Source organism: Aulostomus chinensis, chromosome 13, assembly GCF_037954235.1.
Source record: "Aulostomus chinensis isolate RoL2024-O1b breed Wild chromosome 13, RoL_Achi_v1.0, whole genome shotgun sequence".
NCBI lineage: Eukaryota > Metazoa > Chordata > Actinopteri > Syngnathiformes > Aulostomidae > Aulostomus > Aulostomus chinensis.
The window spans coordinates 1,596,158-1,668,246 of NC_141332.1; the positions used below are offsets into that span (position 1 = coordinate 1,596,158).

At 42.3% G+C, this 72,089-nt stretch overlaps 1 protein-coding gene and 2 long non-coding RNA genes across 3 annotated transcripts; 2 read left to right on the forward strand and 1 right to left on the reverse strand.

Annotated features, from left to right (window-relative positions):
• Positions 1 to 17,149: 17,149 nt before the first annotated feature.
• Positions 17,150 to 48,588, forward strand: slc7a11 (solute carrier family 7 member 11). The gene is made up of 12 exons (XM_086222760.1): positions 17,150 to 17,614; positions 19,606 to 19,732; positions 32,856 to 32,971; positions 33,731 to 33,856; positions 38,644 to 38,743; positions 38,849 to 38,893; positions 40,982 to 41,105; positions 43,273 to 43,379; positions 44,326 to 44,422; positions 46,285 to 46,434; positions 46,693 to 46,870; positions 47,021 to 48,588. Exons 1-12 carry the CDS (start codon positions 17,326 to 17,328, stop codon positions 47,074 to 47,076), a joined length of 1,515 nt encoding a protein of 504 aa, XP_086078886.1. The 5' UTR covers positions 17,150 to 17,325; the 3' UTR covers positions 47,077 to 48,588.
• LOC147250473 (uncharacterized) lies at positions 25,288 to 26,446 on the forward strand. Its single transcript, XR_015119079.1, has 3 exons — positions 25,288 to 25,325; positions 25,951 to 26,119; positions 26,242 to 26,446. It is a non-coding gene; the product is annotated as an uncharacterized LOC147250473 (long non-coding RNA).
• LOC147250474 (uncharacterized) lies at positions 43,010 to 55,684 on the reverse strand. Its single transcript, XR_015119078.1, has 3 exons — positions 55,531 to 55,684; positions 44,323 to 44,431; positions 43,010 to 43,371 (listed from the first exon to the last, which is right to left on the reverse strand). It is a non-coding gene; the product is annotated as an uncharacterized LOC147250474 (long non-coding RNA).
• Positions 55,685 to 72,089: the final 16,405 nt, after the last annotated feature.

Sequence of the window (72,089 nt, forward strand, 5' to 3'; positions counted from 1 at the left end):
GAGACAAAAACGGGAGAAATGGAAATGAACAGAAGGAGAAACTTCACAAACACAAAGAAAACAGTCTAAACAGAGAGCTTTGTTTGAATGGGATTGTGACAGAATGTTAATTTCCTTGAATTCATTATGAGTTAAGTTCTATGGGTTACAGTATAGCAACAATGAGAATTTTGGTGCTGGTGTCACTTAGGTAAGTCTTGGTTTGCTATAAAAGTTGCAACTGTACAGCTGTACAGGTCACATGCAGATGTTCCTTTTACTTTGTTATTTGTGAAAAAAGACTAAATGACCCTGGCTGCTCAGATTGTCTCAGAAAGAGCACCATCCATGTGTATTTTAGGATCAGTTTTTGAATGAAAGTTGGTAATAGAATTGATATGACATGTTCCATATAATGTTGGACAGTTCTTCTTATTTTGAACAATAAGTAAAAATTGGGCCACACAGTGGTGCAATGGTTAGTACAGAGCACGGTGGAATGAGGTTAGGGTTATATTTGTGTGTGTGTGTGTGTGTGTGTGTGTGTGTGTGTGTGTGTGTGTGTGTGTGTGTTTATGTATGTTCTGTCTGGTCCATTCACGTCAAGAAACACAAGAGATGATAATGAGCTTGATTTGTTTATTATAGTACAAATTGGCGGTATGGCTCTGTTCAGAGGAGTCCCCTGATAATTTTTCATGAGCACCATGAAACAGGGGACCAGCAGCGTGAGGGAAGGTTCTCCCAGTTTAAGACTGGAAGAGCAAACATACCCCCGTGAACAGAGCAGCAGCATGACATGGAACGAACTATGCCATGTATACACGACAAGGTGGAGCTGGGGAGGTGGAGGGTAGCAAGTTGCGAGCAGGAGCAACTGTACAGCAAATAGCAGCAGCAGCAGATAGCAGATAGCAGCAGCAGCAGCAGATAGCAGCAGCAGCAGCAGCAGCAGCAGATAGCAGATAGCAGCAGCAACAGGATGCAGTAGATAGCAGATAGCAGCAGCAGATAGCAGCAGCAGCAGCAGATAGCAGATAGCAGCAGCAGCAGGCTGCAGTAGATAGCAGATAGCAGCAGCAGCAGCAGATAGCAGCAGCAGCAGCAGGCTGCAGTAGATAGCAGATAGCAGCAGCAGCAGGCTGCAGTAGATAGCAGCAGATAGCAGCAGCAGCAGCAGATAGCAGCAGCAGCAGCAGATAGCAGCAGCAGCAGCAGCAGCAGGCTGCAGTAGATAGCAGCAGCAGCAGATAGCAGATAGCAGCAGCAGATAGCAGCAGCAGCAGATAGCAGCAGCAGCAGATAGCAGCAGCAGCAGTAGATAGCAGATAGCAGCAGCAGCAGCAGCAGGCTGCAGTAGATAGCAGATAGCAGCAGCAGCAGCAGATAGCAGCAGCAGATAGCAGATAGCAGCAGCAGGCTGCAGTAGATAGCAGATAGCAGCAGCAGCAGCAGGCTGCAGTAGATAGCAGATAGCAGCAGCAGCAGGCTGCAGTAGATAGCAGCAGATAGCAGCAGCAGCAGATAGCAGCAGCAGCAGCAGATAGCAGCAGCAGATAGCAGATAGCAGCAGCAGGCTGCAGTAGATAGCAGATAGCAGCAGCAGCAGCAGATAGCAGCAGCAGCAGCAGGCTGCAGTAGATAGCAGATAGCAGCAGCAGCAGGCTGCAGCAGATAGCAGCAGCAGCAGGCTGCAGTAGATAGCAGCAGATAGCAGCAGCAGCAGATAGCAGCAGCAGCAGCAGATTGCAGTAGATAGCAGATAGCAGCAGCAGCAGATAGCAGCAGATAGCAGCAGCAGCAGGCTGCAGTAGATAGCAGATAGCAGCATCAGCAGCAGGCTGCAGTAGATAGCAGCAGATAGCAGCAGCAGCAGATAGCAGCAGCAGCAGCAGCAGATTGCAGTAGATAGCAGATAGCAGCAGCAGCAGCAGCAGGCTGCAGTAGATAGCAGATAGCAGCAGCAGCAGCAGCAGATAGCAGCAGCAGCAGCAGATAGCAGATAGCAGCAGCAGCAGCAGCAGGCAGCAGCAGATAGCAGCAGATAGCAGCAGCAGCAGCAGATTGCAGTAGATAGCAGCAGTTAGCAGCAGCAGCAGATAGCAGATAGCAGATAGCAGCAGCAGCAGATTGCAGTAGGTAGCAGCAGATAGCAGTGATGACAGCAGGCAGAGCAGCAGCCAGAAGCTAGCAGAGCGGGAGTTGAGGCCGGGTGACATTTAAGTTGAGAGGGGCCAATCAGAGGCAAGGGATTTGATCAGCTGATGCTGAGCAGCTGTGATAAGCTGATTGATCAGTTTGATTGATGGACGGGAAGCCAATAGCGCTACCACGGCCTGACAGAACTAACGCTAAAGCTCGATTTTTATGTCTAATGGATGTCTGGATTCCCATTCATTTCCTTTGCCGGTCACTTTTGACCGGAAACACCACAGGTGTAACAAAGTTGATTAAAACACTTAATTCAATTAAAGTGGTGATCATCATTTTTATATGTTCAAGTGCACAGTGTGGAGGAATTGATTAGGCCTTGAAGCAACCAGGTATAAAACACAATATTTGTGGATGTTTAAAGTTTAAATCGGACAGATTTGACCGGAACACGACAGGAAGGTTAAAAAAGAACACTGACTGATGAGGTGGTCCTTCAATGTGGCTCAGGTCTCTTCATGCACACTTCTAACAGTGGCCACATGTGCCCTAGACCACCTCTTTATCTTGTTTCAGTGACTGGATCTCAAGACACATTCAGCACTCACTGAATGAGTACATACAGTACGTGGTGCCTTTATGAACCTTTATTAAAACACTTTTATAGAGTGGAATGTGACTTTAAGTGCATGTTCAGATGACTTTACAGTTACATAATTGGATTGGAGTGTGTATGTGTGCGTGTTTGTGTTGGGGGTTTCTCCTCAACAGGGGTTCCTTGTGGGGGAATTAATGGCTCAAGTGGTGAATGTGGGGGGAGAAAATGGCGGTATTAGCTCCAGCTTCATTAACTAATTTCTGCTGAGTTTTCTTTTCACAGGAAAAGTCTTGAAAATACTGAAACTAATTTCCAGTGACCGAGCAACCCTATTATTCAGACTACAACACTGGTGTTGTGCACCCTATCAGCACAAAATTGTGCCTTCTTAAAATAATCACCTCATTCATTTTTTTCAAGTTTTTTAGAAAACACAAAAAACTGGAGACAAAACATCATAAGGAGTTGTTTTAGGCAAAAAAAAAGGTAAAAAAAATGACATGTCCAAGGCAAAAGACCAGACAAACAATGGTTCAAAAGACCCTTCATGAGTCAAGTCAAGTCAAGTCAATTTTATTTGTCTAGCGCCAAATCACAACGAAAGTTATCTCATGACTCTTTCCAAGTAGAGCAGGTCCAGTACCTCACTCCTTCAATGAATCTACACCCAACAATTCTCCATCAGCAAGCACATCCTGCAACAGTGGTGACGAAAACCTTCCTTTTAACAGGCAGGAATGTCGAGCAGACTCAGGCTCAATGGGGACGGCCTTCTGCTTGGACCGGTTGGGGGGAAAGAGAGCAGGAGAGTGGGGCAGAGACAAAGACAGATAATGCAGAAGGAAAGAGTGGGACAGAGATAAAGAGAGAGAGAAAAGGAAGAGACTGATGGACAGACAGGGACGTGAGCAGGTGGAGCTATGGGTGGCAGCTTGAGCCTCTTCAGGTCTGCAGCCTCCTCCAGCAGCACCCGGGATCTGGGATGAGGGGAGCCCAAAGGCTCCGGAGAAGAAGAGGAGTTAGTAATACGTATGAGTAAGATTTATATATGACACTTATAGGAGGACAGAGAGGAAAGAGAGGAGGAGAGAGAAGCCCAGTGCACCATGGGAGATCCCCCAGCAGTCTAAGCCTATAGCTGCATATCTAAGGGCCAGCCTAAGCAGCCCAACTATAAGCCTGATCAAAAAGGAAGGTCTTTAGTCTGCTCTTAAAGGTCGAGAGGGTGCCTGCATCCCGGACCGAAACTGGGAGACCGTTCCACAGGAGCGGAGCCTGATAGCTGAAGGCTCTGGCTCCCATTCTACTTTTAGAAACTCTAGGAACCACCAGTAACCCTGCATCCTGGGAGCGAAAGGTTCTAGCTGGATAATAGGGGACTAGGAGCTCTGTCAGGTATGAAGGAGCCTGACTGTTGAGGACTTTGTATGTTAGAAGGAGAATTTTGAATTCTATTCTGAATTTGATAGGGAGCCAATGCAGAGAAGCCAGTACAGGAGAGACATGGTCTCTTCTACTAGTTCTCGTCAACACACAGGCAGCAGCATTTTGGACCAGCTGGAGAGTCTTGAGGGACCCACTGGTGCTGCCTGATAGGAGGGAACTGCAGTAATCCAGCCTGGAAGTGACAAAGGCATGGACTAGTTTTTCTGCATCCTTTTGAGACAGGATGTGTCTGATCTCAGCTATGTTTCGTAAATGAAAGAAAGCAGTCCTAGAAATTTGCTTAATGTGGGCATTAAAGGACAGATCCTGATCAAAGAGAACTCCTAGGTTCCTTACGGTCATGCTGGGGGCCAAGGTTATACCTTCCAGGGTACCTCTCTCATTAGATAGGGTGTCTCTAAGATGTTTTGGGCTCAGGACAATGACTTCAGTTTTATTGAAGTTTAATAAAAGGAAATTAAGGGTCATCCAAGTTTTTATCTCCTTTAGACAGGCCTCCAGTTTAGTCAGCTGATTTGTTTCATGTGGATGCATTGATCAGTACAGCTGTGTGTCATCAGCATAACAGTGAAAATGAATTGAGTGTTTCCTAATAATGTGACCGAGAGGAAGTAGATAAAGGGTGAAGAGGACTGGTCCAAGCACAGAGCCTTGAGGAACACCATAAGTGACTGCAGTGGTTTCCGAGGGTTTATCATTAGTGAGTACAAACTGAGATAGACCTAGTAGACCTGAACCAGTTATGTGCAGTTCCTTTATGCCAATGACATGTTCCAGTCTCCGTAGAAGGATATGGTGATCAATGGTATCAAAAGCTGCACAAAGATCAAATAGGACCATCACAGAGACCAGTCCCTCATCTGATGCTAGTAGGAGGTCATTGGTAACTTTGGCTAGTGCTGTTTCTGTGCTATGATGAATCCTGAACCCTGTCTGGAAATCCTCTAATAGGCTGTTGCTGTGGAGAAAGTCACAGAGTTGTTTAGCAACTGCTTTCTCCAGAATTGCGGAGAGAAAAGGAAGATTTGATATTGGTCTGTAGTTGGCCAAAACTTCTGGATCCAGGATTGCTTTTTTGAGAAGGGGTCTAATTACTGCCACTTTAAAGGACTGTGGGACGTAACCAGATAACAGCGACACATTTATCATATCTAAGAAGGAGGTGCTAACGTGGGGTAGAGATTCCTTTAGCAGCTTGGTTGGGATGGGGTCTAGGAGACAGGTGGATGGTTTAGAGGAGGAAATGATTGAACTGAGCTCATCAAGGCTAACGGTAGAAAAACTGTCAAAGTGTACGTCTGGTCCTCCAGCAGCCTCTAAGGCTTCTGAGGCTATAGGTGCCATGTTGTCAGCTGATGGCAGGAGGAGGTGAATTTTCTCTCTAATAAGGACAATTTTGTCATTAAAGAAGTCCATGAAATCTTTGCTGCTCAGGGAAACAGGAATGCTAGGTTCAGTTGAGCTGTGGCTCTCTGTCAGTCTGGCTACAGTACAGAAGAGGAACCTGGTGTTGTTCTTGTGTTCCTCTATTAGTGCTGAGTAGTAAGCTGCTCTAGCTATATGTAAGGCTTTCTTATAACTTTTAAGGCTGTCTTGCCAGATGATGTGAGACTCCTCCAGTTTGGAGGAGCGCCATATTCTCTCTAACTGCCGGGTTTTTTGTTTAAGCTGTCTGGTTTCTGAATTGTACCAAGGTGCTTGTTTCCTTGGATTTATAGATTTAGTCTTTAGTGGGGCAAATGAGTCCAAAGTTCATTCTAAGGTGCCTGTTGCACTATCGTTAAAATGATCAATTTGGGAGGGACTAAGGTTGACAACATTTTCCTCTGTAACAATGGGACACGACACTGAATTAAGCGCCACTGGAATCGCTTCCTTAAATCTAGCTACAGCCTGATCAGACAAACATCTGGAAACCACTGTTTTCCTGAGTGGGGTGTAGTTGATTAGAATAAATTCAAAAGTGATTAATTGATGGTCTGATAAAAGCGCGTTCTGTGGAAATACAACTAGATGTTCAACTTCAATTCCATATGTTAGGACGAGGTCGAGGGTGTGGTTGTGGCGGTGAGTCGGTTCATGAACAGACTGATGGAAACTAATTGTGTCAAGAAGAGAGAGAAATGCAGTACCCAGACTGTCGTTATCAACATCCACATGAACATTGAAGTCACCTACAATAATGACTTCATCTGATTTGAGAACTAAACTGGATATGAACTCTGAGAATTAAGATAAGAATTCAGAGTAAGGACCAGGAGGGCGTTACACAATGATAAATAAGAGCGGCTGTATTGTTTTCCAGGCTGGATGAGACAAACTGAGAATCAGGCTCTCAAATGAATTGAAACTTGTTTTGGGTTTGGGATTTATTACTAAACTTTTGTCAAAAATGGCAGCAACTCCACCTCCTCGGCCAGAGCCTTGAGGAATGTGAGTGTTAATGTGACCGGGAGGAGTGGATTCATTTAGACTAACATCCTCATCATCACGCTGCCAGGTTTCAGTGAGACAGAGCAGGTCAATACAATTGTCAGATATTAATTCATTAACCAATTCAGTTTTTGGCGTCAGAGAGCTGATATTTAAAAGTCCACATCTAATTTTTAGATTTTTTTGAGTTAATTTAGTGGTTGTGTTAATTTTGATTAGGTTTTTCTGATTGACTCCTCTACAAGTATAATTGGAGTGAGTAAACTAATGTGGTCGGGGGACAGACACAGTCTCTATGTAGGTTTGGGTGGGTAACTGTCCTAATGGACACGCTGAGAAGTGTGTAAGACGGCAGCTCTGCTTCCTGGTCTGAACTCTGCGTTGTCAGGATTTTGGTTCTATTATAAACTGGGCCATATTTCTGGAAATGAGAGCAGCTCCGTCCAACGTGGGATGGATGCTGTCTCTTCTAATCAGACCAGGTCTCCCCCAGAAAGTTTTCCAATTATCTAAGTAGCCCACTTGGTTTGCTGGACACCACCTCGACAGCCAGCGGTTGAACGACGACATGCAGCTGAACGTGTCGTCGCTGGTCCGATTAGGCAGGGGTCCAGAGAACACTAGGGTGTCCGACACTGTCTTCGCAAAAGACGCATGAGAAGAAGAACAAGGAGTCAGTGTGCCAAGCTTGGAGGGCTACTGGGGCCCCACCCTGGAGCCAGGCCCGGGGTAGGGGCCCGTGGCCAAGTGCCTGGTGGTCAGGCCTTAGCTCCTGGGATCTGATCTCAAATCCTTGAGAGAGGTTGGACTCTCTCCTTCGCTGGAGTTGCTCCAGGTGAGAGGCGGAGGGCCAGAGTGGGCTTTTTGATAGCCCTCAGACTCTGTGCCTGTATGTTGGAGTTTACCCCAGTGGACAAAAGGGTTGCTTCCCTGCGCATTCAGGTCGGGGAACAGGTCCTGACTGTTGTCTGCACATATGCACCGAAGAGCAGTTCAGAGTACTGTTGTGCCAACTCAACCAGACCAAGAGATGAATTCAGAGATGTGACAATCAGTCCAGCTGAAGAAAGGCTTTCGGCCTGTGAGGCCTAACACCCCTTTTCAAAGCCTGAATTCAAGTGACCACATGTTCTTAGACAAGGGATCGTATAAGCGGGGGTTAGGACTCTGGCCACTGGCCCCCCTCTGAGAGCCTGGCCACTGACCACATCCAAGGACCTGTCAAATGCTATTGGATGAGAGCCAGTATCATCCCACAGGAAGTGACATCATCGGCCTCCACATATAAAACTTCAGCGTGAAGAAGACTCTCTCTCTCTCTCTGTGATTTTCGCCTCTCGGTGATCTTCTTCTCTCGGTGGTTATCTTCCCTTGGGTGGTTTGCAAGTCTTCAGTAGATCCCACCCTCCGGTTCTCCACCTTGGACCTCGAGTACAGTGCAGCGACAACAGAGACCCCAGAAGGACAACTCTCTCCCTCCTGTTCACTCGTCCAGAGAAGCCACCGTCGAGCCATGCAACCCGCGTGAACTGGTCCCAGGTGAAAGAAAGCTCAACAGCTTCTTCATCCTTCCCACCAGTAACTCCAGCAGACCCTGCAGGCTGCCCGGCCGCCGCTCTGCTGCCTTCTGACTCGAGCCGAACCGCGTTCCGGAACACAGAAACTGAATCCCTTACCGCTCCACCAGGTCAAGTAAGGATTCCTTTAACTAGGCATTTTCTGGGCAGAGAAATAGCTTAGTGTGTTGTATAATGTCTATGAATGCTCTGTTTATGTGACGGAAGTCCTGTAATTTGCAGAAATTACATAGAATTATACGTTATTTATTGATGTTAGTTATTAATAACCGTGACCTCTCAAGAAGGTGTTACCGGTTATTAATACTGCACAAGTGTGTTAACACACATTTTTGGGTTCATCTTTGTTCTTCCCTTCCTATCTCTCTCTCTCTCTCTCTCTGTCTCTCTCTCTCTCTCTCTCGCTAAGTGCTCCGCTTAGTTATTAACATTCCTTAAGTTCTACCTCCACGTTGTTAACTAGCGGCTAGCTAGCCTCAGCTAACTAGCCTAGCTTTTAGCCCTGCTGCGACACTAACTGGTTCCTAGGCAACCATACTCCCCCTCCCCTTCTTCATTCACTCACACACACACGTTTACACACACACGCGCACACACACATATTATCACTTGTGTCTTTCGTTAAGATAACAGCTGTACCAACGTGTTGCTGATTGATTGATACACGGTGTTAATAAATATATTTTTATTATATGAGAGAAGTCGTAGTGTCTTTTGTGTACGAACTTGTGGTCACGTGTCTCAGCAATAGCCAGTGCTCGGATCTCATCTTTCAACATCAGAGCTGTCCCAGGTAGTAAATGTTCCAGAATATTGACTGTTAGTAGATAAACTCTGTTAGAGACTGATAACTGTTACAAGTTTGGTCGTATTGTAGTTTCCCTGAACTCATCAGGGTGGTGCCCCGTATAATTAATATTTAATATTAATTAGTAATTTATTTATTAATCGATAATTATATTCATAATTATCAATTATCATTATCTTTGACCAATTTGCTCTTCAGCACACAACAGTACCCACCATTTTTGGAGTCCCTAGGAAGAGTGCTGGGTCCCACCAGGGAACTTCAACGCTAACGTGGGCAATGGCAGCTTGACCTGGAGGGGTGTGATTGGGACTTTTGTGTGAGTTGCAGTTTGTCCATAACTAACACAATGTACACACATAAGGATGTCCATTGATATACATGGCACCAGGACATCCTAGGCCGCAGGTCTATGATCAATTTTATAGTCATATCATCTGACCTGCGGCCGTATGTTCTGGACACTCGGGGAAGAGAGGAGCTGAGCTGTCAACTGTTAACCATCTGGTGGTGAGTTGGATAAGATGGCAGGGGAAGGCACCGCGCAGGCCTGGTAGGCCCAAAGCAGTAGTGAGGGTTAGTTGGGAATGCCTGGTGAAAGAACCTGTCAGGATGATCTTCAGCTCCCACTTCTGCAGAGCTTTGACCGCATCTGGACGGGGTGCGACCTGTGTCCATCCAGATGGACCATGTTCTGCTCTGCCATTGTTGAGGCAGCTGTTGTGAGCTGCTGGGACCAGTCACGGCAGTAATCGGTCAGACTGAAGAAGGAGGCCTACAGGGCGTGGCTGGTCTGTGGGATAACATGAGGTTTATATGTTAACATGTTTCTAAAATTCACAGTCAGTGAGATACTGCCATTTGAAATGTAATGCTGTAGCACTCCCCACAGGGTACACATACTGAAACATCTCTTACACCACAAAAATACGGTTACATGTTGACACCTAAACTGCTTTTTAGTTCTCATACTTTAACAGAAACAATATTTCCAACTTGGAACTTGATCATTTGAACTGTGATTAAATTGTACCTTCTGCATCTTCTTTTGCAAGCACAATACTGCAGCCTAGCTTGTTTACATTGACACCTTAATTTGTTGGATAGCTTAATGGGGTGTCTAATAATTGCAGGGTTACTGTTTCAATTCCTAGTGTCCAAAGGTGTCCTTGAGTAAAAATAAAAAGTTTTTATTTTAAATTCAGCAATGTGATCTAAATAGACCTGTGGATAATTATCCAAATCCCATTTTGTCCATATTCATAAAAAGCAGTTTCAATCAAAAAGAGCTGCAACATAATGACAACAGTCTTCATACTGAGCGTGAAATATAACTTTGTTATATTTGTACTTACCTATATATGCTTTAAAATCTATATTTTTCAGAAATATGAAAAGTCATATCTTCAAATATGTGTGTGAGTGAATCCGTGTATCATTCGTTCAGTCATTTTTCAAAATAAAACAAACTAAAAAAATTAAATAATGACTTTTTTTCTCAATATTCGTTCAGTGATGTCAGTCCGGTCCCCTTCCAGTTCACGCAACTTGCGAATTTTGAGAAAACAAATCATTATTAGTTTTTTTAGTTTCCGTCTTATTTGAAAAACGACTGAACAAACGATACACGGATTTGTGTGTGTGTGTGTGTGTGTTTGAGAGAGAGAGCGAGAGACAGAGAGAGAGAGTGTGAGTCTGTGTATGTAAATGTGTATTGTAGCGCTGGCTAATTGGATATGACTTTGCTATCTTTGCTGCTTTACTCTACATTCCACACTCATATCTGCTATCTGCTGATCAGCTGATGATTGTTGTCTTTGTAGGTGTTTACCTTCAGTCTTCCCAGATTTTTAAACCCTGAAAATGCTGATACATTGTGAATATTTTTAGTCAGTGAAGCCCTTCATTTATCTATCACCAGACAACAGGTGTTCCTGGGTATATGAAATCATCGTAATTATTTTAAGAATATTGTCTAATGTTGTGGGCATCACCAAGTACCATTTCAGTTCTCAGGTAGTTTTTGTGTGAGGTGTGTGCAGACAACACATGCTGTCAGATGCACATCTTGTGCCCTTGTCTTCGTTTGTCCTCACGTACTGTACAACTTATTTAAGGGTTTTTCTTTCAAACTTGACATAGCCGAAGATCTCTAGCTCTACTTCACTTTGTTTTGTCTCTCCCTCTTTCTCTTGCCGTTAAACATGTGTTGGCCTCTAAACAGGAGAATTAGCTGGAAGGTGGTTTATCAAATTCACTTAAAAAAATAGTAGAACACAAAAGACACTATTTCCACTCCACCCTTCTACTCTTTCTATTATTGTCAGATACAATCATCCTGCCCTCAACAACCACCCACCCACCAACCCACACACACACACACACACACACACACACACACACACACACACACACACACACACATGCAAAATTTACAATAAGCAGACAGCCAGGTGGATGTAACATAAAAGTAACAGTGGAATCAATATGGATTTTTTTTATGTTAACTCTAACTTCTGAAAATGATCATTGATGCTATAAAGAACACATGGTTCATGTAATTTAAAATGTATATAATCTTATACCAAGAATAAATACACATCATAGGTCAAACCTGATACCAAGGAGCTGGCCGTTTACTCAGCTTATTATTCTTGCTATGTGGAGCCTACTGAGCTAAAGACAGTGACTTGTTGATTTCAAACAGAAGGCCTCAGTTTTATTCAGTGAGTCTGTTTTTGAAACCTCGTTTCCCATATACCTTTATGAAGGGTTGTCAACTCCCTTGCTAAATAGAGATTATGCCCTTGTCTTGGTCATATGAGTGTGCACACACAGAAGTAATCAAAAGTCAAAGTTTCTCACCTAGTGAGGAAGTGGAGTGGTTTGACAAGAAAGGAGGATGTGAATAAGGAAAGAATAACACTTGTACTGTAGGATCAGGAGCTCTGGTCTGTCATGATGGTGTAAGTATTATGAGATTCAAGCCGAGCAGAGGTGAGATCCAACATGGCAACGCACTGTTGCTGACAACGCAACAGGAGAGCAACTTTTCAATTTAAATTTTTTTCCTTTTTTCCCCGACAAAAAAAATATTAACATTACATCACTCATCAGATACCCTGTATGAACTACAGCTGGACTGCACTCTGGAGGATTTAACGGACTTGGAGGCTTACATTGACAGCCACTATCACCAACTTCATTCAACCATGGACCCAAACATGAACAAACAGCTCAATACCAAGAGGAGAAAACGGGATTCTGCAACATACACTCTGCAAACCATTGAAGTTGAGGTTAGAGTGCTTGCAAGTATCAATAGAAAACTGAACATGTTGGTCACTATTCACAAGGAGTAAAACGACTTGTGCAAAAGCCTTGAATTTGGCCACAACCAAATCAAAACATTACAGCATTCAAATCAAAAGCTCCAAACTTACGTAGCAACACTCACCCAGCAAACGCAAACCGTCACTGCCGAAAACAAACAGATGAAACTAACCATTCTAGCCCTCTCATGCATGAATTATTAAATTCTGATGACAGATTTTTTTTCCCAGTGATTTTAGAGTTCCATAAGGGTACAAAAACATGCTGAGAAAAAAAAAATTCTATCTCCATACCCTAAGGAGATATTTTTTGTACACTACAGTGTACTCTGTGCGCTTTCCTTAAAACAAATAATTATATGGTTATTAATTATATGGTTGAATTATATTTGTTGAAATACTGTGCAAATCATGAAATAATATCCCAGTATACCTGTTTAATCACACTACATTCATTACTAGTCTTTTTTACCTGTAGTCTGCCTGGCAAAGGGTGCATTGCATTCTTATTGCCGATTATTCACTTAAACAGACGCCACTTCTTTCAAATTGCTTTATTGTCAATTCAGATCACTTCATGTACACACATACACCACCCCCCACCATTTAAATAGTCACTGAACATACTCATACTCATAGTCATACTGAACATAAAGTAACAGGAGTAATTGACTGGCGGAGGGGATAAAACAGGGTATGGAGAAGCGATGGATTGCTTGACGAATGGATGAGAGGATGGAAAGGGGCATCTCTTCTTTCAATTATCTCCTGAAATGAAAGTTGGCGAAGCAATCGGGTCACACAAACACAGCACACTGCAAGCAGTTGTACTTGGTTCTTCGTTGACAGCTCTCATCACTGCACCTCATGGCATTCGTCACGTTGAGCTTGGGCCAGTGGTTTCCAGGTGCATACCTCAGGAGGGACCTGTAGCACAGCTCTTCGCTTCACCGGTGGAGGAGTGGCACTGGGTCTGCCTCTGGAGTGAATTGTCTCAGTACCTGCATTGATCAAAGCATGAGCTATTGATGCCTTGAAGTGCAGGAGGTCTTTTGCTTCGTTCCCAGTCATCCTGTACAGGAACCAGGCATTCACAACTGCAACATCCACAAAGTGAAAGAAGACTCTGATGGACCACCTCTGGTTTCGTCGTCTGTGGGGATACGCTGCCATCATCTGATCTATCTTGTCAACTCCTCCCATGTGCCGATTATAGAGCCTTACAGCAAACGGTCTTTGGACCTTCAGCATCTTTCTCTCTTTCTTGCTCCATCTTTCTGCTTCATCGGTTGGAGACATACCACTGCAGGAAGAGGCCATATGGATAATTGAACTGTCCATCCAGCGTGTGATGGTTATGTTTTGGGCACTCGTCACAACTGAGACGGATCCTCTTCCCTCTTTTTTCAGCTGCTTTTCTGTTTTTAGCTTTTCCTGTGCTCCATGGAACCTGTTCTTCCGGCATGTGCCAGTGCCGAAGATGCCTTGATGCTTCAAAGCCTGTCCTCCTTTGGGGACATATTGTTTTATGGACAGACGTCCCTTGAGGGGTATCATCATCTCATCCACAGACTGATACTCCTCTGGATCAAGGGATGCACTGAATGTGCCCTGAAGAGCATTCAGGAATGCTCTGATCTTCACAAACTTGTCTCCATTCTTGGGGTCAATGGAGAAATTGTCCACAAAGTGAACATATCTCATGATCTTCTCAAATCTGTTGACTGGCATGGCATCAGCAACCAAATCAAGGCGAAGTCCTTGCTCTGATGACCAGTACATCCTTGCTCTTGGGTACTTTATGTAGGACATTACCATGTTTATTCCCAGGAATGTTTTGAACTCTTCAGAGGTCAGTCCAAGATTCTCATTTCCTTTTTGGATGGCATACAGGTTTGTATTGAAGACAATGTCATCGATCATCTTATGTGTGAGAAGATGTGAGAAGCAGTCTATTGGATCCCGTCCCTCTACATTTATCTGGCTCTCTCCTAAGAAAGTGGGCAGATCTCTTCCAAACTCATTTTCCACAGTTTTCCATCTATTTCTGACACTCTGACACTTTCCTTTTGCTTTCTTCCCCTGAGCTCTGGGTGGTGGTGAATCTCAGCTTCCTAAACCCCATCTTCCTCTTGACTCTCATCTTCTGCCTCATGTGCCTCACTTTCTTCTTCCTGGCCCTCATATTCTTCCTCCTGTGCCTCATATTCTTTCTCCTGTGCCTTATTTTCCTCATCGCTGTCACTGCTGGATCCGGCCACTTCTCTGTTTGCACCCTTTTGTTCTGGTGTCCATTCCTCATCACTGCCACTATCACCACACTCTTCCTCACTTGATTCAGGAAATTCCTCTATAACTATGCACTCCTGTCTCTTGAAGTTCTATAAAATGTAAAGAAACAAATCATTTTCAATGCATAAAATATGCATTGAAAGTGCAAAAATTCAGTGTTGGCTAGCTAGAACACAGTGGAAATTGCTAGCGTAGACATGGCCAGTGCATAATGGCATTAATATAAATGAGTATATACCCTTGGAATGACTCATATAGAGTACAGGGAGACAACAAAACTATTGGGGGAAAGCCTGACATCAATTTCCAAAACAAAAAGGTCAAATAGAAAAAGCAAAGGACATACCTACAAGCCAAAGACATCCCAAGAAACAATTTATGCTGCTTCTTCTGAAATTCCTCAAGGATACTTGTTAATTAATCATCATATAATACTGACAGGTGTGACCAGCTCCCTTGTTGAAGCTGTAGTAGACTGCTTAGTAATGACCCTAGTGGTCCTGTCGGTCCCATTGCTCCAGTCCTGTGTGAGTGAGATGCTCAATGGTGTGTGTACAAACCACCTCTATAAACAAGTGCTTACAGAGTGTTTATAGCGTGTATATAGTTAAAAAAAAAAAACATGCTGAGATCTATTTCCAGGTCACAAGCAGGAGGATCTATCTAGGATGTAGGAGACAGGAGATGAGGAGGCTGAAATAATTTGCCAATGTATTTGCAAAATAATATAAAACAGCAGACAAGTAAAGAATGTACTTTAATTACTCTTAGTGTTACATGGCAGCACAATAGAGGAACAAAGACGCAGACAAGGTGATGATGAAAGTTGACTCAAAACAATTCATTTGAACTTGAGGCCAGATGAGTTTTGGGTTAGGTCAGGGCAGAGTAGGCGTCTAATTTAGAAGAAGATGGTGAAAGAGGCTGGATCCAGGAGAGAACAGAGGAGAGAACAGAGGAGAGAACAGAGGAGAGAACAGAGGAGAGCAGGGTCAATTAAGTCAAAAAGATAACCATTTCAGTGGCAAAATTTGGCTGGAAGGCTGGTTACTAACTCAAGTGTTTGATTTGATGTAGTTGGTGAGGCTCTGTTCTGGCCCCAAGCCCCCCCAAGCACACACATTTATTACTTGTTAATTGATCATTTACAAATATGGTTACCTTTTTTTATAAGGACAACATTTCTGGTTGAAGTGAATTCAGTCAAAACCACTGCAGCTTAACGGGAACTTCCAGGATTACTGTTGTTCAAACATCAAACTAACCCATGCACTGTTGTTTTTGGCTGAATGTCAGACACTGTTCTACTGAACACAAAATGTGGACAAAAGGTACCATGTGTCATGATCTACTGCAGTATAACCTAGTTTAGCTACATTTCTGTGAACCCCCCCCCCCCCCCCCCCCCTTGTGGGGTGTATTGGCAGTTAATAAGAGTGGAGAGGAAAGTGACATAGTTATAACAGATAAAACATAATATAAGATAATAAAATATGTGAAAAAAATGCTTTTTTGTTGGTTTCAGAGCCTCTCCTCCAAGGAAATGGTCCATAAATGTGATAAGTGAAACACTTAGGTTGACGTTTAACTGATAAATGTCATGACAAAATTAAAAATGTACCTTATAGGAGGCAGTTTGATGAAGGGTTTTTTTGGTCATTTTCACACAGAACACGTTCACTTATACTGTTGCCAGCAGTTTGTTGTGACTGCTGTTTGTTTTCCATTTCTTCTAACCATAACAAGTGCTTACTGGAACTCAGATATGATGTGTAATACTACTATTATTGTTATAGAACCTAACGAGATCTTAACCATAGCATTAACATGTTGTACATTATTTTTCCACATTAATTTTAGAGGGGCACAAAGGAAACCTGCTCATTAAACCACTGCCATCGTATGTCCTTAATATCATTAGTTTTGGTGCTACTATTACTAGAATCTTATAGCATAGAGCACAGGAAGAAGCATATGTTGAATGCATTAATTCAAAGTAGACTTGTCCTGGAGGGTTTGCCTACACTGGATTATGTGCTTTAATATTTTACCACACCCTGCTACACTAGCCTGTCAGAATGTATCAGAGCAGGAAGCAGGACTTACTAAAAACATATTGGGAAAACGCAAAAAAGAAACCACAGAGCAAGGTGAATACCATAGGATGGAGGGTTGTTAATCGAAGAACCTACTTGTGAGGCCACCTTTGCCATGGTACCATTGTACACCAAGAGACTGTCATCAGCTCAAAGACATACTGCTGGGCTGGGAGGCAGGGCTACAGAAATGATTTAAATGCTTGACCGAAAGTGTAGGGACAAAAAACCCAAACTAAGCAGAGGCTAGGAGAGTAATCCAAACAAAATAAGACGCAGAGTGTTTAGTAAAATGAGAGAGATGAAGTACAGGCACACAATCAACAAGACATGAATGAGAATAAGAGAAACGGGGAAGGCAGGGAGAGAGAGGGAGAGAGAGAGAGAGAGAGAGAGAGAGAGAGAGAGAGAGAGAGAAAGAGTCTGTGGAAGACTCTCCCCCCTCCCCCAGGTTTTGACTTTTACTACTTGTTTTGTAACTTTGTAGTCGCCAGTCACACAAGCTGAGTGGCTCCTGGCCAGACCAAGAGGGACTGATCCCTGGTGATATACACTTGGAGTTCTTTCCAACGAAGGGAGACTAGGTTTCTGTGTATAAAAAAGATTGAACAAGATGTCCCAAAGATCCATGTTAACTCCAGAAGATGGAGGAGCTGCCGCAAATGGACACAAGGTTTCTGTGCGTGGAAGTGGGTCAAGATTTAAAAGGAAAGTCCTGGATGAGGGCAACAAGAAGGTGGGACTGGGGAAGAAGGTTACTCTGTTCCGGGGTACCTCCATGATTGTGGGTACCATTATTGGTGCTGGGATCTTCATCTCTCCTAAAGGAATCCTGAAACACACTGGCAGTGTAGGAATGTCTTTGGTAATGTGGATCGCTTGTGGTGTGCTGTCACTCTTTGGTGAGTTTTCACTCATTAGCAGATGCAAAGCTGTCTACTTGTGTTTAACTACAAAAAAGAAGTAGTATGCTGTTTATTGTGATTATTTGGTTTACACAGATTAAACTCGGCAATTATGTTGAGAAAATACCACTTAATTTTTAAACTAAAAAGTTAAACATGAACTACATGCACCCTTTTTTTTAAACATGAGTACAATTTGGTGACCAAATACCAAGATTAAACTTCTGTGGGTGTATGTACTACATTTTGTTTCTTCTGTCCAATGTATGCATCACACACTTCATAAAAAAACAGAGATAAAACATGTTGAAACCTTTTTTCTTTTTAAAAACCCTATGTATCTAAATGTATCTAAACAATAATCTAAATATCTTCAGCTATCTATCAGGTCTCATGGAATTTGTTCCTGTCTTTATCGTAGCCTTGGATAACTGATCTTTTCATAGTTGAATTTGGCGAGTTGCTCTGAACCGAAATTTCTAGGAAAAGGGTTGTGGATTAAAGGCTGCTGTTTTGAATGACATTTATTGAACATTATACAACTCAAATAATCTAAAGATACAAACCTAGTTTGACAACACATAGATATATGCATTATTGTGCCTTGCCACTTTGTTTTTTTGTAAATCAAAAATTGACTGCCTCTTGTTAAAGTAGGGGGTATATGCTTTTCCCAACAATACATCAGAGATTAAACGGTTAAAATAAAACAGTAAAAGATCTTACAAGTTTATGACAACGTATGTAAAACTTCTATAATAGTTCAGACTAAAATCAGATAGAACACAAATACAGTAAACATATGCGTACACACACGCTCACACAGGGGAAGTACACATTTTTTTAGAAAAGTTTTGCATAAAACAATAGAGAATATGGTGGATATATGCTAATGCCCCACTTTCTCTCTTTGCTATAGAAGCAGCAGGTAGGTTCTGTGTGTACTCATGGTACATTTGGCCTTTGGACATCCCAACATGTTAATCCAGACCTTGCACAAGCGATAGAAATGTAGTTTTGATCCTCTTGAGAGTCAAATGGATGAAGATGGCTCAGGAGGGTAGAGGGTTTATAATCTGAAGGTTGGTTCATTCGTAGTCCATGTCTGAACCTCTTGCCTCTCCTGACGCCTTCGCCATCAGTTTATGAATGTGTGTGTTTGTGGTGTGTGTGTGTGTGTGTGTGTGGGGGGGGGGGGGTTGGCTAACAGGGGGCAGTGGATGAATAACAATGTGTTTAAAGGCACTGCATAAACAATATACTGCTTTGCTGCATGGATGAAATCCATTGTTGTATCCTGCTGTTCATGTTCTGAGTGGAGAAATATGTCCTATGTCCTGAAGCTTCATGAATGAATTTTGTGTAGGGAATGGTATCCTTCAATTGCTCAGGATTGCACTGCAATGAAAGGAAAGAAGGCACTTAAATTTCTCTTAAAGGTTATGGGGTGAGAAATATTATTGTCCCAATGTGATATATTTTGGTGATCATTGTCCCAAAAAAAGGCTGCACAGTGGTGCAGTGGTCAGCACTGTGGCCTCACAGCAAGAAGGTTCCGGGTTCGAGTCCTGGCTCGGGCACAGGATCTTTCTGTGTGGAGTCTCCATGTTCTCCCTGTGCATGCATGGGTCCTCTCTGGGTACTCCGGCTTATTCCCACCGTACAAAGATATGCAATTGGGGACTAGGACTACATTGCCCGTAGGTGTGACTGTGAGTGTGAATGGTTGTTCGTCTCTGTATGTTGGCCCTGCGATGGACTGGTGACCTGTCCAGGGTGAACCCCGCCTCTCGCCTGTAGATGCTGGGATAGGCTCCAGCCCCCCCGCGACCCTTACTAGAAAGGAATAAGCGGAAGATGATGAATGAATGAATGAATGTCTCAAAAAAAGAATTCATTCATTTCTATAGATATGGCGGAGAGAGATGATAAGCCTTCAAACCTTTTTCTGTGGAAGCCAGCACTAATCTATCAACTCTGATTTGCAGGAGCATTGTCTTATGCAGAGCTTGGAACTTGCATTAAGAAGTCTGGTGGACACTACACATATATAATGGAAGCCTTCGGACCTCAGATGGCTTTCATAAGGCTGTGGGTTGATCTCATTGCTATAAGGTAATATTTGCTTTTTTACCTCAAGTTGACTGGAACCAACTTTAAAGCAATACATCACCCTTTCTTTCTTTTTTTTGCTGTTTGTTTGCCTTGGAATTTCTCATAAAGTGGTGTCTTGAACTAACAAAGATGTTTTCCCCCAGCATCAATTAATTTTTTTAACTCAAGAATACAGAAAAGTGAAGCACAAATTTTTAGCTTGAAGCTAATAGCATCTTGATGAACAACAGATACAGAGACGAAACCACAGTGTAGCTCCACAAAAAACATACATTTTAAAACTCACAAGCGCACTACCAAGGCAACATAAGCAAGTGAACACAAGCAAGTTAGTTCAACAGAATGCACTAGCTGGTCACTCTTGGCCTAGCGTGAACGAACACTGACCCGAAGAGGCAATAGTTTGGTTGGTGTGAGTCAAATCCAAATGTTTGTGGATTACTGAGCATATGGCTGGAAAAAGAAGTGTATAATACTTGACGTTGCACTTGAGTACTTACTCTGTCATTGGTGGCAGTTTTTATGTGTGGTCGACATTTTACACATTCTGGACTCACAAATAAGTGATGCAGGAGGGAAAAATGACAAGGGAGACACACCTGTTTTTAAGTACACTTTTGAGTCACATATTCCTTCACACCTACATTTATATAAGTCAATATTCAATATTAGCTGTATAGCTAATAATTGTCATAATAAATGAGTCATTCAAGGTGACAGTCCCGGAGAATCACCATCAACTCAACAATCCTTCTCAGCTCTACAATGTATTGCTGCTTCTTTAACAGTTTTGGCTCACATACCTGGTTGCAAGCAGCAGGGACCACAGACAGACAAAACCAAAGACTATTTGGCAGCATTCTGGTGAGGAGCATTACATAGCAAAGGAGATAGTTTACTCAGGGGTTGGTCAAGAGCAAAATTCTCCATGTGAATACTAATGATGTCTTGGTTCTGCTGCTGGAAATGGAGTTTTTCTTTCGACCTGTCTTGTAACTGCCCTCACGACTTTAGAAAAGCTACATTTCAAAAGACATGTCAGTAATTTCTTTAGAATTCCTGTGAATTTACTTGTGGAAATTGATCTCCATGCAATTTTAAGTAGATATTCAGCACTGATGAACTACTGTAAAGTCAAATCTTCACGACAGATATTATATGTGAGGGCATCAATACCTAAAGAGGTTAACATGATGGAAGCAATAAGCTAAACTGCTAGAGCATGGTTTCCAGTCAGTTATTATAATGCAGAGACACAGGAATGTCTTTTTTAATTGCAGTGGACAGCACAAGTAGCCGCCTTTTGTTATAAGTGCTAGAGAATGCAATTTTTTTTTTTTTTACTGTCTTTCTGGCTGGGAGCAGGGTTTTAGAAGAATATCATGACATATTATTTTAGCATTTAACAGTCCACACCTGCAGGCAAGGACGATGCCTCTGCATAATTTATATATTTTATACAACAGCTTGGATTACTATTTTGCTTTCTCAGGAAAATTTATACTTAGTCTGATATCATCAGTTATTTCATGGTCTAAAGTAAGAATGGGAGTTTTACTTAAGATTACCGTTTGCTTGTATTGATCATGTTAATTTATACATGCAAAGTTTTTCTATGCTGGAACATTTATCAAATGCCTGCATATTTAATTTAATAACTTCTCAATTTCATATTTCCATCAGGTGAGCAAATTGAATAAGACAGTTTTTTATGCTGCTGGAAATTATAGGACATCAACGCAGAGCAGCTGTGAGACAGACAGCCCCGGAGTTAAGACACTGCTTGTGATAGCAGTGGAAGATGGCTATGAATGAGACTTGCAGCAGAAAAAGGATGAGATGATCCTGCTGAGGACAGGATGGTGATGGGGAGGAGGAGGGATGAGCATAACAGCAGCAAGCCAAGATTGAGCAGGAAGAGAGATGTATTTAAGAAGAGGGTAACCAAATGATTGGCCAGGAAATGTGCTGTGTGCTGTTGCACAGAGGTGATGAGCTGGTGATGCTGAGATGTGACAACATCCTTGAGCATTTGACAGCTAGAATGTGATTGAGTATGTGTGAGAAGTGAGCATGACAGATAAGGGGTGAGAAGTAAAACTATACACCTGAGTGCAACATATATTCTTCCTGACTGAAAGAAAACTGAGCTCCAAATGAACATTTCATTTCAGAAAACAACAATTCCAAAGCGAATGTCTTATGTTGTGTTCACACCAAACGCAATGCAGTTTTTCATGTCGCTTAATTCATGCAAATATGATCACTGGATCTTTTGTTTTTATCTGCGTCAGACGCGCAAACTTTTTTCCCCTGCAAGGAGAAATTATTTTTTTCCATCATCAACCATGGCTGATATAACAACCGTTGCTGGCTTTTATCTGTTGTGGAAGTCCCAGATATGGCGGAAAACCAAACCCTGCTCTATCTGGATCCATGGCACAATCCAGAGGAGCACACAGCTGGGTGAATTTCACCACTTTCTCCAGGAACTGCACCTGGACGACGGCCGTTTCCAGCGGTGCTTCAGGCTGACGAGGGCCGAGTTCGATGAGCTGTTGGTGAGGATCATGCCAGGATATCACGGATGGACAACTACAGGTGCCAGGACCGTAGACTTGACGCCACGGGGAATCTCAACGCTGATAGGCTCTCTCAACACATCGTTCAATATTCTCAACTTGCATGTAGACGCAAAAACGCGAAATTTGCGTCAAGTCATACGTGCCGCCCAGCGAGGGTACACTCAATTTTGCATCTAATTGCCTCTTTACATAGACTTTACATAGACTTTACATGTAAACTCATCGTGTGAAAAATTCGCGTTGCGTTTGTTGTGAACACACCTTTACTGTGATGAACAGCCATTTAATGGTGACATCAATTGATCATGACGAACTTCAGTATCAAAGGGAGGGCTTTAATGAAGCCTGGGATTTTAGTTTGAAAAATATATAAAAAGGAATTTCCAAACTTCTTTAAAGTGAAATGTAGAAATATATTTTAAAAGGGAAGCAGAAGGGCAAACAAGAGGCAATAATAATTCAAAATAGAAAATCAGTAAAAACTGATTAATCATGACTATGAATATGAATTGAATAATTAAAACTAAATCTTGGCAGAGCGGGGATACTATAATTTGAGATTAATAATTTGTATAAGAAAGAGACAGAGCGGGTCACAACTGTGCTTCCCAGAAAAATGCATTTTGGTGATCAACACCGATCAGTGTGGATCCAGAAGTCTCTCGCTGATGCCCAAGTTCCCATGGCTGGACGGGAGTTGGCTAAGATTACTCTCATGGATGAACTTGTAGAAACTGCAGTAAAACCGACTTTAAATCTCTATCTGCAGAGTAATTTTTATCCAAAGGAGTGAAAATGGGGGAATTACACTGCACGGCTAGAAAGCAGAAGTCCCTTCTCGATGACTAAGAAGAGCTGAGAAGTCTCCAGATGTTTCCTCCTCATTTACAATGTGTGAAAGTTCTCATCTCTTTTACGTTCTCTATTTATTTAACCCCTCCTTTAAAAGTCCTTCACATAACCTGTGGTGATGGTCAACAACTTTGAGTTTTCAGAGCCTCAGACATTTATTTTTATGGCCAGCTTTCTCTCTCTCTCTCTCTGCTCCGTGTCAAGCGTAATTAGTCACATACAACATATGCGACACTACTTTTACACACAATTCACCGCTAAGCCATTTCTTAATCAAGTTACAGACATAATCACCAGTTTACTAAGTACATTACGTCAGAGCGTTTCTTTTAACACTGGATCACATGTTTTTTCTCATGTTTGTGATGTTAACAATCCTTTATCTTGGATTATTGTCTTCTTAAACAGGCTGCAATTTGATTCTCTCTGACCGCCTCAACCGTGTTTGATTTAGTCAGACGTGAGTTGTTCTGTATTTCTTTAAAAGTTTTTGTTTAGTTTATTGAAGCCTCTGAGTCTGCTTCCTATCACCTGAAAATTCTGTCCCCAAGGCAAGAGACTACACCCACATGATGTTCCCTGGGGTCAAATCCTGCACTCCATACATGTCAAATACTGACACTTGGTCACAGTTGTTATGCAACATACTGTGATATTGCACTTTCTCCTCAAGCATTCGTTTCAATGAGCATTCTAACTGGAGGTACACTGTATACCAGGACTTCATATCAGCTCTAAAGACTTAATTACAATATACGTAAATGTTTTAAGTTTGATGTCATGACTGCAAACTTTTTGTGAGGGTCTGGGTTTTGTGTGGACCACTGTAGCAAAAAACTGAACACTCAGGAGGAGCAGTTTAGAAAAGATTTAATGAAAATAAGAATTAGTGGTAGACAAAAAAAAGCAAAAATCCCCAAACACAAAAAAAGGATGACCCCAGGTGATGGTGGCAAGAAGCTGGCAGGCCACAGAGACAGGAGGCAGGAGGCAGTGGCAACATGGAGGCAGCGAGGCACAAAAAACAAACAGGAAGGAATTATCTGTTGAAGTACTGAACCAGTCTTTTATGGTGAGCTTGGTGAGATGGATTGGAATCAGGTGTATCTCATCCACAGCCGAGGAAAGGTGAAAGCAGGCCAGCCATGCTGCCTGCCAGACACACTGCAAAGCTAGACAGATAGAGGGGGGAGGAGAGAAAACAGAGCACAGGAAAAAACAAACCAAACACAAAACCCAGACCATGACACTTTTAAGTAAACTCATTTATAGACAAACTAGAATAACTAGTGAATAACTAAGTTAAATGGCCTTGAAATACTAAGATTTGATCATGATCAAACCCCTTCCTCACTTATTAGTTGTGAAGGGGGCGTATTCAAAATGAAAGAGCGCATTTCCACTCGCTTACTTCGGCTTGGGTCGGGTCGGTTTAGCCCGCTTCCACTGGCCCCAACACGATACTAACTTGGTCGTTACTATTTTGGTCCCTGCTCCACAGGGCTTCCAAGCAAGCCAAGCAGGAACTAAAAGGTGACGTAAACATATAGCAGGGCGCTGATTGGGTAACTTACCCACTCACATCATCTACTTTATATCATCTTAGCCTTGGTGGAATACTGGTTGATTGCTTGGTAAAGGCTTTTATACTTTTCTTGGGTGTGTCGTCATTTGTTGTTATTTTGTCGCACACAAATTACACCAGGGAACTCTCGGCCGATGAGTCCACCCACACTGGTGTGGTACCCAGCACTAGTGGAAACGCACCCATACCGAGCCGTACCGACACAACCCGACCTGAGCCGAAGTGAGCCAGTGGATATACACCCTAAGAGTCAGCTATATCTTTTAACTAAATACTGGAGCATATATATCAAATTGTGTATAAAGTTACAGATAAATCAGTAATACAAATTAAAAGAAAGAGGAAAATGAATGAACATAGTTTTAACCATTATCTTTTTTCACATTCAAAAGGATAAGGAAATAATATCAATTCAAACCAAAACAGCACCATTTAATGCATTGCCTTTGTCATGACTCCTTGCCCTTGACCCCATGTTGGATATCGGTTTGGCTGCAACTTCCGCCTACAGAGTCACACAATGCTGTTTTGTCTGTAAGTGGACTTGCTCTGTGGATTTGAGGAGTTTTAGGTGAGTGGAAATGTTGTTGTTTTTTTAATCTTGAGAACAGTGTTAGCTTTGTTGCTTTATTATGGTCACCGGTTTTACTGACATTTTTACCCATTTGCTACCTGTCAGCTAGCTAGCTCTCTGGAGGAGATGTTGTTGGGGACAGAGATGTTTGAGCGGATGCCAAACATTTTCCTTTCCTTTCTGTTAACTGACTGCTCACTGGAGTGGTTGTTTTGGCTGTGTCCTGCTCTAATGAATGTTGTATTTTGAAAAGATTATTGAAATTAAATATGCCTATGTAAGGTTACTTAACTGACAAACTGTCGTGAAAAGCTGAATATAATGCATGAGATAATGTTATGGTGACCTGACCATATTTTCATTATGTCAATTCAGGCAATGTTGCTCAAGGATACTTAAACATGGTCACCGGGGGAAGTGATGATCGAACCAGCAACTCTTCGGTTGCTAGACGGCCACACTGCCTTTGAGCCATACCGCCCCCTTAAGCTAAACTTACAAAGTACAAACTGTTATGTTCGTGACTTTAAGGCCTTGTGTTTTCTAACTCTACTTAATAGTAAACAAATGAATATAAATGAATTACTTGACACATTGAGCCTGCTTTACTGTCTTATTGTAGAAGATGCTCCACACTGCTCTTTGTTGATGCACATATTGTTCCATGTGCCAACATGTGCCAAAGTGGAGAGTGATCCGAGGTGTGTTCAAGAGAGCACAGATGCATCTAGCAAGTCAGACAGTGAAGCAGATGCAAGATTATTCTTTTCTTTTTTCTGTTCATAAAGCTGGTAAGTTGATGTAGATCTGGGGATGTTTGATCAATGCTTCATCTAAATCTCATACAACTGAGTTTGGGCACTGCAGTTTGACCGTGGGCCTTTGTATTGTTTCATTTTTCTTTCTAGTTCAGCACAGTGGTGGGGATAAAATCTTCTCTTTTGGTTCACTTTACCTTCTCCCTGTAAGCCTCATGTTACTTCTTCACGAAGGAAGGTTTTACCGGGCAGCTTTTACTCTGGATAAAGGTGAGTTCAATTGTCTTCATCAGTCTCTCCATGTCTTTCTGCAATCTGAGTATCTCAATTTTCCCCGATCTGCTTTTCTTTTCCCTCCTCTGTCATTTCCTTTTCTCTCCTTATTTCTATTCCTTTCGCTCTCTACTTCCATCTCCTGACCTCTCATTCCATCTCCCTTTTTTCATCATCCATTCTGCTTTGTTCTTGTTTCATCTCACAATACTGATATCTGCTTTCCTTCCCTTTGATCTCTTCTTTTCCACTCCATTCTCTCTCATTTACCTTTTTCTCATCCCTCCCTTCCTCCTGTTGTCTGTTGATCCTTTCATGTCATTTTTGTTTCTCTTGTACTTGCTAGTCTTTTGAACGTACAGATTTTGGGTCTGGTCCGCGTATGTTTTGTCAGTTTGATTTTTCCTTTAAACAGAACTGTCAGAGAACGAAAGTAAGCTGGTAATTTGGTTTTCCATTTCAAAATAAACAACAAACAAAACAGCCTGATTTTTTTTTTTTGGTTTGAAAACGAAAAAAAAAACGAGGAAACCAAAATCAAATAATGATCAATTTTGATTGTTACAAAACCCCTTTTTTTGTTTTTGATTTTAACCAAAATATTAATGCTGATGACAGACCGGAAGTGACCGAATATCAAAATAAAAGCCCAGTGAATTGACTTATAGTCAATATAAACTTTTCCAGGGTTGTTTGTTTTTAGGTCATGTCTTCCTGATGGCATTGACATGCCCATAATAAAATTAAATTCTGTTTCACACACTGTTAATGTTACATGAAGTGTCATCCATAATTGTAAGCTCTGTAGGAGTTGAAATGAGAGTAGTCATAGACAATTTATCAGACTTCCACATGAGTAGAATGAAACCGTTCAACACATCCATCCATCCATTTATTTTTAAAATCGTACTTAATTAATGGATTTATTTTTTTTATCAAGGAATGTTATATTACCGATCATATCAAATCAAACACCGTAGATGACTTTGAGGGTATGTTTACAGTGCGACACCTGCTGGTAATTTTTTGTTAATCAACAACATGGATTTTAAAAGGGGAAAACAAAAAGTTGTTATTGGAGCTCCAGTGTGGACAGAGGATCTACACTTACTGTTCCGTAAACATCATACAAGAAAGCAATCTGTCACTGATATAATCTAAACAATGATCATTTGAGTTGTATGCTGGTGCCAGAATGAGTTTTGAAATGGGAGGACATAGGTTAGTGGGAAAACTGAGTAGATCCACTGATAAAACTTCCAGGCTCACACAAAGCCATTAATAGTCACTATTTTCGGCATATACAATATATTAAGCTGTGTGACGCTTGATTCTTTTTTTAAAACTCACAGATAATGTACGAACGATTTCCACTCCGTGTTTATCCATAAATGGATGAACACATCCTAAACCAGCTTTCATATAAATTAGCCGTCTACATCACCTGTCGGCGCCTCTGTGAAGGCTCCACCTTCCATGAGACAATGCAAGAGGTCACGCAGTTTATGGTGTTTCACTGGTGAGGAGCTGTCATGATTTGCTAAAATCCCTAAAACGTGATAGTCGCGGAAAAAAGGCTGAAACACTGCTGCCTCGTAGTCTGCTTCAGGTTCACCTTGTAAAAATATCTAAAATAAAAAATCCCTGCATTTTTTTCCCTATTTTGGATTAACATGGATTGAATTCTTTATGTTTACCTGGAAAAAAAAATCTGGAATCGAAAATACAACACAAAATCCAATTTTATGGCTGTATTTGAATGGTAAACGGCTCATGTTCAGGTTTTTTTTTTTAACCTACGACATATATTAACAAAAAAAAGAAAAATGCCCAGTTTTTTCTTTTCTGATATGCCTTTCGAAGTTGAAGTCGTTCTGGAGTCTGTTTGATAAAAACACACGAGTATTTTCAGTAAATGTTTTTTTTATTCCATGCCCAAAATCTTTCAGACCACTGAGCCAACAGACATCAGGGGCCTTTGTCTTCATCTTTGGAGGTGATCCTTCAACCTTATTGAAGACCTTCTATGTACGTAATTAAATTTGCGGTAGATGATGCAGCTTCATGTCCTTTCATTGTTAAAAAAAATATTTTGAACCACTAAATAAGGCCATATGCTACCGAATCATTCAGCGCTCCAGAGACTAGAAACTGTTTTTTTTTGGGGCCAGCAAATTTTTGGTAAAAATAAGTCTCAGTTGGGGTTGGGTGATCTGCTCTATTTCCTATCTTTCATCCCGTTTAATGGAGATTGCCAATTTACATCTAATCAGGTGAGGGATGGGAGGAGTTTTTTAGCTGATGGGCAGTAAGCATTGCAGACAGAGAAGATAAGTTAATGGCAAAGACAAACACAATGACGCAAAAATAAAAAAATAATACAATCTATTTAAAAAAGCCAAGATATTGATTAAAGAAGGCCACAATGGAAGCAGTACAAGTTAATTGGTTGAAGTTACCAGGACCATTTCTGATGGCCATGTGGATGAAATATGTTATGTAAATATATATATATATATATATATATATATATATATATAATCTGCCATTTAGAGTCAGGTTGGAATTGTGACATTAATGCTACAGACTCACCATCCCTCTGAAGCTCCGAAACTGCGTCAAACAAGCACAACTGATGTACCTCATCAGTCCTCGTTACAAGCACGGCAGCGCAGATAGGTAGACAAGTGTACAGTGCCTGCTCTAAGATATTTAGGCAAGGCAAGGCAGTTTTATTTGTATAGCCCATTTTCACAAACTGTTTGTCTCAAAGGGCTTCACATGGCATCATAACAACATCCTCTGCCCTTAGACCCTCACATCGACTGAGGAAAAACTCCATAGAAAACCCTTTTAACAGGGAAAAATCTGAGAAACCTCAGGGTGAGCAACAGAGGAGGGATCCCTCACCCAGGACGGACAGACGTGCAGTAGATGTTGGTACAGACAAGAAAACAGTTTACAATACAAAATGTGGGAAACATGGAAATGTTAATAACAGCTGAAGAAGGAAGCTTCTGGAAGGGGAGGCAGGGAGAGCAAGCCAGCTTGATGGGGGACTGGATGGCAGACTGGTTCATGGAAGGGGAGCGCAGGCCGGTGTAACAGCAAGGCAAGGGGCGGGGGTAGGGGGGTGATGCAGGCGGCAGTTGGTGCAGAGAGATTGAGCTCTGGTGGATCTGTGGAAACACAGAGAGACTGAGAGACACCAAGGCCAAACTACAAAGTGCAACAAGTAGTGGTAGTGACAGTTCCAAAAATGTGTGGAGAGGAGAGGAGAGGAGAGGAGAGGAGGGAAGGGCTCCATGTAACCTGATGTGTCCCCCAGCAGTCTAAGCCTATAGCAGCATAGCTATCAATGGTTCAGAGCTACCTGAACCAGTCCTAACTGAAGGCTCTGTCATAGAGGAAGGTCTTAAGCCTGGACTTAAACGTAGTCAGAGTGTCTGCCTCTCTGACCCATGGAGAGATGCTGGTTCCACAGTAGAGGAGCCCGGTAACTAAAGGCTCTACCTCCCAGTCTGTTTTTATTGATACTGGGAATCACTAAAAGACCTGCATTCTGGGAGTGGAGTGCTCTGGTGGGACAGTAGGGACTAATTAGCAAAGGCTTTGTTTCCATTTACACAGTAGAAAATAGGTGACACCTATTAAATTCCCAAAATTCATTTTAGATGTGACTAGGTGATCCAATTGTCTTTGGAAAAAAAAGAAAAAAGACCAATTGTGATCTGGTCACTCAGTGGGTGATGAACAATCTGATCACCTAAAGGAACAAGACTAGTTTCAATCAGCACTTTCAATGTAATCCAAATATGGTATTTGATATAAAATCCTTGTTTTTGTCCTTTCAATAATTGCTTTCAGTGTAGTTTATTTTTTATTAGGCTTTGAATTTTAAAAAAATATGGAGGGAATTTATTCAATTGTGTTCTCTCCTTGTCTGTTTCTGTCTGTTAGGGTGCAACCAGTCAAACTCCAGTGGGATTCTTCCAAACTGAGGATGAAAATCCTCAACTGAGGAGTGGGAATCATCTTGGATGGCAGTGTGGTGATGGATAACCTCCCCACCCTTTCTAAGGCCCCCAGTGTCCTCTTACGACTTTTTTTTATATCTTGCTCTTGGGCTATTCCAATTACATGAAAACCACTCTTCTTTGTTGAGCAAGGATGCCCAACCTGGGCAAAAGTGAGATAATATCCACAATACAGGTTCTGAAAAATCAGCTAGCTGTGGGACATGGGTTCAGAGTAGTTATGTACTGCATCAGATATCAGCTGCTTCGTTTTTAATGTTGCTCTTCATTTGAAAAAATGTTTGCCGTTTCTGCATTGTGTTTTTTTGCCGAATGGTGTCAGTGAAATTGGGATATTGTTTTTTTCAAGATTTTTCGTGTTTATCTGGTGTACATTCTCAAATTTTCTCAGTAAACTCAATTTATCTGGATTTACAGTGTGACAGCTGTTCCAAAGGCGTGTTTTCTTTCAAAGCAAAATAAATAACTCCATCCATCATGGGTGGAGGGGGGGCTGGAGACCAACCCATCTGCCTTCGGGCAAGAGACAAGGTTCACCCTGAATGGGTCACCAGTCTGTTGCAGGTCCAGTACATATAGACAAACAACCATTGACACTCACTTTAAAGTATCCAATTAGCCCCTCTTTCATGTCTTTGGACTGTGTGAGGAAGCTGGAGTACCAGAGAGAACCCACGCAGGCACAGGGAGAACATGGAGAAAGACCCCAAGCCGGGGCTTGAACCTGGAACCTTCTTGCTGTGAGGTGACAGTGGTAAACGCTGCACCACCGTGCCGTCCAAATAATAATTTGACAAAGAAAAATTATGTTCTATGATAGGGAAGGAACCACTGTCCCACACTGCAGTCTGGTCTTTAGTTAAAAATGCGCAACTCAAATATGGCCCTAACTCACTGTAGCAAATGTGACACATGAGGCTGCAAAACAGGACTTGAGCTGTGTGGTTTGCTCTACTCACCTCAAAACTTAGTCTCTTTTCTAACCCTAAACATCATTGAATTCTAACTTTTGAAAACAGGTGTAAAGATGGCACTTGAAGTTGTCTTATAGGATTACCCTATTTATTAAATGTGCCCCTGGATACGTGCGTGTTTGAATTATATTCCACTATTTCAATGAGCTTTTACCTGGCTGCTGAAAATGGATTATTCAGTTAACATTGATGAAGTGATAATATTTTTTAACAGTTATTTAGGCCACCATTAGTTCACCACACATACATTTAGATGTAAGTGTTGTCTATCAGGTGACCTCAGATGCTGTCTTCACAGGAGGAGTGTCTGAAACTCAACAGGAGTGTGTTGTGTTTGGAGATATATCTTCTACATCAAGCTGGCGAGCAAAAGCCTGAGATCATTTGTTTAAATATGTGTCAAAGGTCCTGCTTGATGTGTTGGAATTGTTGGATGGCGAACATCACCATTAACAGAGAAATAAAGGTCATAGCTGGCTGTGACCTTGGGAGCCTGTGTAGTAAGCACAGTTTAGAGCAGTGAGGTGAGAAAATGCTAAAGCAGCTGTGTGTGCCCAGCCAAAGCAAAGCTGTATAAACAGTCTGGTGACTATCCGTAGCTGCCAAATTTTTAACTGGCCTCAGGCTAGTAGGACCCTGTAGAAAGCATGGGAAATGAATAGAGACAGAGGCCTAGAATGAAAACAAGAATGAGAAAGACAAAGAGAGATTTCCCTGGCTGCTGCAGCTTAGTGGCTGTTGTGGGAAATGAACAAGAAATACTGATGAGCCATAAGATGAGCCTGTGGGACTGGCTAGCCTCATTTGATCCTTATTGAAGCCCAGGCTTTAGAGAGCCAACTCTGTGTCCAGAGCACAGAATGGAAGAGGTAGACTATTCTCCAAGATACATGAGATACACACCAACAACACCCATCCATTCATCCACCCATCCATCTATACTGCTCATCCTGTCAAAGTTTGAGTGTGTGTGTGTGTGTGTGTGTGTGTAGGGGGGGGGGGGGGTCGGCCTTCACCTGTCAGCTGTCCAACTAAATAAAGCACAGGGAAAACATGCAAAATCCACACAGAAAGACCCTGGTTGCCCACAACCAGTACCACATGCACACCAATGCAAAATGCAGAAGTCCCTCGCCAGTGACTAAGAAGAGCTGGGAGGCTGTGTCTTGATGTTTCCTCTTCCTCTAAATTTTCTCACATGCTGGTTTACCCTCTTTTATTCCTCATTCCTGCCTCTTTAAGAACACATGAATTAATTTTTATTTCATCATTATCATTCTTTTCGTTATGATACTTGAAGGTATGCTGTGAATCTCTTCCATAATAATTCATTGTTGCTTTGACAAGTATTTAATGTAGCATATAATTTACTGATGTTGCAGAAATATCGTAATGATGATTGTATGTCTACTGTCCTTGTGTGTGTGTGTGTGTGTGTGTGTGTGTGTGTGTGTGTGTGTGTGTGTGTGCGCGTGCACCCTCCAGGCCTGCAGCATTGGCAGTTATCGCTTTGGCTTTTGGTCAGTATATCCTGGAGCCTCTGTTCATGCCCTGTGATATTCCCCCTATTGCTGTCAAGTTGACCACCGCCATGGGCATAAGTATGTACCTGGACCACTGCAAACCACTGTATAAGTCTGATAATTCATCTGGAATCTGGTATCTCATTGTAACCAGTCTGTACAAGACAGGAAGTTCACACAAAGTGCACATGATAAAATGAGTTGAATTACTGGCAGAACAGGGGAAGGAGCAGAGCTGTGGACGTGACTGACCCCAATGATCCTAAGTCTGTCCATGATACAGATTCCAACAAGAACTACAGCAGTTCTGCAGATGTGCTACAGTGGCTGCTGGGAAATAAGTTGAGCTGGACTGTGAAGGAAAAAACAAAAGCATGGCTATTTGGAGTCAACAATACTTTTCTAATGACAAATTCACATTTAATGACAGAATATGAAAACTGTTTTTTTTCTGGTTGAATATGATTTGAATAGGAAATGAAGAGAAATACAGTAATCAAAGAAAGTACTCAAAGAATAAAGATGTAGTATAATAGAATTATTCACAATACAAAGTATAAAAGCAATGCAATATATTTGTTTACTAAGAGAAGCTGTACAGTAAATGAGTTACAGTTGTATTAATGGTGGTTTACAAACAGGAATATGTATTTATGTTTTGTGCTTAAGTGAATGCAATAAGATAACTATGGTTATTTAACACACCTAAGAGAGCTGCTGACAGCCACTGTTGACATTTTGACATTGACACATACTTAGAATGTGATGCAATTCTCTGTCTGTCTGTCTGTCTGTCTGTCTGTCTGTCTATCTGTCTGTCTCTCTGTGTGCCTACAGCTTCTGTCATGTATCTGAACAGTGTGAGTGTGACATGGACAACCAGGATTCAAGTCTTCCTCACCTTAAGCAAGCTGTTAGCCATTGCCAGTATCATAGTACCCGGAATGTACCAGCTCTTCAAAGGTAGGAGATGACCACTACCACTGCTGCCATCAACATCATTTCCATGAGCACAATACCAGAGACTCAGGGGTGGGGGGGCCTCCACAGGACATTAATTGTCTCCTCATTGCAGCCATTTAATTGATGTTGAGGAATATTTGCAGACTTCACACAGTGTGTTCAGCTGCAACACTGAACATTGTCTCCATTATTTCACACACCAACATGCACTGTAACCTTACAGGCCATGATTCACAGGTGCTCACAGCAATGTCCAGGGTGTTTCACAATGTCCAGCCAGCAGGCGACCAGTGGACACTGGAACACAGCACATGTTTGAACACAGTGCAAACGTGACTATTTCTACACATACCATTGTGTACACCACTGGTTTTCAAATGGGGGTACACTTACCCCTGGGGGTACGTGGAGGAACTCCAGGGGGTATGTGTAGGTTTACAAAAATATATATATTTAAAAAAAGCAGTAAACCTAATAATAATTAAGTCTTGAGAAATAATTATATTATAAAAGTTCAATAAAATACAAATGTATGCTCATACACTGAATTTTATATTCAGAATTCAATTTTAATATCCTTAAAAAAACGGACTCTCCGCAAACCTAGTTAGTTTGACCCATTGGTCCAGCATCACGTTAAGAACCTGCCGTTGCCATGATGACAATGGAGATGTGGCTCAAGTACAACAGCGATGCTGCTGAAAATACGGAGAAACAAGTGAAAAAAAAGGCGAAACCAGAACCGATGAAGCACCGAAAGTAGGCACCAAAGGCACTGTGTTTTTGGGGGTTTTTTGCGGGGAGAAATTAGCCAACGTTAGCAAATCATGTATATGAGTTGTTTAACTTTAATAAATCAGACACTGATGGCACGACACTGCACCTCTTTATTTTCTACCAAAAATGTTTTGCACGTGTCAGGGGGCACTTGACTAAAAAATATTTTAAAGGGGTACAAAGGGGTTTGAGAACAACTGATGTACACAAAGCATGATTTGTTCTCACAATTACATTATATACGTAAAAGTGGCTGTTCAACAGATGGTTGCCCAAATGAAAATAATGGATGGATGGATATAAAAGTGGGAAGGAAGTTTTTGTTCCGCTCGGTTGCGACATGTCCTTTAAAGGGTGAGAATTTTAGAAATCTCCTCATTTTGGAACAATGGGAGGACTGCTTGCCTCAGAGCCTGCCTGTTATCCAGTGGGCAACTGGTTACTTTGAAATTATGCCCACCAAAAGGGCATTTTTGACACTGACAGGTTCAAATTGCTTATGTAGTTGTGTCCAACAACTTAATGGAAAGGACAAATGTATGTGTTTAGCAGCTCTCTGCTCTCTGAGTCCCTCCCGAATGACTGAGCTTCTCACCCTGTCTCTAAGGGAGAGCCCAGCCACCCTGCATTTTGGCCGCTTGTATTCACGATCTCGTTCTTTCGGTCATTACCCAGAACTCATGACCGTAGGTGAGGGTTGGAACGTAGATTGACCAGTAAATTGAGAGCCTCGCCTTTTGCCTAAGCTCCCTCTTCCCCACAACAGACTGGTTTAGCACCCGCATCATTGCAGATGCTGCCCCAATCCGCCTGTCAATCTCCTGCTCCATCCTACCCTCACTCGTGAACAAGACCCTGAGATACTTAAACTCCTCCACCTGAGGCAGGACCTCCCCCCCTGACCTAAAGTGGGCACCCATTTCTGGCTGAGGACCATGACCTCAGATTTGGAGGTGCTGATTTTCATCCCAGCCGCTTCACATTCGGCTGTGAACTGTCCCAGCAAGAGCTGGAGGTCGTGGCCTGATGAAGCTAAGAGGACCACGTCATCCACAAAGAGCAGCGGCGACACCCTTCCACCACCAAACTTGACCCCCTCCACCACCCGGCTGCACCTGGAAATTCTGTCCATAAAGGTTATGAACAAAACCGATGACAAAGGGCAGCCTTGGTGGAGTCCAACCCTCACCGGGATCAAGTCTGACTTACTGCTGGCAATGTGGACCAGACTCTTGCTCCTCCAGTAGAAAGACTGAACGGCCCTTTGTAAGGGGCATCCATGCAGATGTGCATTTCTCCTTTCTATTATGGTGTTTGTCTATTCTAATAGCTACATGAGCCTCTAAATGTGGAAAATGAAATTTTAGTGGACTTAAACTGACAATAGGCATTTGCCTATTGGATTGCATTATAACATGGGCTGGGGGCTGCCAGTGTTGCTGGAGCAATTTTCAGCGTATTTCAGTGCGAGAGTGCATCTGTAAGGAAAAGCATGGTTTAGTTTTAGAAGAGAACTGCTACTAAAGGGGCAGGAAGATACGTCTTTTACTCCACAAAGCACTGCTGCAGTTTCACAGGAAAAGGCAGTTCAGTATTTCACAAATATTTGAAGTGAATGGTGACCAGTTTTCAAATGTAAAAAACAAAACAAAACTTAAACATAAAGTGCCTCCATACAGCTTGACAAGAGTATGTTTCTTGAACCCTCCATACTAACACTTTGTTTTTAGTCTCTCCTTTCACTGCAGCCTGTAGCTCCCAGGAATGATGCCATGTTGGTTCTTTTTTGGGTGAACTATCCCCTTAATGCAGACACAAATTGTATTATCAAAGTTAAATGGGGACAATGGATGGTATTTGATGTGTCACGGTCAGTCTAATGTTCTCCATTTTCCAAGGGCACAACCCTTATACTGGATCACCACACAAGGACTCACTTCCGCGCCTACTTATTTTTAAATGTGTTTAAGTTTTTAAATAACTTGAGTTGACTGCAAATGGAAGGAAGCTAGCCAGACCTCTGTAGTGCCATGAAATTTAATTAAAGATAAATCATATCAAGTGCTTTTTATAATCGTGTTAATATGATAGTCTTCTTAGACACTACATTAACAAGTCAAAGAACCAGCCTCTCCTGGTGGTGTGTGGTGTATGGCAAATATTAATCCTAAGGTTTAGAGAGTGGGGCTGAATGAAAGATCAGAAGTGTTGTAGGGTCCAGGTCCGATGCTGTTTATGGCTGAAGCAGATATCACACAGCCTTAATTTTCTTCTCAATAAAGAGCTCCAGACCAAAACAATCTTTCCAGTTCACAGTTTCAATTATTTTGGACTTATACAGCTGAAAACAGAGGCAGTTTAAGCAGACTTTAACCACTGATGTGGATGCTACAATGTCCATCCATCCATCCATCCATCCATTTTCTACTGTTTATCCTGTTAAGGGTTGTAGGAGTGCTGGAGCCTATCCCAGCAGCCTACGGGCGAGAAGCAGGGTAAATTCCCCAAATGTTCTATAATGCATTTCATGTTTCTGTATTTTCATTGAAAGACAGCAGGAAAATGGGGCAGAGACAAAGACAGAGGGAGAGAGAGATAGAAAGTAAGAGATGAAGAAGTGAGAGAATGGATGAAATGACAGTAAAATAGGGCTGCACGGTGGTGCAGTGGTTAGCACTGTCGCCTCACAGCAAGAAGGTTCTGGGTTCGAGTCCTGGCTTGGGCACGGGATCTTTCTGTGTGGAGTTTGCATGTTCTCCCTGTGCCTGCGTGGGTTCTCTCTGGTACTCCAGCTTCCTCCACTGTCCAAAGACATCAATTGGGGACGAGGCTGATTGATACTCTAAATTGACCGTAGGTATGAATGTGAGTGTGAATGGTTGTTCGTCTCTGTATGTTGGCCCTGCGATAGACTGGTGACCTGTCCAGGGTGAACCCCGCCTCTCGCCCATAGATACTGGGATAGGGTCCAGCCCCCCCGTGACCCTGAACAGGAATAAGCAGAAGACAATGGATGGATAGTGAAATAGTAGAAGGTGTCTACCTATAATGACATCTACCTCTTAAGCAATCAATTTCAACATAATATTAGTATTCAAGTGCTAGTCAAAACAACACAAATGCAATCCTTATGTTAACTACAGCAAAGTACTGAGAGTACTAAATTGATGCTACTAGCACTAAAGCTAATACCGTTAAAATGATACAAAAAAGGTGGCAGCCTAAGGCTCCTCCTCCAGCAGCATCAGTCAGGGATATTGGACGTGAGAAAGCACAAAGACTGGGGAAGAAGTCAAGTTAGTAGCATGCATGTATAAATGAATGAGTACAGGAGGACAGAAAGAAGGACAGAGGTGCTCAATGCATCATTAAAGATTATCTGGTAGTATAGGACTATAGCAGTTAATCTAACCCTTCTCGCCTAAGCTAGCCCTAACTGTAAGCTTTATAAAGAATGTCTTAAATCTGTGCTTAAAGAGAGTGTCTACATCATGTTATGAAACTGGGAGACATTTTATCCATCCATTTTAGCCATTGCTGGGCCAACACATATAGACAGACAACCATTCACACTCACAGTCACACCTACAGTCAGTTTAGAGAATCCAATCAGCCTCGTCCCCTCTTGATGTCTTTGGACTGTGGAGGAAGCTGGAGAACACGAAGAGAACCCACACAGGAACAGGGAGAACATAGAGACTCCACCGTGCTCGACAGGTGACAGTGCTAACCTTTGCACCACTGTGCCGCACTAATACTTCACCATTATTATTATTATTATTATTATTATTATTATTATTAGTAGTAGTAGTAGTGTAGTAACACTTAGAAAACATTTAGACAAAATATTTGTATGTATTCCACAAAAGAGCATTAAGACTCATACACAAGGTGGATGCATAATTCTTGAAATTTAAACATTTTTTATTTATTTGAAAATTATATTAGTTTTGAAGCAAGACATAGTTAATCTTCATTGTTCATTTGAAATGAAACGTATGTATTTGCAGGGGAGACCAAAAACCTTGAGAACGCCTTTGAGCTGAGTAATATCAAGCTGTCTGGGATGCCACTTGCCTTCTACTCTGGGATGTATGCATACGCTGGGTGGTAGGTATGGTCCACATACACACAACATCTCATCATCTGGTCCATATGCAGTGTAAATTAGGGATACATTGGTGGGACCTCTTAAAAAAATATTTTGTTTCCCAGGTTTTACCTTAACTTTGTTACAGAGGAGGTGGATAACCCAGAGAGGTGAGTTGAAATTTTTATTTGAGAAACATTTTCTAAGAACTACAGTCCAATATATGCATACAAAAAGTTGTTTGACTTTATTTCATCTGTTATTTTATGCATCGTTCATTGTTTCAAGGCAAGTAATCACTGTCCGGCACAAACCGTCAATATCCAAACCCTGTATTTTTAGAGAAAGCCTGTCTTTTTAGGAATATTAAACACATCATCATCAGAGAAAATACTGTGCCTCTATTTCTAGTATCTGCACATACCTTACATTATGAGTCCAAATTGTAACTTTTTAAAATTTTAACGCAAGTGGTTTTTAACCAGTTAATGCCAACTGATGTATCCAGCTGATGTTCTGCCAAATGTATTTTTCCAAACAGCATAATAATGTAATATACAGTATATACATATATATATATATACATATATAATCGACCTGTCCAGGTTGAACCCCGCCTCTTGCCCGTAAACGCTGGGATAGGCTCCAGCTCCCCCGACCCTTAACAGGCATAAGCGGAAGACAATGGATGGATGGATGGATGGATGCATATATAATAGTATATATTAAAAATATATAAAAACAGTAATATAACATAATAAATAATGCAACTCTTTGAGGCTGTAGCCTAATCAGAAGTTTGTAGTGAAAGGTTCGTTTAGCCTACTGAAATTTACTTCAAACAGTTAATCTATAAAGGCCAGTTAGATAAAAGTTTGTACCTGAATGGTTTTGACCACTTGCTTCTGTAGTCTTCATCAGAGGTGTCACATGGTGTTGGTGTGATGTCATCTGTGGTGTTATATGGATCCTTCCTTCCCACTTGAGGTGGCCCTGCCCTCCCCCAAGCACATGCCTGGGGGAGGGTAGGGCACCCCCTGCTGTCTGGTGATCTGCCAGATGGCAGGGGGTGGCCCTGCAGGACTGTGTCAGTCTTTGGGGCCCGCTTTCATATTTTAACCGCCTCTTAGAGCCACTCCTGGAATTTGGGATGCAGTCATGGTCATTGGAATGGAAAAGTAACAATTAATTAGGTGGGTTTCTCTCTTACAGTGGACTGAAATCGCTAATTTCAGATTCTCTTATGTTGCTTTCATTCTTGATGCACAGGTTAGCGTTACAGATGTTTGCTTTTCACATTCTTCTTGAGGTCTTTCATTTGTATGCTAAACTGTCGGCCTGTCTCTCCTATGTGTGTTTTGTTGTATGTTCGGCAAGGGATCTCGTCTATCACGGCACAGTTTTTCTCCGGGGGGGGGGGGTGGGGTGTCTGATCCTTAGGATGTACTAGGATTTGGAGTAGCTTGAGGTCCAGAGAATCAACAAGCAGGAGAAAAAGAAGAAAGGTTCTAGGCCTGAGAACCTGGGCATGGTCACACTCCCGTGATATGTCAGAGAGGTCACTGAGTGTATCCAGCGAGTGATGGAGAAACACCTCATCAGCGTGCCAGTGAAACCATGTATCAAGCTACGCCAAATCCTTGTACATCCTAAGGATCAGATTCCCCCCGACGTGATATACTGGCCCACAGCACATGATGAATGAATGAAAGTACACAAGAAAGAATGTGAAAAGGAAACATCTGGAATGCTCCCTAAGCATTAAGAATGAAAGCAACACAGGAGAATCTGAAATCAGCCATTTCAGACCGCTGTAAGAGGGAAAATCACAGAATGAACTGGGATGCAGCCAGGGTCATTGGAATGGAAAGCAACAAATTCCATCGGAGGACCCCCTGCCGTCTGATGGCAGGTGGTGCCCCGACCCCAACCCCCCCAGCACATGCCTGGGGACACCACTAGAGGTCACTACTTTTTAAATTACCACTGATATAGATTATGTTTTACTTGTATTTGCTTGTGTTTTTCTTTCTTAACACGTATTGGTGCTTTACAAGAAGCTCTTCAAAATGAAACATTGCAACTTCGGCCTGAAATATGTGAATAAATATTATTTAGTGCTTTTTTTAGCATAAACCAGCATAAAAGAAGCCTCCCATGTTTTTATTTCTCTGAATATCTACAGATAAAAGAAAGACAGAAGTTAAAACAGAGAAAGAATGTATTTACATGCATCCACTTGTGCTATTATTCCTCAGGACGTTACCACTGGCTATCTGTATCTCCATGGCAATTGTGACATTGTGCTATGTGCTTATCAATGTGGCATACTACACCGTGATGTCAGCAGAGGAGCTTCTTGCCTCAGAGGCAGTTGCTGTGGTAAGTAGGATTACTATAAAAGAACATTCACTCCTCATACCTGAACAGATGTTCATATATGTTCATGAACACAGTGACAATGACTGCATCGTCCAATAGGATGGGTTATAGCAGTGATAAGAGATTGGTTCGAAAAATAGGCTGTTTCCCATTTGGTCTCCCAACTTGCATTGCAGCCACAACAGAGATGGCAGAGGTTACAACCCTAAAGCTACAATTTGAATGCAAAGCAACTTGTTGTGTTGCTTCATTCAAGAGTTTGAATCATTTAGTTTGATTCACTCCAGTGTGGATCACTCAACCATTTATGTTGCGTTATGTTCCCATGACCTGAAATCCTTGAGAATTCTTGGCTATTAGTATTTTCATACTGTTGTACTGCTACTAAAAGAAATGAGGGGAGAGTTTCAAGTAATTTTCCTTAACAACTGTGAAAAACTGTAATCATCATTTTCTGAAAATAGTACATGATAATCACTATCTGTTGTTTAAATATTATTACTTGATTGCAGGGACAGCGTGATGGTAGGGTGCTTTTAAAGGGGAAAGGTGGGATGGCAGACACACAATTTAGGTTCTCCTAACTGAATAATGGGGATGCATTTGGTCCACTTGCTGATATGCTTTTGAAGAGAGCAGCTCAGTTGTCTTTCTGCACTTAACATGTCGCTCAACTTCCATCAGCTTGTGATGTGATTGTTTTATCCCAGCTATGTTAATGCTAATCAAATCAGAAACTTTAATAACAACCAGCAATGCTTATTAGACTGAGGGTGGCCGTTAGTGCTTCTGTAGGCCGGGCAGGGGAAAATTCATCCACTAAGAGATTTACAATCTTTTCTAATGCATTTAGTTTTATTGGTCTGTGCACAATGTGCCTCAAGAAAGGTGTTAAGAGCAGTTAACCGAGGCTGTGATAGGATAAAAATAATTATATTTCCTTTCTCACAGACAGTGAAGGTCAAAGTTTACATCTCAAACTTGATTAAAGGTTTAAGTTGTATCTAGAACTTGTCATAAGGGCGGTCAGCCTTGAGGCCCAATTAGCAACCTTAGATAACAAGGTTGCGTGTTTCTGGTCTGAATGACAATTCTACACATTTGCTGCATGTCATATTTGTTCTTCAAAAGGGTTCCACATTTCAACTTTGAAGATTTAAAGTATATTCTTATAATGTTTGATCAGTGTTGTCAGTGTAATAACATTCTTTAAAATGTTAAGTGACATTGTTACATCATTCTGTCCTATGTTTTTTTTTTTTTTTTAAATGTTACTTGAGGGGATTTCATAACATAATGGCAGCCAGTCAGGAATGGAGGGACTCGCTGTTCGAGACACTGTGTGTGCCTTAACCATGTGGCTATTTGGCCATGAAATGCCTGATCACTTTTAAACCATTTTCAGGTGCAAGTTTTGTTTATGTTCCCAGAACGTTATTATTGTAAAGTAGCATTCTTTAAAAAACAACAATGCAGATACTTTTTGTGGCAAAGTTTGACTAGAATATTCAAAAAATATATCCATGGCACAATACGACACAACATACTGTACCTGCAACTCTTTGGATCAAAATTATTTACTGGGACAGCCAGGGTGGTGACAAATAAAGCCTTGTGGCATGTTCCCATTTGACAGTATTAGTCTATCTTTACTGAAATGTAGATATTTGACTTACATGAATCAAAGGATGGCATTCATGTAAGATAAGTTCAATACTGACCGAGGCAAAGAAAAGATATCATTTTCACAATGAGACATAACAAAGGACAAAATAAATCCAAATAAATCACAAGCAAAATAAACAAATAAATTCAAGTCCTAGTGAACCTTTGTACAAAATGTGATAATTTTTTCCTTGAATATCACATCAATGTGAATGGAACAGACAAATTGACAACCCAAAAACATCGTGCCCCCAACAGAGATTCACAAGCAAAATAAGCAATAAACATGGAATAAGTATATTTGCTGACTATGTTGAGACACCAAGATTATCTTTACTTTATCAACCGCCCCAAATTGCTAAAATATCAGCTAATGCCTGTTTACATAAAGAGACAGGGATTTAGTTTAAATATCATAAAAGAAAACATGTAAATATTCTGTATTTTTTGATATTTGTAATTCGGTTCAGCAACTACGAAAAGTTGACTGTGTTGTTATCAGACATTTGCAGAGAAGCTCATGTTGGGGAATCTCTCCAGAGTGGTGCCAGTGTTTGTGGCATTGTCCTGCTATGGCCCAATGAATGGCTGCCTCTTCGCCCTGTCAAGGTACAGTTTTGTTCACTCAGCCTGGATACAACGCTAACACTTGTTTTATGGTTACTTTTGGGAAAGTGTTAGATTGCAGTACAGCCTTGTTGCATCTTTGTAAGAATTTAGGTATTTATGATACGAGCAAAGCAATACATTAGTATGAGGACACTATAGTCTAAAAACAAAAGAATCTTTAAACTAAGGGAATAAAAGGATTTTTACTTTTATTTGACCACAGTACTGGCCCAACCATGTTGTGCACACCAGAACATTTCTGTGTCAATATCCGTCACTGTGTTCAATTTGAAATGTAAATCCCTCAAAAATGTCCTATATGAGCCACTGTAGGTTCCCTATGAATTCAGACTGATAGGAAAAAATCATTGGTCCAAACAGGGAAGTTTCCTTTTAATTCAAATTTGAATTGAGGTGGACTAGTCTGCAATTTTGGTTACTAAAATAAGAGTAGTCTTCAGAAATGTATCATTTATTGTGTAAGGGAAAATACCCAACATGGTATACATAATATGGAATTGTGAAGGGCATTATCCCACTTACACTGTGGTCACTCTGCTAGAGCAAAAAAACAAGACTGTACATTTATATTCATTTATATGTACAATTTACCCCTAGCCATAAATCTGTATCAAAGCCAAAAACCTTAGCATTTTACTACAATCTGGAAAGTTTCAGAAAGTTTTACCATGTTTTTCAAAGTTCAGGCTAATTTCAGGACACAGGAAACTTGGGGAAATTTACAAGTTAGTTCATGTTTTTTCGGGGTGCTGTAATATTAAAATAGAGTCAGAAAAACTCGTCTTGCTGACTTAAGTAATTACCTTTATTCTTTTGCATTAAGTAACTATGGCATGTACAATCATCACAGTGTGTCCCTTATTTGAAATTAACAGTTTGTTCAGTTTACCATTCTTATGTCTGAATGCATTTGTGTACTTGCCAGAATGTTTCTAGTGGCATCACGTGAAGGACAGCTCCCTGAGGTTTTCTCCATGATCCACATCCGCAGACATACACCAATGGCTGCTGTCCTCCTTCTGGTTAGTTTACTGCAATAGGACAAGGACAAGGAACAATTGTTCATTATATAACAGCAAATATTAACAATGAAGACAAGGGAGCAAGTTGTCATGCTCTGAATTCCAGGGTTAACGATGAGCTATACGCACAATATGAAACCAAGGACTGAAATGTTCATGTTAGCGAAAGAAACATGTCAGATTTCACTATGTCAAAGGTAGAAGCCCACTGAAATATTTTCAGCTATTCAGAATACAATGGACATTTTATACTCGTTATCTCTGTTTATGTGCTTTCTTGACTTATTTTAAAGTCAAAAAAGGTTAGTCTAAAGAAATTTCAACAAAAACTAACCATCTAAAAACGAAACCTATGAGAATGAAATGAGAATTATGCAAGATAAATATTTTAAAATCAAATTAAAACAGCACAGCTCATGTTTTTGCTTGGGCTTTTGAGCACAGGTACTGACTGACTGTCAATTATTTGAAATAATTTAGTTCCAATTCATTTAATACATTCAAATAATATGTTTTTTTTTAACAGTAACAGGACTCAAAAAACTCATTTCACATTAGCATTCAAAAAGGGTAGACAAAATAAATTCACAACGGTAATAAAAAAAACCCCCAAACATCTAAAAGTCAAAACTCTGAGAATGAAATGAGAATTTTACAAAATACATCCATCCATCCATTTTCTTCCGCTCATCCCGTTTAGGGTCGTGGGGGGGCTGCAGCCTATCCCAGCAGCTTTCAGGCGAGAGGCAGGGTTCACCCTGGACAGGTCACCAGTCCATTGCAGGGCCAACATACAGAGACGAACAACCATTCACACTCACAGTAAATTTAGAGTATCAATCAGCCTAGTCCCCAATTGCATGTTTTGGACTGTGGGAGGAAGCTGGAGTACCAGAGAGAACCCACACAGGAACAGGGAGAACATGGAGACTCCACACAGAAAGATCCTGTGCCCGAGCCGGGACTCGAACCCGGAACCTTCTTGCTGTGAGGCGACAGTGCTGACCAGTGCACCACCGTGCTGCCATTTTACAACATATATAAATTAAAATCAAATAGCAATGACACAGTCCATGTTTTTGTTTATGCTTACAGGCATTAACCAATGTTAATTTTTTTTTTAAATAATTTAGTTCAATATCATTTAATACATACGAATAGCATGTTTTTTTAACCTTCAGTGATCAAAAAACTTTATGATACCATTTCACATGAGCATTCACATTGTCATGGCGTGGGAGCTGTCATGCAGGACATTAGCCTGTCTTTTGACAGCAACCGAGGCTTCTTTTATTGTTGGCTTTGATTTAGTCAAGCCCACGTGAAGGCCCTTGCAAATATAATGTTAGTTTTATGATGGTACCACAGCCCCTCTATAACACAGGTTAACATGAACAGATATTTGACAAAAATTGTCAGTGACAAAATGCTGCACATGCCAGCACACTGAGAACACAATTTTGGACCAAAAGCTCATAAAAAAGGGATTCTTCAGATTGCTGGTTGTGCATCCCAAACCAAACCAACTGTGAGGCATTCCTAGCGCATGAAGCTGACAGATATCTTCACTGACGACAGAGTTATATGTGTTTTCTTTAACACTGTGGTTTGCATATATGTCAGAATTGAATAGAAATTAATAATAATAACACCAATACTGCTTACTTCATTACATTCATCATCCAACAAAATATATTTGTATCACAGATCAAATTATTTAATTGTTAACATTATGAGGCAGTGAATGTATACAGCATTGTGTATAAAACAACAAATATGAAACAAGGTCCTTACTTAACCCTCTTTCCCTGTGTGTGTGTGTGTGTTTGTGTGTGTGTGTGCGTGTGTGTGTGTGTGTCCAGTACCCAATGACCATGCTCCAGCTGTTTGTGGGAGACATCTACAGCCTGTTGAACTTCATGAGCTTCCTGCGGTGGTTGTTTATTGGTGTGGTAGTTTTGGGTTTAATCTACCTCCGATACACTCAACCTGACCTCCCTCGCACCTTTAAGGTCATTTCTCTAATACCTGTGCACATCTATAGTCACAGTTAATCCTTACTGCACCACACTAAATGAACTATGGCCGCTTTACTTGTATCTTGTCTAGCTTCACTTGTATCTCGCTACCTAATTTAAATGTGGTTTGATTTTTGTTTTTTTGTGATTTTAGTGTTGATTCCACAAGTCAAAGGCAAATCATCAAACATGCAGGGGTAACAGTATACAAATGGATAGTTCTAACCTTTGCGACAACTGATTTCTCCACAGGTTCCGATCTTCATCCCAGTGGTGTTCTGCCTCACTAGTTTCTTCATGGTCTTCTGGTCGTTATATTCAGACCCGGTCAACACAGGGATTGGCTTTGCCATTTCCCTCACTGGCATCCCTGCCTACTACATCTTCATCTACTTCAACCAAAGACCAAAGTGGCTGCAGAGGGCTTTAGGTAATACAGAACCAACGCTTATAATGGATCTTTACAATAATATACTCACAAAACAATTGGATAAATAGATTTAGTATTCAACATGTCAAGCACTTTGTCTTCTATAAGATGGCAGGAAATCTCATGAAACTGTTTTATTTTTGTACTTAGATTCCTTCAACAGAACCTTGCAGATTATCCTGGAGGTGGTCCCTGCAGAGGAATAACTACATTTGTACACCGTCGGCTCTTTGGTCCTCTCAGATAACATTTTTGTAGGACCTGACAAGAAATTAGAACGTAAACAATCGTGCCTTGTTCTTCTGCCAGAAACTTGAAAGTTTAAAATATCTCTGTTGAATGTGAGAAAGTGAGGTTATTAGTGTAAACACATGATCATCATTCAATAAGTCATGAAGTGCAAACTACTGTAAAAACTGTCTAGTGTCTGTTCAAACATTTTCTACACAGTCTGGAAATAAGTAGTTTTATTATAAAGTGTGATAGTACTTCATAAGTAAAAAAGAAATGTTATTTATACCGCAGATTTCCTTTCACTATCAATAGCAGCATACAAACTAGTCAAAAATATAAAATAAAGCAATAATATGCTATTTTAATAAAACACACATAAATTGTTGTCTGTTTAGCTCTGTTATATGATAGTGTGTGACAATTGCTTTTGAAAACAGCCCTGCATTAAAATAATGCTCTCAGACTCCAGATTCATTATGTCATCCCGACAGAGCCTTGCCCACTTGCCAACAGGACAAGGCAGAATATACACTCCTTATATTTCTGTTTGTTCAAACTGCTTTTTAAATACATTAGCACTCAGTAGTACAATAGCACAGTTCTGACCACTGGAAATAAAACCACAGTTTTACATTTCAAAATACACAAAAACCATGCAACACCAGATTCAAGAACATCATTCTACTGACTTTGGTATGCCTTCGGATAGGACTTGATTTTTTTTTTTGGCCAGGTTTCTTTCAAGGAAGCTTGCATCTTTTTGGATAATTAATATTGCTCATATTTGTTCAGCATGATGGTTTATTATTCTGTTCTTAAATATACAATCCTAGGCTACTCCATGTTTATGTCTTGTCATTTGGTAACAACACTTAAAACCAGACTGGAAAATCTATCATGAATCATTGCCATTTTTAAGATTATTACATCAGTTAATCTAAAGATACCCTGGTTATTTTTGCTTGCTTTACACCCTTTGCTTGTATTTTTAGAAGTTTAATTTAGAGTCCCAAAATTCCCTCATGATCAGGCACTTGGCAACAGTTCTTTTGACGGTTCCCTCTCTTTCTTTGAGTTGTTAGAAAAGTTCATGTTTTATCAGATTCTTGTGCCAATGATAATGCTGACATATAAAACTTCCCACCACCTCTAAACTTATGTGGACTGTCAGCCCTGTTGCAAGTCCAGTCACGTTTCACATTAGCCAGTCAGCCTGCATCACCCTCTGCATCAGGAGTGAAATAGCTAGTGCCTATGTGGCCTGGTGTGGTTATAGATTTACTCCAAGGGGTGTGAATGTGTATGTGTGCGGTGTGCAGTCTGCTGATGTGGCTGCTCTTCATCCCCCCTGGGTGGGATTTGCAGGTAATCTGTCTATGTAACCACTGCCCTGTGGCGCACTACATTCCCACTCAGCTCTCTGCTCTATAAATGGAGGGCTTTTACTGCTGATGAGAGGATGGCAGAATGGAGACAAAATGCCCGGGAGCTTTCACTTTAGCGCTGAGCAGTAAAAAAAGCTGGCTTCAACTCAACTAGCATGAGCCTTTGTGTGAGCAAAGCTAACTCTGCCCATACCACAGGCATATGCTTGTGTACCACACCATTGATGCTAATAGGCACTCATGTAAGAAATTGGTAATGTTTTCAGTTCAATTCAATTCAATTCAAAAACACTTTATTTGTCCCCAAGGGGCAATTTAAAAGGCATAGTGAGCAGCATTGGACAAAACATACTATATATATATATATATATATATATATATATATATATATATATATATATATATATATATATATATATATATATATATATGCCCATATTACAGGCACATGCATGTGTACCACACCACTGATGCTACATAGGCACTCATGTAAGAAATTGGTAATGTTGTAACCAAAAATGCACTATAATATGGCTTCTCTTCATATATATTATAACTGTAATTCCCCAAACTGGGATACAACTGCTTGTACCATTATACATGCTGCTACTCATACACAGAGACTCCATGTCAGAGCTACAGTAGAAAGTCCACCTATGACCTGACAATCACAGGATCTTTCTGTGTGGAGTCTGCATGTTCTCCCTATGCCTGTGTGGGTTCTCTCTGGGTACTCCATCTTCCTCCCAAAGACATGCAAATGGGGACTAGGCTGATTGAATACTCTAAATTGACAGCAGGTGTGGCTAAATATTTAATAAAAAAATGTGAACTATGTTAAAAAATTTGGACAAAGCTTTCTTTCTGCATTTCAAAATAAAAGATGCCAAACTATTTACAAAGTCAAAAATGTACTGAGTCTAGCTGATGAAAGTAGGATGCAGCCATTAGGTCAAAAGACTCCACAAGTTCAGATGTGTGTAGTTGGAACTGTAGTACGGTGTTGGTGGAGAACAATACCTCATCCAGGATTCAGCAACTACCACTTAAATATCAGGTCTGACAGAAGCAAGCCCTGCTTTCTGTTTGCATCTCTGCCTCCCGTATTTCTCTCTCCACGTCCACCCTGTCCTCAGTTTCTACGTAGGCTTTTTAACTTGTCATTGACATGAGTCTTGTCTGTGGTAATGCCATGCTCCTGTAACTGTTGGGTCAGTTTTTCCAGCGTGTTTCCACATCTGTTTTTGTGCCATTTACAGAGAACAACAATGCCTTCTAAAGCTGAATTAAACATGTGTGAACAGGCTATGTAAAAGAGGCTATAGTCTTTGATGATTTATTGATTTAAGTCTGGCAGCATGGGCGTGTCACTATGACCCTGTGCACACCTTTTGTTAAGATCTTTCCTGAGTGACCTCATTACAAGTGGTCACCCTTAATACCAGGTGTGCAAAAGTTAACTCTGTCTTCCTAAAGAGGTAAACACCAGGCAAAGGTGGATAAGTTGCTTTTTCCAGGCCAGAAAAAGAAAAATGCTTACAGTTTGAATCTGGATTAGTGGCTAGCCTGAAGCTAAAGGAAAGCACAGTTCCTTCACGACTTGTTTTTGTTGAAGATTTAGAAGGCCAAGCTTTAAGTAACATTTCCATCCTTGCTGTGTTTATTTTGTGTCAGTTATCGGACAAAATGGATTGTAAATGTAGTGAAAGTAATGTTGTAGTGTCTGTGTATAAAATGTGTACATGGCTGCTCAGCAGCTATCGCCAGCCCTTTGCAAGGCCTTGAAATGGAGACCAAGGACAATGGAGTGGGTGTGGCGAGAGGTGTGTATCGAAAAGGTCAAAGGGGAGTGTTAAATACACAGAGCATTTTCTTGGCATGCAGAAAATACTATGAAGAGAAATAGTGTGAGGCAAATCACCCCGAATATCTACAAAGCTTTCTCTTCTGTTGATGGTGTCTAGCTGCTTGATAGAAGTCCAAAATCAAAGGACTTATTACATCTCGAAAATCAAAGAAACCAAAATAGGATTAACTAAGGTTCAAATTTTCATTTTCTTTAAAGTGTATGATACACCTACTTGGGTTGTACTTTCACATGTTTTAAAGATTGGAGATCTGACAGTTACATAGTTAAATCAAAGTCTTGTAGTTACCATCTCTTTCATCACTAATAACTCAAAATTCTGCTTGTGTGCTTATATGTGCAAAACATTTATCAAAGCAGTGCACGCTACCCTGTGATAACTGTATGGGGTTGCCAAAGTCATCTTAGATAAGGTTTAGATTTGACATGGACAAACAACAACAACATGGTGGCACGGTGATTAGTGATTAGCACGGTCTTCTCACAGCAAGAAGGTTCCGGATTCGAGCCCCGGCTTGGGCACGAGATCTTTCTGTGTGGAATTTGCATGTTCACCCTGTCCCTGCATGGGTTCTCTCCGGTACTCCGGCTTCCTCCCACAGTCCTAAGACATGCAAATAGGAACTAGGTTAATTGAATACTCTAAAATGACCGTAGGTGTGGCTGTGAGTGTGAATGGTTGTTTCTCTATATATGTTGGCCCTGTGATGGACGAGTGACCGGTTCAGGGTGAACCCTACCTCTCGCCCAAAAGCTGCTGGGATAGGCTCAAGTCCCGCTGCAACCCTAAACAGGATAAGCAGAAGAAAATGGATGGATCTTGTTGAGAAGAGGGTAAGACAGAACTTTACAGAACTGGACGTCAGTGAACTTGCTTATGGGAACGGCACTGCACACCTGTCCCCAATTCCCCCATCAACACTAATCACCACCACACTCTATAAAAGCCTGTTTCCCATAGTCTACTGATAGCCAGATCTTCCCATAGTTTCCTGTGACCGGGTCCCTGCAGTGCCATTCCTTGCCTACTGATGCGCTCCAACCTGAGTTACTTTGTCCAACTGGACACTTACCACTCCTGTGGTTTTCCTAAATTTTTTCTGATAAATGCCTTACCAGGCATTTAACCCCTTCCCTGCCTCCTGTATGGTTTCGCTTTGTTCCTAAACAACTGGGCCCAAACATGGGGCACAATATGATATTCAGTGTGTGTGTTTGTGTGTCGGCTCTTTTGCCACACTCCGTCAGCTTGAGGAACATTCATGCTGGTAGCTAAGAGATAACGAACACAAATATGTACCCATACACAACAGCTCTGCCAAACATAAGGCCAGAAATTGGCACAGTACAGAAGACAAACAACCGTGTTCCCGTGACTTTGGAGGACTATTCATTTCCTGAAAGGAATAACCACACTATTAGCCTCTCTCAAAACTTAGCCTCAATCTACACCAGATATCCATCCACAAATTTAATAAACTACATCATTGAGTGGATTTTTTTCCCCAAATCGGAGATAATAACCCACTATGTGACAGTATGCTGACACACAAACACACACATGCACGCATACAAATCCTGGCTGAACGCAGAGAATGTGAGAGCCAGAAATTCAGATGAAAAAGAGCTGGATAGTATTCAGGGGAGACGTGAAAAACACCAATCATTCACGACTGTATGGCACAATGGTTGACGGACAATGTGTTTACGACACAGCACAGAGCGAGAATATCATCATCAGAACAACAATTTAATAAACACTGCTTTTGTCCACAATATTCACATTATACTCACAAAAAGAGAAGTTAATCAGGGAATCAGGATTCTGGTCTTAATTTCACTGCTCGGAGCATTAGTTGTGTCAGCTCTGTACTCACGGGAGAAACTGCTAACAAGCATGAGCCCTAGGTTAATCAAACAGCAAGATCAAAACGTATCAAAGTTGACAGCTAACTTTTTTACATAACAAGAAAATCCCAACTGCTTGTTAAGGTTGCCTCTGTCATGATTATAATCATGTGAGAGCCCTGGATTTTATAAAGTGGGTAAACACTTCCACTTCTGATCACTTGACAGCTCAGGTTTCACCTCTTAAATTCACTGTCAGGGATGGGGAAAAATCTATAATCTACATAATTCTTGCTTCCTATACTTGCAAATGTCAAAACCCTTGTTTTAGTGATTGTGAAAAAGCGATTTCAAAAAAAGGGCAGGACAGCACCTGAGCAGTCCACAGTGATCAAATGTATGAGTTATATATTTTCAAAAATCAGAGGTTGCGAACACAAATACCTTTGAAATATGAACAAAAAGTATTAAGTAAATTCTATGCCATCACTCAGAGACTAACATTTGCAGAACAGTGAGGACCAGTGGACCAACGCTCAATTCAAACTCGGGCATTCAAAATTTTTGAAGTTCCTCATCTGTCAGATATTTGTTCTTCATTTTGGCAACATACAACCTACAGGCAGCTTATTTATATATATACACAGACACACACACACACACACACACACACACATATATATATATATATATATATATAAATATATATATATACACACAGACACACACACACATATATATGTATATATATACACAGACACACACACACACACATATATATATATACACAGACACACACGCACACACATATATATATATATGTGTGTGTGTGTATATGTATGTATGTGTATGTATGTATATATGTGTGTATATGTATGTATGTATATATGTGTATATATGTATGTGTATGTATGTATATATGTGTGTATATGTATGTGTATGTATGTATATATGTATGTATATATGTATATGTGTATATATGTTTATGTGTGTATATATGTATATATATGTATATGTGTGTATATATATGTGTGTGTATGTATGTATGTGTGTATATATGTATGTGTGTATATATGTGCGTGTATATGTGTATGTATGTATGTGTGTATATATGTGCGTGTATATGTGTGTATATATATGTGCGTGTATATATGTGTTTGTATGTATGTGTACCTATATATGTGTGTACGTATATATATATGTGTGTTTTTTCATTTTGTTACCTCTTCATCTTCTCAGTACGTTCCTCTCAGGACTTTGCACATGACCTTTCACTGTATTATCCAACATTATCAACAATAACACACACACACACACACACACACACACACACACACACACACTCAGAATTCTTCCTTAGATTTGCACACTTAAATGTAGTTCTTCTGAAAGACACATGGGAGTGCTGCAGTGCTTCAAAACATGAGTACTTGAGTACATGAGTATCCTATTCAAATAAAAGTCAAAGCATAAAATTGCACCAAACACAAGCAGCCACCTCTCACACCAACAAACCAAATGCACATGATATGATTGAGCCTGTATGTATGATGCAGAAGAGGCACACTTCTTTATGTGTTTTCAACAGAAAGTAGGACTGAACAGACTTGCAATCAGACATGAAGCATTGTCACCTTTTTGACATCAATTTAGCAATACAATGAAAAGGCACATTTAACAAGTAAATGCTTCCAGTTCAAAGTCAAAATGTTGACCTACAGCACTTGATGCATTTTAGACCGTTCCAGAGCTCACACAGCACTTTGAAATATCAGACGATATGAAGATGTTTTTTTCATACAGTAGGTTCAGTATTTAAGATTTTTAAATGAACTACTTCTTCAACAAACCAAGATCACTGAATGTGTGTGGAATGTGTTCTTTTCAATTCAAGGACAAAGACATAGCAGACACTGAGTTGAGTATGAATGCACCTTGTGAGTACTTGAGCTTATTAGTTTCTCCTATCACTTTCCACCTCAACAACTTTAATGTCTTGGCTGCAGTCAGTTTGGTCGTGAGGAAAATTTGCTAATTTTTTAAATTCGGTACAACAATCTAACTTGGTTATTTAAATAACTAAGTAAACACTCCTTGAGGTGAGAGATACTGTATTCTGAACTCCTGATTATGATAAATTATCTGTGACCAGGGACTTAAATGAACTTTTCAGCTCAACTGCCAGATATCTGGGAGGACTGTACAACATTAACAATAAACAAGAGTCTTCATCAGAAACTCGATGGGGATGTGGAAGACGACCCTAGAGGACAACTCCAAGCCAATGGTAAGTAAGTAAGTAAGTAAGTAAAATTGTGTTTATATTGCACCTTTCATCCAAGAAATGCAGCACAAAGTGCTTTACAACAGGGAATTATATAAAACATGGAATGAGCAGATAAAACAATCGGTACAACAGGGAATGTATATACATAGGATGAGCAGATAAAAACAATGGAGTGAATAAAATAATAGATAAAACATAGAATGTGCAGATAAAACAACAGAAATTCAAGAGCCGCAGCAAGCAGGTACAAATGATAAAACCCTGGACATTCTTACTCCACGGGACATCTGACACCTCAGTATCATATTAGATTAAACTGATAGGCTCCTAATCTTGAAACTTAAAAACAGAATGAGCAGATAAACCAATAGAAATTAAAATGCAACGGCAGGCAGGTAACAGTAAGAATTGGGCTAGTTAAAGGCTAGAGTGAAGAGATGCGTTTTTTGGTTTGGTTTGATATCGGCATTTAGTTTTTCAGTTCATTAGTATCTAGGGTGGCTTTCTTTAACAGTGGTTTTACAACAGCTGTTATAAGACATCTGGAAAGATGCCATTTTGAATTGCCATATTTATGATCTTCAGGACGTGACTTGAAACACTATTGAACACCGCTTAAAGAATGCTGTTGGTATAGGATCGAGGCAGGAAGTGGTCGAATTACACTCTGAGGCAGTCTAACTGTGCGTTCACACCAACCGCAAATTTGCGCATTCGCGCGAACAGTTTCCATTCAAAGTCTATGCAAACGCGTAAATGAAATTTTCAGTCTGGCGGCGCGAATGCGAATTCGCGAGGCGAAATATTTGCGCCGCGAATTCGTGAGGCAAAATATTCGCCATTCGCGCAAGTTGAAAACATCAGCCAATCAGTGTTGAGGATGTCCCAACGTCACGGCTGACTATGACTGACAAGATGGCGGACAAGTTGATTGTGGCTATGTGTGGAAACCCGGTGCTATATGACACTACGTGTCAAAATTACAAGAACCAGTTGAATAAATTGGTGTCCATTCGTTAGATTCTGTCACCAATCCTACCTAGCAGGTCATCAGACTGGCCAGTCGTCGTCCGAAAATGAAGCGGCGGTTATCCAGACGGAGCCCCTGGAGGAGCTCGGTTCACCGAGCGGTGAAATTCACCGAGCTGAGCTCGCCTCTAGATGGTGCTGATAACCCAGATACGACGGCGTTTAGTTTTCCGACGCATTTCTGCCTTCCACGGCAGGTACAACACAACAGTTCTGTGAATATTCATTGTGAAATGGCGGAAAGAAACGTTGCCGGAAATACTCGCTACTCGGGCAAGTGAGTGAATTCGCGTATTCGCGCGAATGACACAAATGGACAAAAAAATGATCCGGCGTCAAATTCGTGCGAATGACGCAACGTGAAATTCGCATTCGCGTTTGGAGTGAACACAGTGTAACAGAGATCAAGCAATGTAATACAGGTGAAAAACCTCATGGTTAGCTCAGTTCTATGGGTTTTGCTGACCTCACTTGAATATACGTCAGGTACGATACTCGCTGTGATCATAGTTATTTTGTCATCAAAGAAAATTGCGAGCTCTTCACATTTAATGGCTGACTGCTGCAATGGAGGTCGGTGGGGGGGGTGCGTTCAGCCGCTGGTCAATATATAGCACTCTGGAATTGCCCATATTTTCTGAAATTATTTTGGAAAAGTAATCCTTTCTCACATGTCGTATTGCTTCACTGTAAATGGTAAAAATGGTCATAGTACCTTTGTATATATTAACCCTTGAAGGATCACTGCTTTTTTTCAGTGTTTTTTGTTAAACCGCCCTGCCAACATTCAAAGCAGCACAGTTGCCATATAGTTTAAGACTCAGATGTGTTCTTGGTCTCTTCAGAAAGTTAACACTCAGGTGCCATGTAGAAGTTCTGTTTGATTCTGGGATTTACTGACAAGGAGATACAGTAGTTAGAATAGAGTGTTTTTAGTTCCACCCAACTAATCTGTCTGAATGTTGACTATGAAAAACTAAGTCTATGACCATCTAGGGGTGAACAGGCATCACTAGTCCACAGACACAGGTTCTGACTTCATACAGTCCAAATCTGAAGTCAAAATGTAAAAAAAAAATGACCTGCTCTGGATGACTTTGAGTTTCTTTCCTGTTTCTTAAGCCACCACTCCAACAGTCCAATGTGGCTTTTTGTGTAGTCCTTTACATAAGCCTTCATCCCTCCAGTGGTATTTGTTACACTGACCCGAACTGGGTGTAGACCCAAGTCGTGCAGCCACAGACATACAGGACACCAGGGCACTAGAGATGAAGGATAATGCTCGAACGCTATGTAGTAAATGAAATAGGAAAAAAAAAACCTACTCTGTACTAGGGAGGCTAGAATGTGGGGGGGGGGGGGTGTAGTGCTTGAGCTATATATGAATGAGATGTGTAATTAACAATATGTGTGTCAAGTCAGGTCAGTTTTATCTATATTGCGCCAAATCACAACAAAAGTTATCTCATGACACTTAACTAGTAGAGCAGGTCCAGCACCTCACTCCTTCAATGAATCTACACCCAGCAATTCTCCATCAGCAAGCACATCCTGCAACAGTGGTGATGAAAACCTTCCTTTTAACAGACAGGAACGTCGAGCAGATCCAGGCTCAATGGGAATGGACAATGGGCAATGCTTTGGGGGTAAATACAGCAGGAGAGCGGGGCAGAGACAAAGACAGATAATGGAGGACAACAGATATACAGAAGGAAAGAGAGGGACAGAGATAAACAGAGACAGGTAAAAGACTGATGGACAAACGGGGACGTGAGCAGGTGGGGCTATGGGTGGCAGGTAGAGCCTCTTCAGGTCTGTAGTCTCCTCCAGCAGCACCTGGGATCTGGGATGAGGGGAGCCCGAAGGCTCCGGAAAAGAAGATGAGTTAGTAATACGTATGAGTAAGATTTATATATGACACATATAGGAGGACAGAGAGGGGAGAGGGGAGGAGAGAGAAGCCCAGTGCACCATGGGAGAACCCCCTTTAATCTAAGGGCTAGCCTAAGTAGTCCTAACTATAAGCCTGATCAAAAAGGAAGGTCTTAAGTCTGCTCTTAAAGGTCGAGAGGGTGTCTACATCCCCGATCGAAACTGGGAGATGGTTCCACTGGAGGGGAGCTTGATAGCTGAAAGCTCTGGCTCCCATTCTACTTTTAGAAACTCTAGGGACTACAAGTAACCCTGCATCCTGGGAGTAAAGGGTTCTAGCTGGGTAATGACGGACTATGAGCTCTGTCAGGTATGACGGTGCCTGATTGTTGAGGACTTTGTATGTTAGAAGGAGAATTTTGAATTCTATTCTGAATTTGACAGGGATCCAGTGCAGAGAAGCCAGTACAGGAGAGACATGGTCTCTTCTACTAGTTCTCGTCAACACACAGGCAGCAGCGTTTTGGACCAGCTGGAGAGTCTTTAGGGACCTACTGGTGCAGCCTGATAGGAGGGCACTGCAGTAATCCAGCCTGGAAGTGACAAAAGCATGGAGTGGTTTTTCTGCGTCCCAGAAATATGCTCAATGTGGGAGTTACAGGACAGATCCTGATCAAAGAGAACTCCTAGGTTCCTTACGGTAGTGCTGGGGGCCAAGGTAATGCCATCCTGGGTACCTATCTCATTAGATAGGGTGTCTCTAATGTGTTTTGCTTCCCACTACAATAACTTCAGTTTTGTCAGAGTTTACATAAAAGGAAATTATGGGTCATCCATGTTTTTATCTCCTTTAGACAGGCCTCTAGTTTAGTCAGCTGATTTGTTTCATGTGGATGCCTTGATAAGTACAGCTGTGTGTCGTCTGCATAGCAGTGAAAATTGATCAAGTGTTTCCCAATAATGTGCCCGAGAGGAAGCCTGTATAGGGTGAAGAGGATTGGTCCAAGCCCAGAGCCTTGTGGAACACCATAACTGACTGCAGTGGTTTCAGAGGGGTTATCATTAGTCAGTACGAACCGAGTTTGACCAAGTAAATATGACCTAAACCAATTTAGTGCAGTTCCTTTAATGCCAATGACATGTTCCAGTCTCTGTAGAAGGATATGGTGGTCACTGGTATCAAAAGCTGCACTAAGATCTAATAGGACCAGCACAGAGACCAGTCCCTCATCTGATGCTAGTAGGAGGTCATTGGTAACTTTGACTAGTGCTGTTTCTGTGCTATGATGAATCCTGAAACCTGTCTGGAAATCCTCTAATAAACTGTTGCTGTGGAGAAAGTCACAGAGTTGTTTCGCAACTGCTTTCTCCAGAATTTTGGAACAATAAGATAACATAAGATCATAATATAATCTTGGTCTCTAATGACAACTAATACTGGCAGGATGTATGCTTTACATAGGATTTGGATATTTTTGGTCATTTTGGGATGAACAAATAGAGAATAAAATCATCAACATCAAAAAACTGTAAAAGCGTTCATAAATTGTTCTGTATTCTGAATTGAAACTGAATATGACTGACTGTAATAACTGTGAGGCTTTTGTGAGGCTATTCCAGCCTCTCTCAATCTACTACTAAAGCGCTAATTTAAGCAGCCAAGCTAACTTTATGTACGGCGAGTACAAGCGCCTTATTGTCGCCTACCAAACTTGATAACGTCATGCTAAGTACAGTTTTTTTTTTTGTCTGTTTATTGGCTAAAAGTATATCTAGCTCTCATCAGGAAAAAAATCTCAAAGGCAGGCGTAAGGGTCAATTAAATGATGTAAACTGGGGCCTAGTTGGGGTTTCAGCACTGTAGCCCAACAACCTAAGCACTGATTGACTTGTGTGTGATGTATATGCATTTAGCAGGACCTCCCCATGACAGAACAAGTCGTATCACGTGGACTAAATGAATACTGGGAACTCTTTTTGATGCTGTAGGGAAAACTAGCTGTGATGCTCCGGAAGTTACATTATGCAACTGTCCAAGTAAAACACATATTACGCTGGAAATACAGAATGCTGGAGGAAATCCTTTGAGATTCCACATTTATGGACACTTATAGACTTATTGAATAGCAGACTTTTAAATTTGGGCGATGATGACGTCGGGAGATCAAAGTTGGGATGTAGGTATTTTCCTTCGCATGCTGCCTGCCTAGCAACATTCGAACTCATCTCCGGCTTCAAGGAACTTTATTCATCGTGATTGGGTGCTACTTAATTGTTAGACCACCAGATTTCGAACGAGGTATAACATGACCAGATACATTGTTGTATGCCATTTAAATCTGTCGAATACCAAAGTTGTTTACCTCCTGTACCAGTGGCTTAAGGGGTTAAAGTGAACTGTGAGCTTGGATTTCCTCCATTGTTGTTTAGCTGTGCTACATCTTCTTTTGTTGTCTTTAACATCAGTGTTACTTAGCGATGGAGAAATTCTATCAGTTTTTACCTTTTCAACCTTTAGAGGGATAGCAGTGTCGAACAATGTTGACAGGGTGCTGTGGAAGTTTTGGACTATCTAATGTTAAGAGGATTCATGGCATGGCTCAAGTGATCTCATAGCATTAGAAAATTGATTTTCTCTTTCATCTTAAAGCCCCTTGTGAACTAAGAGTTTGCTTCTGGTCGTTTTTATGATAAACTTGTCTCATAAAACACAGTAATGGTCTGAAATAGGCATTTGTTGTACAGCCATATTTTCTCAATATTTAACCCTGCTGTTATTACCAGGTCCGGAGTGTTACCATGTTTCTTGCTGAGTGTCTGTACCATCGCCCTGATTGTCTGATTCCTGTGCATCAGACCTGGATTGAATAAACCGACTCTGAGCTTGAACTTCCCTGTCTGCTCCCACATTTTGTGTCCTTCTTTCTCAATGAGTTCTGACAGAATGAACTGGCCAGCAATGGACACAGTGGAACAAGACTCAGTGCAGGCTGCCCTTGAGGCGAGCCATGAGGATCAGCTTGTTCAGGTCCACCAGGATACTTCCCAGGGGAGTGAAGCCGCCTGCACCAGTCCGTGGGCCCAGATGGATATGATCACTCAGCTTCATGGTCTGGCCAGACCCAGCCTTTCTCCAGAGGAGGTCTTCCTCATTCCAGCCCCACCTCCACTGGTGCCAACACAGACTAGGTCCCTCCGCCTCTCCAACCTGAAGAGGTTTGTGGTGACTGTTGCCCATTCCTCTCACAGTGCGAGCTGCATTTCGTGTTTCAAGCCTCCGCCTTCCCTTCAGACTGAGCTGAAATCACCATCACAATATCCTACCTGTCTGGAAGAGTGAAAGCTTGGGCGACTGTATATGCCTCCTCTCCTCCAGGTAAAATTGGCTCTCAACAGCAATATTTCATGTCACCTAGGTGTGCACTGAACCCTCTTCAGAGTGTTAGAGCGGTTCTGGTGGCCCGATGCCTGCACAAATGTTGCCTGGTATGTCTCTGCCTGCTCTGTGTGCTCACAGCAAAAGGCGTCCCACACCCTGCCAGCCAGTGGTTGGCGCAGTTCTGTTTCCTGTTTTATTTTGATCTTCTTGTGTTCCCCTGTGTTGTGTCTTAGTTTACTTCCCCTATGTGATTACCCTCATGTGTTTCACCTGTGTCTCATTACCAAATGTGTGTATTTAAATCCCATGTTCCTTCCCTTCGTTGCTCGTTTGTCTCATCATTTATCTCAGTGTTCCAGCATTTCCCAGAGGTACTGCTTGTGTGTATGACCTTCCTTGTGTTTTTAGATTTTGAGTTTTTGCCTTCTTTTTTTTTTTTTTTTTTTTTTAAACCTGTCCTGTTCAGTAGCTGGGACAAGCAGCATCAATGTTCCTGGTGCCTTGTTGTACTGAAGCAGTTTTACTCTGCAAAGGAGGAATCTGATAAACTCCTCCTATCGCCATTTATGTTTAATTTTATTAGGAATGGTATTGGTTCATCGATGAAGCTACTGGACTGAGGCTCAGGAGTGGACAGGAAGAGAGAACAGGGACAGGACAGGGAAGACAAGGGGGAGGGGGGGAGAAAAAAACAACAGCAATAGCAGAAAACAACAACAATAAAAACAAACAAACAAAAACCAAATAAACAAACAAAGAAAAAGTAACAACAACAAAAGAAAAAGAAAGAAAAAACATTGGTTGCAGAATTTCCGGTGCAGGCTTACCATTTGGTTTAATATAATTTTAAGATAAATGTCTGAGTGTGTGATTATGGGTCAGTTGTGCGCTCCATGCGTGTACGTGTATATACGTGTGTATGTATATGTGTGTGTGCTACGGTTTGTCTTGGATGCTGTGCGTAGCTGGCTGTAGCTGATGTGGGGGGCCAGGACATCGCAACCCCAGTCCAGGATAGCAGGCAGGTCAGGACCAGGTCACCAGAGCACCCAGAAACCCCCAGGACACGGGGAGCCCCAGGCAACCCCCCCCCCCCCCAGGAAACAGCCACAGGCCCAACCCATGCCAGGATCCATAGGAAAGCATAGGAGCAGCAACCCCCACCCGGAAGCAACCCACAGAGAGACGGGGCAGAGATGACCCTGGTCCCGCCGGGCACCCCCCCCCCCCACAGCATGAGCAGAGCCCAGGGGCACAGGGCCCCTCTGGCCCGAGACCCGACCAGAGCCCCCCAAGGGGTCCGCCAGCGGCGAGGCCGACACCCACACCCCACACCCAGGCGGGGCAGCCACAGCCCACCATAATGACCAGGCCCACCGCCCCTGAACAGAGCTATCCCCCCCCAACCCACGATCCCCATCCCCTCTACTCATCCCCTGTTGTCCCCCACCCCCCAGAGCAGGAGGGCTTCAGGCTATAGGGCACCACCAGCCAGCCAGCCGGGACCCCCCACTCCCCGGAGAGGCCCAGCCCACCCGCCGGGGTGAGTCGAAGGCACGCACGCCCAGGACCGCCACCCCCGGACAAAACAATAATACTCTCATCTTCCTCCATACAGGGGCTGAGAACTCCATAGATGCTGATACGGTCCAGGGCACCTCAGACTTAGTGAAACCGCCAGCGAGCGATCCACCGCACAACAGCAGGGCCCATGACCAACCCCAGCCCAACCACCACGCCGGGAAGAGGACCCCCCCCCCCCAAAGAGCCCCGCCCAGGCCCCCAGGCCTGCAATGGTGCAGTTAGCAAAGGAGGCAGCACTGGACACACTCCCTGCCCCAGCTGCCCCCCCATCCCAACATGGTGCAGGGTGCGTGTTGTGCATGGGAATGTAGATGTGATGATGTGGATGACTAGAATGTAGTTAAAATTGGCGGAGGCACCCAGGGCATGGGAGCCCCGCCTGTTGCAGACGGCAGAGTTTCCCAGTACATCCTCATGCACTCCCCCAAGCCCTAAATGTCTACGATGTGATTAAAATTGGGGGTCCAGCCCCTCAAGGCCTAGTGATACATAAGATGTGATGTGATGGGACAGAGAGGCAATGAGAAGGGCTGAGGAATGGGCCAGACCTGCAGGGGGCCAACTTCCAGACTGGCCCTGCTGACCACCCCGTCACCACTGCAACCAGCCGACAGGGAGTCTAGCCTCCCTTGTCCAGGGGTCAGATTGCAGCACCAAGGGGCACTGTCCGGAGATCCGGACAGAGGGCCCACCACCGTGCAGTGCGAGGGCAGGGAGGGCCCAGGCCCCCAGTGCACAGCGGAACCCCCAGCCAGCAGCCCGTGGTCAGGGCCCCCAGTTCGATCAGCATCAAGGAGGTCAGCCCCCATCCCTCAGACATCCCCCAGCATCCTCCCTTTGTCCGGAGTGGCGGAAGTCCAGGACACCGCGCCAGGGCCCAGCCCGCCCGAGGGTGGGCCGAGTGCCAAATGTGGGTGCGACCCCCCCCCCCCCCCCGGGGGAGCGGCAGGGCCCCAGGCCAGCAAGTCCCAGGCGCCAAGCAATCCACCTCTACCTCACTCTCCAGCCCCTACCTCCCTCCCTCCTGACCCCCTGACCCCCCGACTCCCCCCTGACCCCCCTCCCTCTCCAACCCCACCTAACCTTCCTTCCCCACCCTCCTCCCATTGTCTGGGGGCAAATATGCCCCAGCCGCCACGGCAGGCCCCAGCACGCCCCGCCGGTGCCCGGGGACCGGGCGACCACAGCCCCCCCACCGCAGGAACCCACCGGGGGACCGGCGCGAATCCCCGGCATCAGAGCCTAGGGCCCCCGACCCCCCCATGCAGGGTGGAGGCCCCGACCCAGCCCAAGGACAACCCCCAATCCCACAGGGTGCCGCCATGATAGGGGAAGCCGCCCCCACGCCCCCCACACCGTCCCTCAACAGGCGAGACCCAAAGCCGCCCCAGAAGGCAGTAACCCCGGGCCAACCAGCCCAGCGAGCCACCGGACACCCAAGGCAGCCAGCGTCCATAGCCACCCGCCCCGGGGCCAGAGCCACGAAGCCCAGCCCCCCCCCATCAAAACTATGTGATGGATTTAATTATCGGGGACCAGATTTGTTCGAACTCTGACGATCGACTTTCCTCCCAAGCAAACATTCTCTCCATGGAAATGTGGTTAAATGTTATTAACATTTCCGTGTTTCCCACATTCTGCATTGTAAACTGTTTTCTTGTCTGTAACAACATCTACTGCACGTCTGTCCATCCTGGGTGAGGGATCCCTCCTCTGTTGCTCACCCTGAGGTTTCTCAGATTTTTCCCTGTTAAAAGGGTTTTCTATGGAGTTTTTCCTCAGTCGATGTGAGGGTCTAAGGGCAGAGGATGTTGTTATGATGCCATGTGAAGCCCTTTGAGACAAACAGTTTGTGGAAACGGGCTATACCAATAAAATTGCCTTGCCTTGCCTTGCCTTGCCTAATAAAAGGTTTCTATATTGAGTCATTCTTAGGTTGTTCTTGGATTTCCAATTCATCAGGATGGCCTTCTTTGCAATGCTTAGAGCATTGAGAAGCATGCAGGATTTGTTTACCTCCATATTAACATTCGTGAGGTCACCTAGCAGACAAAGTGAGGGGGAGATGGGATGGGGTACCCGAACCACCGTGACAGGTCTTTATAAACCCTCTGCAAGAAATTGTTAACAGGTGTACAAAGCCATATGGCATGCAGATAGCAGTCTGGTGAGCCAGTCGCACAAAATGGACAAATGTTTGTTTGTTTGTGTGAGGCCCATCTGGAACATCCTTTGTCCTGTGTAGTGTGTTCTGTGGAGAACCTTGTAATTTATTAATTGTAGGTTACCACTGCGAATCATTCTAAATGTGTTGGAGCAGATTTGTATCCAAAAGTTAGGGTGTGGGTTGATCGACAGATCTTTCTCCCCTTTGGAGGAAGGAATAGAGATTATAAGTTCTGTTGTTGAAACTATTGAGTTAATTTTAGCTGTAGCTTAGGGGGTGAAATTTGTAAAAAATCTGTTATTCTAGGTGGAAGCTCTAAGTCTAACTGGGTAAGGTCAAACCGTGCCTGCATTATAGATTTCAGCTGAAGATATTCCAGAAATTTGTTTTTGTTGATACCATAATTTGCTGTAATTTGGTTAAATTCAATGAATTCTTTGTCTTGGAAGATATGCTCTAGATTTTTAATCCCTTTATTGGCCCATGCAGCAAAATGTATTGGTTTTTTTTATTTTGCAGGATGTCAGGATTGTTTCAGATAGGTGTGAGCCTGCAAGGGGTGTTCGAGAGCCCATTGCTTTTGAGAAATTCCCACCAGGCTATGAGAGTGTTGCTGATGCTAATGTACTTAAAGCAGCTGTGATGCTTGATACCAGGGCTGATAAAAGGGAGATCAGAGATTTGGATTTCTTTGCAGAATGTTTGTTCAATATCGCGCCATGCTTGGTCTAATGAGTTTGGCTTTAACCATTTTAGTATGTGTTGTAATCTATTGGCCAAGTAGTTATTATAAAAATTTGGTAGTTCCAAGCCACCATAGTCTTTACTCTTTAGTAAACTCTTTAAGCTTATACGTGGTGGCTTAGCTTTCCAGAGAAATTTGGAGATGTTAGAGTCGAGTGTTTTGAACCAAGTCCGGGGAGGTTGGGTCGGAACCATCGAGAAAACATAGTTGATTTTTGGCAAGATCATCATTTTCACTGTTGCTATTCTTCCCATAAGTGATATGGGTAGTGTGCGCCACCGGGTGAGGTCGTCTTCTATTTCTTTAATTAAGGCGGTATGATTTAGCCGTGTCAAGTCAGACAATTTGGCAGAGATGTTGATGCCCAGGTATTTAATGTTTCCTGGCCGTAGTGGTGCGGCGAGCGTACTCTGGAAACCTGAGTTGATAGGAAGAACAGTTGACTTGCTCCAATTAATTGAGTAGTCAGAAATGGTTGAGAATTTGTCAATGAGTGCTATCGTTTCAGGGAGAGATGATTGTGCATTCCGTAGGAAAAGTAATACATCATCAGCATAAAGGCTTATCTTATGGTTCACATTTGTAGTGTCAATTCCCTTGATGTTGTTGTTTTGCCGGACTGCAGCTGCGAGTGGCTCTATGAATATAGTAAAAAGGGAAGGGGAAAGTGGACAACCCTGTCTGGTTCCTCTTTGGAGAGAGAAGCTTGGAGAAGTTTGATCATTTGTTCTGACACAAGCACTGGGAGCGCGGTAAAATGTTTTGATCCAGTTCACAAAGTTATCTCCGAACCCAAACTTTTGTAATGTGGTGAGGAGAAAGTTCCAATTTACCCTGTCGAATGCTTTTTCTGCATCTAGGGAGACAATTATGGCATCCTTGCTCTGATTGTTACAGTAGTCTATCAGGTTGATAAGTCTACGTGTGTTGTTGGTAGAGTGCCGTCCTTTAATAAACCCGGTCTGGTCAGGATGTATTATGTGAGGTGTTACTTTTTTGAGCCTTCTAGCTAGCACCTTGCTGATGACTTTAATATCTGCATTTATAAGTGATATTGGACGATAGCTTGATGGAAGTGCTGGGTCTTTGTCCGGTTTAAGGAGAAGGCTAATAATCGCACGGTTCATGTCGGGTGGCATGGTCGAGGTTTCCTGTATTTCAGTGAACATTTTGTAGAATATTGGTGCAAGCTCAGGCCAGAACTCTTTGTAGAAATCTACAGGAAAGCCATCCGGTCCCGGGGCTTTCTTGTTTGCCATATGTTTAAGGGCTTCTTGAAGTTACTTGATAGAAATAGGTGACTCCAGGGCCATTATTTGGTCTTGATTTAATTTTGGCAAGTCAATTGTGCTTAGAAAGGTTTCAATGCAAGATTTGGATGGGTTAATCTCAGGTGAGTAAAGTTTTTTATAGAATTCCCTAAAAATGTAATTGATTTCTTCTGGGTCACAGATTATTTCCCCATTGGAGTCTTTAATGGAGGATATTGTTGCTCTTTCTTTGTTCTGTTTTAGTTAGTTTGCTAAAAATCTGCTGGATTTATTGTTATGTTCAAGGTTCTCCAAGCGTAGTCTCTGCAGCTGAAACTGTGTTTTGATGTCGAGTAAATTATTTAGTTTTAGTTTTAATTCCCTTAATTCTTTCAGTAGGTGTTCCTCTTGGGAGGCGGCATTAGTTGTCTCCAAGGCTTTAATTTTTTCATTTAATTCTGTTTCGAGAGCTTTCTCCTCTTTTTTCTTATATGAAGAGTAAGATATTATTTTGCCCCGCATGACTGCTTTTGCCCCCTGCCACAGCACACAAGCTGAGACATCAGGCTGGTCATTTATCTCACAGAATATTGTCCATTCCTCCTTAAAGAATTTAATAAAATTGGGGTCCTTGAGCAACGATGTATTAAATCTCCGTTGTTTAGAAAGCGGTGTTCTAGTTTTTTTTGTGAGTGTCAGAGTGACTGGTGCGTGGTTGCTAATGGCAATAGGGTGAATCTTGGTGTCAAAGACATCCTTCACAATTGAGTTACTTATTAAAAAGTGGTCCAAACGAGAGTAGGAGTGGTGCACTGGCGAGTAGTAGGTGTATTCCTTAAGCGTGGGGTGGCGTGAGCGCCAAGCATCGCAAAGACCGAAATCACTCATGTCAGTACATGAGTGATTGCGTTGACTAGCTGCTCTACTGACTCTGTCCACTTGTGGGTTTAATACCAGGTTGAAGTCCCCTCCTACTTTGATTGCTGTGTCTGAGTGGGCTGAGAGTGCAGTGAAGCAGCTGTGGAAGAAGGGGGGGTCATCAACATATTGACCATATATACTGGCCATGCATACCTCAGTGTTGTGTGTGGATATGGTGACTATTACAAACCTACCTTACGGGTCTACGATGGTGTTTTTACAAGTGAACCTGATGTTTTTGTGAATCAGAATGGCTACGCCTCTTTGCTTGGTGTTATAACTAGCTGTGTATGTGTGCGGGAACTGTGGGCTTAACACATGATTACCTGTTTTAGGTAGATGGGTTTCCTGTAATAGGACAATGTCTGCTTGTAAATTTTGTAGGTGTGTTAAAATTTTTAGCCATTTTTCACGTGAGCCAATTCCGCGTACATTCCAAGTGACAAACCGTAGTTTGTTTGTGTCTAAACTAATCTACTGAGTGTAAGTTGTAACAAGTAGGTGAGTGAGAGAGAGAATGTGTACCTGTATCTTTGTGCACGCGCGTGTGTGTGGTGGCGCCAAAGAGGATGAGAGTGCATGTGTGTGGCAAATGTAACAATATTATATCCCTGCACTACAAACCATATGAACATCACATTTAAAAATAACATGTAACACAAAACAACGAAAGGAAAGACAAAGGGGAGACATAAATACACACATAAATACTCACATAAATACACACTCGTGAGTAAACTCGGCATGTAGCAGTCTACCACGTGTGTTTTTATGTTTTAGGCTTAACACAGTATTGAAAGAGAAAGAAGTAACCCCCCCCCCCCCAAAAAAAAAACAACGAATGAGAGAAACTGGTGTTACCTTAATCCATGACCTTCATCATGCTAATACCATTCTTGGCTGAATCCGGTGAGTTCCGGGTGGAGAGAGGAGACGCGCTTTAGTAGAGCCAAGGGGTGATCTCCGGATCACGGAACAACTGGCCGTTAACATACAATTTATCAACCGCGATGACAGCGCGGGATCCTCCGTCGATGAACCTCTTCCTGACAGGGAACAGGCGTTTGCAGCGCTCCAGCATCTCCTTAGGGAATTGATCGTTCATGCTGAAGTCCGTTCCTCTCAGCTCCCTGCCCCGGCTCTTCACCAGCTCCTTCTGCTTGAAGTGTTCAAACTTCGCAACGATGGGTCTGGGCCGCCGGTTCTCTGGCCTCTTCCCTCCAAGGCGATGCACCTGGTGGAAGGTGATGTTCTTTACGGTCTCCATCGGAAGTTTCAGCTGTTTGTGGAGGAAGTCTTTGATGGACATCTCGGGGTCTTCCTCCGTCTGCTCAGGTATGCCGGAGAATACCAGGTTGTCCCGCATGCTCCTAGCTTGGATGTCGAGGATAGCCTCTTTCATCCGCTTGTTCTCCGCAGTAATCTCCGTCGCCCCCTCGGTGAGTGTTTTAATGGAGGCTTTAAGGGCTTGATTTTCAGCAGCCAGTGAAGCCACCTGTTGCTGGCTGAATTCCAGCGACTCACGGAGAGCCTGGAACTCTCTGTGGAGGATTTCCACTAGAGAGAGTCTTGCGTCGAAACTTGTAAGTTTTTTGTCTATTGATTCCAGGATGTCTCCGAAATCCTTTTCGGGCAATGAGGGTGTGCTGGACAGTCGGCTTCTTTTAGGAAGTGGGGTCGTCGCGTTGTCGGTCTTGCCCATGACGAGTCGGTGGTAGCACTCGTCGACGTACTCCTGCAAGCTTTCCACTGTCTCTTCTTCCAGATTTATTTTGAAGATTGTTTGTGGATGAGAGGTTTGAAAATCTCTTACCGTGGTTTGAGTTTCCGATTGATCAAACTGTGTAAATCGGCGTTGAGGAGTTAGCTTGTTCTCGTATCTTCAGATGTGTGCCGCCATGTTGAATCACGCACAAGTGTGACGTTTACTCTGACATGCTCCGTTCACCCCCCCTTTCTCCTCACCCCCCCTCCTTTCTCCTTCTGAGTGTCTGCACCTTTTCCCTGAGTCTGACTCCTGTGCACAGAATCTGGACTGAATAAACCGACTCTGAGCTGGAACTTCCCTGTCTGATCTTGCATTTCATGTCCTGTCTTAGTGAGTTCTAACAACAGGTGACATCCAGAGCAGCTAGAAGTACCTTGGGATCCCACTGGCTAATGGAAACCATAAGGAGGCAGCAAGGAAGTCAACCACAACCAAATACCTCCAGAGAGTAAGACAAGTACTTCTCAAGTTTTGAGAAGGACTCCAAAAGAAGAGGAGCATTGTCATCCCATATGTGGCAGGAGTTTCAGAGAAACTCAGAAGGATCTTTAACTCACATCAGATCCCCGTGCACTTTAAGCCCCGCAGCACCCTGGGGCAAAAACTTGTCCATCCTAAAGACAAGGTTCCAAGGCATAAACAGAGTAATGTTGTTTGTGCAGTACAGTATAACGAGTGCTCTGACCTGTACATAGAGGAGACAAAACAACAACTGCACAAATGCATGGCACAACACAGGAGAGCCACAACCACAGGCCAGGATTCAGCAGTCCACCTCCACCTCAAGGAGAAGGGGCACTCCTTTGAAGATCACAAGGTAGGCGTTCTAGCCACAAAGAACAGATGGGGTGAAAGAAGCCATTTATGTCAAACCAGAACAGCCATTTTTAAACAGAGGAGGGGGCGTTAGATCCCACCCCAGGTGGTGCAGCCGGCTTTCACGCCTTCATTCAGGTTACCTGAATTACGATTCATTCAGGTTACCTGGCCTGGAGAGCTGGGGGGCTCTGCATTATATGTGGAGTGTACCCGGTCTGTCCGGGTCGGGGGGGGGTCTCGGTGGCGGTGCTCCCTGTGGTTGTGGGCTGTGGCACCTCCCGGTGAGGATGGCTCCCATAGATGGTCTTTCCTCACTAGGATTTTCAGTGCCCTGCCATGTTCCTACTTACAGTCAGTGTGTGGTTGTGTGTATGCGTGTGTGTGTGTATGTGTGTGTCTGTGTGGGGGGTGCACGCATGTATGTGGTCATGTGGGTTGGGAAGGCCGGGTTCTTATCATTTATTGTATTGTTTTATATTTTATTTAATGTTGCCTGTTTTTCTTTTATTTCTGTGAAGCACTTTGTGTTGCAGTTTCTGTATGAAAAGTGCTGTATAAATAAACTAAACTAAACTAAACTGAATGACCCTCCTAAGAGGGCTGGGAGGGGTAACGACGCGAAACTGAGGCCAACGACTCACATGACCACCTAATGAGCCTATTGTTCTGGCCTTATGACTGTTTGTTTTTTCCACCACCCCCCTGTGTGGTTATATACCTGATACTTCCCACCAGAATGTTAGAACTGAAGAAGCTTCTTGGGTGAGAGGTGAAACGTCTTTACTTACAAGAGGTGAGTCCAGTCGCCTTTATTGATCTTTTTTGAGAATTACGATGACCTTGATGACTGAGAATACTCACAAATACTGAGAAGTCAGCTGAATGGTAAGAACAATGTCCAAGCCATCAACATGTACACGCTGCCGGTCATCAGATACCCCACTGAGATAATAATCTGGCCAAAGAAGGAGATAGAAGCCACAGATGTCAACACCATAAAAAAAACACCAGGAAGCTCCTCACCATGCACGTAGGGTTTCACCCCAAGTCCAGCATCCTGAGGCTGTATGCTAAGCAGAAAGAGGGAGGACGAGGACTGGTGAGCATCAGAGGCGCTGTCCAGAATGAAACATTGAGAATCCAAGAGTACTGTACAAAGAGTAGAAGAGGGCAGTGGTGATAGATGTGGCGATACCAGCTGATGCCAACATCAGGAAGAAGAAACACAAGAAGATTGAGAAATACCAGGGGTTAAATGAACGGATGTGGAAAATCAAGGCTGACATGGCCCCAGTGGTAATAGGAACACTTTGGGTGGTGACCTCCAAACAGGGACAGTGGCTCCACCAGAATCCAGGAACAACACCTGAAACCTCAGTCCAGAAGAGCGCAGTCCTAGGAACAGCTAAGATACTCCATAGAAACCTCAAGCTCCCAGGCCTCTGGTAGAGGAACCGAGCTGGAGGATGATGCAGAACCACCCTACTCCTGAGAGGGAGTTTATTAGATTATTGTATAACCTTATTGTGTGTGTGTATGTATGTATGTATGTATGTGTGTGTGTCTTTCTTTTCATTTACATTTTAGCTTTAGGTTGAGGTTGGCTGTAGCTGCAGTTTCCCATCGGCATTATTTTATCATAGGAGAATGTCTTCCACAGTACATTGCATTGTAATATGCATTTTAGCATACATTTGTGTTTACGGTGATTTACAATAATACATTTTGTCTACATTAGTGAATCAACTGCACATCAACTTCAACTCTAAAACTCTCTTCTAATGTGAATACTACTAATACTCATATTGAATGTACTTCTGAATTGTAAATCTATTAGATCTAAACCAAACAAGGTGAGAACAAGGCATTGAATTTCCCCAGTTATATATCTTACCAACTTTTGACTTATTTCCAAATACAAACACTGAAGGCATGATCCATCGGCAATATTGGAAGCATAGGAAGGAGGAAACTGTGAACCTTATGCAGAGAAGGTGCTCCTTGGTATGGAGAGCCTGGCAGGGTCAAATGCCATCTCTGACAGGAAGGAAGTTAGATTAGCAA

Coding starts and splice junctions, on each gene's coding strand:
- slc7a11 (XM_086222760.1), top strand. CDS start 17,326: ATGTCCCAAAGATCCATGTTAACTCCAGAAGATGGAGGAGCTGCCGCA. Junction 41,106..43,272: donor CCTCAGAGGCAGTTGCTGTG/GTAAGTAGGATT, acceptor TGTTGTTATCAG/ACATTTGCAGAGAAGCTCAT. Junction 43,380..44,325: donor TGCCTCTTCGCCCTGTCAAG/GTACAGTTTTGT, acceptor TGTACTTGCCAG/AATGTTTCTAGTGGCATCAC.